Source organism: Pleurodeles waltl, chromosome 4_2 (assembly GCF_031143425.1).
Source record: "Pleurodeles waltl isolate 20211129_DDA chromosome 4_2, aPleWal1.hap1.20221129, whole genome shotgun sequence".
Taxonomy (NCBI): Eukaryota; Metazoa; Chordata; class Amphibia; order Caudata; family Salamandridae; genus Pleurodeles; species Pleurodeles waltl.
This window is the reverse complement of record NC_090443.1, coordinates 377185628-377257716: the sequence shown is the minus strand read 5'-3', so window position 1 is coordinate 377257716 and position 72089 is coordinate 377185628.

Below are 72089 nucleotides of genomic sequence, written 5' to 3'. Positions count from 1 at the left end.
CTCTACACACACAGACCAACATTAGCAAACCAGTGTGCTACACCCTGTCCTAAGGTATGCCATTGTCATATAACATCTGACTGCATGGACGTCAGGTCAATTTATACACTGTCTTCTAGTTTCAAAGCCCTGTTAGCACATGTAGATTGCTTCCTCTTGTGAAAATGTCTGTTGGCACTTAGAATGCAAGTCTCACCTACAGGACTGGTGAGAAACAGATGCAGCCCACATCTGTGATCACCTCCATGCACACCACCCATTTCAAAAAGCACTGCCCCCGATGATGACTGGAACAGCATAGGAGTTGCCATTATGTCAAATACACCGTCAACCATTGATATTAATTAAGCCGTGTAACACAGCCCTTGGGTTCATTTGTCACCTAGTTTGTCCTCCAAACAGTCTCAGTCAGACCACTGATTATGTAACTTGTCCAGTAGCTGGCTCCTGAATCACCTTGCATTCTGCCAGCCTGACTGGCAACTGTCTGTGCGTCACACTAAAGTATCCCTGTGTCTACATATGTACCACACGTGCGTAAGAAAACCTCCCATTCATCAGGGGGCATTGGATATGGGCTTCTTCCATGCATACCCAAATACATTGTATAGCATCATCTGCCTTTTAACTGTACCATTTGAGTTACATCCTCTTAGAAATGCAAAATTCATGGCCCATCCCTTGTCTGGGTTGCATATATGCATGAATGACAAAGTGTGACAGTGTCCCAGGGTCATAGGCAGGGATTGGGTATGGGGCTTTCAGCACAACCAGCAACCTCTGATAATGTACATGAATAGTACACAAATGTCAGAACCATGACAGTTCACACACAGCATCACAGTGCGCACAACATAGTGATGGGCTGTGTGTGGTGAATAGCTGCGAGAATAAACAGCACAGAGGCTATGATGTTCCCAGATGCAGTGGGAAGTGCAGAGGCCAACCTGTGTACAAATGTTGTAATGACACCTGCCGGAACATGACAATTAAGACATTATCTCACTCAGCACACCAAGGTTGCTTTGTTGACTGTCTCATTACACGTCTTTAGGGACAGGGTGGGACCACCCACATGTTGGTTCACATGTCCACATCTACTTTACTCACATTGATCAACAAAGGATACTCAGTAGTTACAGGAATAGCTGCCACTGACTCATGATGAGTCCTGGTCCGAACTGTGACAAATTACACCCCAAACAATCTACAGGTTCATCATTGGACCACACACATGAACAAGACACCTATGTGCAATTGGTCACTGGAAATATGTGGACACGTGCTGTCTTGTATGCTGGTCCACCACAGCCACTTGATAGTTGGGGCTTACTTCTATGGCCTCAATTGTGGTGTCATCATATGTAAAGAAATGGCTCCCTGTTGCAGTTACCCCCCACTTTTTGCCTGGTACTGATGCTGACTTGACTGAGAAGTGTGCTGGGACCCTGCTAACCAGGCCCCAGCACCAGTGTTCTTTCACCTAAAATGTACCATTGATCCCACAATTGGCACACCCTGGCATCCAGATAAGTCCCTTGTAACTGGTACCTCTGGTACCAAGGGCCCTGATGCCAGGGAAGGTCTCTAAGGGCTGCAGCATGTATTATGCCACCCTAGAGACCTCTCACTCAGCACAGACACACTGCTTGCCAGCTTGTGTGTGCTAGTGAGAACAAAACGAGTAAGTCGACATGGCACTCCCCTCAGGGTGCCATGCCAGCCTCTCACTGCCTATGCAAGTATAGGTCAGTCACCCCTCTAGCAGGGCTTACAGCCCTAAGGCAGGGTGCACTATACCATAGGTGAGGGTACCAGTGCACGAGCATGGTACCCCTACAGTGTCTAAACAAAACCTTAGACATTGTAAGTGCAGGGTAGCCATAAGAGTATATGGTCTGGGAGTTTGTCAAACACGAACTCCACAGCACCATAATGGCTACACTGAAAACTGGGAAGTTTGGTATCAAACTTCTCAGCACAATAAATGCACACTGATGCCAGTGTACATTTTATTGCAAAATACACCCCAGAGGGCACCTTAGAGGTGCCCCCTGAAACTTAACCGACTATCTGTGTAGGCTGACTAGTTCCAGCAGCCTGCCACACTAGAGACATGTTGCTGGCCCCATGGGGAGAGTGCCTTTGTCACTCTGAGGCCAGTAACAAAGCCTGCACTGGGTGGAGATGCTAACACCTCCCCCAGGCAGGAGCTGTAACACCTGGCGGTGAGCCTCAAAGGCTCACCCCTTTGTCACAGCACCGCAGGACACTCCAGCTAGTGGAGTTGCCCGCCCCCTCCGGCCCGGCCCCCACTTTTGGCGGCAAGGCCGGAGAAAATAATGAGAAAAACAAGGAGGAGTCACTGGCCAGTCAGGACAGCCCCTAAGGTGTCCTGAGCTGAGGTGACTCTAACTTTTAGAAATCCTCCATCTTGCAGATGGAGGATTCCCCCAATAGGGATAGGAATGTGACCCCCTCCCCTTGGGAGGAGGCGCAAAGAGGGTGTACCCACCCTCAGGGCTAGTAGCCATTGGCTACTAACCCCCCAGACCTAAACACGCCCTTAAATTTAGTATTTAAGGGCTACCCTGAACCCTAGAAAATTAGATTCCTGCAAACTACAAGAAGAAGGACTGCCTAGCTGAAAACCCCTGCAGAGGAAGACCAGAAGACGACAACTGCCTTGGCTCCAGAAACTCACCGGCCTGTCTCCTGCCTTCCAAAGAACTCTGCTCCAGCGACGCCTTCCAAGGGACCAGCGACCTCTGAATCCTCTGAGGACTGCCCTGCTTCGAAAAAGACAAGAAACTCCCGAGGACAGCGGACCTGCTCCAAAAAGACTGCAACTTTGTTTCCAGAAGCAGCTTTAAAGAACCCTGCAACTCCCCGCAAGAAGCGTGAGACTTGCAACACTGCACCCGGCGACCCCGACTCGGCTGGTGGAGAACCAACACCTCAGGGAGGACCCCCGGACTACTCTCCGACTGTGAGTACCAAAACCTGTCCCCCCTGAGCCCCCACAGCGCCGCCTGCAGAGGGAATCCCGAGGCTTCCCCTGACCGCGACTCTCTGAAACCTAAGTCCCGACGCCTGGAAAAGACCCTGCACCCGCAGCCCCCAGGACCTGAAGGACCGGACTTTCACTGGAGAAGTGACCCCCAGGAGTCCCTCTCCCTTGCCCAAGTGGAGGTTTCCCCGAGGAAGCCCCCCCTTGCCTGCCTGCAGCGCTGAAGAGATCCCTTGATCTCTCATAGACTAACATTGCGAACCCGACGCTTGTTTCTACACTGCACCCGGCCGCCCCCGCGCTGCTGAGGGTGAAATTTCTGTGTGGGCTTGTGTCCCCCCCGGTGCCCTACAAAACCCCCCTGGTCTGCCCTCCGAAGACGCGGGTACTTACCTGCAAGCAGACCGGAACCGGGGCACCCCCTTCTCTCCATTCTAGCCTATGCGTTTTGGGCACCACTTTGAACTCTGCACCTGACCGGCCCTGAGCTGCTGGTGTGGTGACTTTGGGGTTGCTCTGAACCCCCAACGGTGGGCTACCTTGGACCAAGAACTGAACCCTGTAAGTGTCTTACTTACCTGGTAAAACTAACAAAAACTTACCTCCCCCAGGAACTGTGAAAATTGCACTGTGTCCACTTTTAAAGTAGCTATTTGTGAATAACTTGAAAAGTATACATGCAATTGAAATGATTCAAAGTTCCTAATGTACTTACCTGCAATACCTTTCAAACAAGATATTACATGTTAAATTTGAACCTGTGGTTCTTAAAATAAACTAAGAAAAGATATTTTTCTATAACAAAACCTATTGGCTGGATTTGTCTCTGAGTGTGTGTACCTCATTTATTGTCTATGTGTATGTACAACAAATGCTTAACACTACTCCTTGGATAAGCCTACTGCTCGACCACACTACCACAAAATAGAGCATTAGTATTATCTCTTTTTACCACTATTTTACCTCTAAGGGGAACCCTTGGACTCTGTGCATGCTATTCCTTACTTTGAAATAGCACATACAGAGCCAACTTCCTACATTGGTGGATCAGCGGTGGGGTTCAAGACTTTGCATTTGCTGGACTACTCAGCCAATACCTGATCACACGACAAATTCCCAAATTGTCATTAGAAATTGATTTTTGCAATTTGAAAAGTTTTCTAAATTCTTAAAAGACCTGCTAGGGCCTTGTGTTAGATCCTGTTTAGCATTTCTTTTAGAGTTTAAAAGTTTGTAAAAGTTTGAATTAGAACCTAGAACTAGTTGTAGATTCTTAAAAAGTATTCCAACTTTTAGAAGCAAAATGTCTAGCACAGATGTGACTGTGGTGGAACTCGACACCACACCTTACCTCCATCTTAAGATGAGGGAGCTAAGGTCACTCTGTAAAATAAAGAAAATAACAATGGGCCCCAAACCTACCAAAATACAGCTCCAGGAGCTTTTGGCAGAGTTTGAAAAGGCCAACCCCTCTGAGGGTGGCAACTCAGAGGAAGAGGATAGTGACTTGGAGGAAAATTCCCCCCTACCAGTCCTATCTAGGGAGAACAGGGTCTCTCAAACCCTGACTCCAAAAATAATAGTCAGAGATGCTGGTTCCCTCACAGGAGAGACCAACACCTCTGAAATCACTGAGGATAACTCCAGTGAAGAGGACATCCAGTTAGCCAGGATGGCCAAAAGATTGGCTTTGGAAAGACAGATCCTAGCCATAGAAAGGGAAAGACAAGAGATGGGCCTAGGACCCATCAATGGTGGCAGCAACATAAATAGGGTCAGAGATTCTCCTGACATGTTGAAAATCCCCAAAGGGATTGTAACAAAATATGAAGATGGTGATGACATCACCAAATGGTTCACAGCTTTTGAGAGGGCTTGTGTAACCAGAAAAGTGAACAGATCTCACTGGGGTGCTCTCCTTTGGGAAATGTTCACAGGAAAGTGTAGGGATAGACTCCTCACACTCTCTGGAAAAGATGCAGAATCTTATGACCTCATGAAGGGTACCCTGATTGAGGGCTTTGGATTCTCCACTGAGGAGTATAGAATTAGATTCAGGGGGGCTCAAAAATCCTCGAGCCAGACCTGGGTTGACTTTGTAGACTACTCAGTAAAAACACTGGATGGTTGGGTAACTGGAAATTAAGTGTATGACTATGTTGGGCTTTATAATTTGTTTATGAAAGAACACATTTTAAGTAACTGCTTCAATGAAAAGTTGCATCAGTATCTGGTAGACCTAGGTCCAATTTCTCCCCAAGAATTGGGAAAGAAGGCAGACCACTGGGTCAAGACTAGGGTAACCAAAACTTCCACTGGGGGTGACCAAAAGAAAGGGGTTACAAAGCCTCCCCAGGAGAAAGTGGGTGACACTAGAAACAAAGAAAAAGAGTCCCCTGTAGGCCCCCAAAAACCAGACCAGGTGGGTGGGCCCAGAGACACAACCCAAAACAAAGGTGGGTACCAGGGTAAGAGCTGGGATGCCACTAAGGCATGGTGCCATAACTGTAAACAGACAGGGCACCACACCAAGGACACTTCTTGTCCCAAAAACAAACCCCCTAGCAAAATCCCAGGGGTGACCAGTGTAGCCATTGGGGATGACTCCTCAGATGAGGAGGTCTTCATAGCCTTCAACTGGAAAAAGGGCCCAACAGGTGAGTTGGAGATTCCAGAGGGAAGTAGACACTTCCACCACCTACAGGTGAATGGAATCCCAGCCACTGCCCTGAGAGACACTTGTGCCAGTCACACTATTGTGCATGACAGGCTGGTGCTCTCAAACCAGTACATCCCAGGTGAGATGGCCAGAGTAAGAGTTAGCCCAGACAGGGTCACTAATAGGCCTGTGGCTCTTGTGCCCATAGAAGTGTATGGAACATTTAGCTGGAGAAGGGTGGTAGTCAGTACAGACCTCCCCCTTGATTGTCTCCTTGGAAATGACTACCCAGAGGTTAGTCAGAGCCTAAGAGAAGAACTGGTCCAGGGCCAGTCCTCTCCCAAGGATTCTGGAGTACCTGCCTCTGCAGTAAATGCAAGTAGGCCCCAGAAGAAAAAGAAAAGGAAACAGAGTAGGAAAGGTGGACAACCTTTAGCCAAGGTTCCAGCAAGCCAAGGAGATTCTGCTCCAGTAGGGGAGAACTCCAAAAATGGCCCTGATAAAGTCCAACCTGACCCACAAGAAGTCCTGGCTAGTCAGGCAACTGTTAAGCCTGAGTGGGTGGCTCCTCAGCTAACAGAAGAAAGAGTGGAAGAAGGGTGTTTACTACAAGATGTGGTAACCCCCCACTCTAATACAGCAGACAGGCACCCTGAACCCAAAGAAGCCTGTAACTTAGCCCCTTCCCTTGTAGGTGAAGAGCTAAAGGTGTGGTTCTGGGCACTGACAGCTGTCAGTGGCCTCTGCTGGGTGTTAGCCTTTATGGCTGCACTATCCTTGGCATGGTGGTCTGACCCCATGCCAAATAACAAGTTAGGCCCCCTGACCCTGTTGGTCATGGTGGGGTTACTCCAGCTCTGGGTAACCTCTTTGGGTAAGCTAGGGGTGACCCTGGCTAAGATAAGATTAGCAGAGGTGGATACCTCTGACCTAAAAATAGAGAGAATGGGTAAAGACATAAAAAGCACAGACAAGAGGCAGTTCAGACTAGGTCCTATCACTGTGGGAGTGGGTCAGTTCCCCAGAGGGAATGACCTGAACAGGAGGATGTAAGGCAGAGTAGGCCCTGCAACAACCAGCCTATTTCCTCTACTCTTCCTCGCCTGACAGACTAGGAAGACTCTTCCAGCTTTGGCTGAGTCTCCTGGCCTGTGGGCTGGGGGGGGCTTGTGTAAAGAAATGGCTCCCTGTTGCAGTTACCCCCCACTTTTTGCCTGGTACTGATGCTGACTTGACTGAGAAGTGTGCTGGGACCCTGCTAACCAGGCCCCAGCACCAGTGTTCTTTCACCTAAAATGTACCATTGATCCCACAATTGGCACACCCTGGCATCCAGATAAGTCCCTTGTAACTGGTACCTCTGGTACCAAGGGCCCTGATGCCAGGGAAGGTCTCTAAGGGCTGCAGCATGTATTATGCCACCCTAGAGACCTCTCACTCAGCACAGACACACTGCTTGCCAGCTTGTGTGTGCTAGTGAGAACAAAACGAGTAAGTCGACATGGCACTCCCCTCAGGGTGCCATGCCAGCCTCTCACTGCCTATGCAAGTATAGGTCAGTCACCCCTCTAGCAGGGCTTACAGCCCTAAGGCAGGGTGCACTATACCATAGGTGAGGGTACCAGTGCACGAGCATGGTACCCCTACAGTGTCTAAACAAAACCTTAGACATTGTAAGTGCAGGGTAGCCATAAGAGTATATGGTCTGGGAGTTTGTCAAACACGAACTCCACAGCACCATAATGGCTACACTGAAAACTGGGAAGTTTGGTATCAAACTTCTCAGCACAATAAATGCACACTGATGCCAGTGTACATTTTATTGCAAAATACACCCCAGAGGGCACCTTAGAGGTGCCCCCTGAAACTTAACCGACTATCTGTGTAGGCTGACTAGTTCCAGCAGCCTGCCACACTAGAGACATGTTGCTGGCCCCATGGGGAGAGTGCCTTTGTCACTCTGAGGCCAGTAACAAAGCCTGCACTGGGTGGAGATGCTAACACCTCCCCCAGGCAGGAGCTGTAACACCTGGCGGTGAGCCTCAAAGGCTCACCCCTTTGTCACAGCACCGCAGGACACTCCAGCTAGTGGAGTTGCCCGCCCCCTCCGGCCCGGCCCCCACTTTTGGCGGCAAGGCCGGAGAAAATAATGAGAAAAACAAGGAGGAGTCACTGGCCAGTCAGGACAGCCCCTAAGGTGTCCTGAGCTGAGGTGACTCTAACTTTTAGAAATCCTCCATCTTGCAGATGGAGGATTCCCCCAATAGGGATAGGAATGTGACCCCCTCCCCTTGGGAGGAGGCGCAAAGAGGGTGTACCCACCCTCAGGGCTAGTAGCCATTGGCTACTAACCCCCCAGACCTAAACACGCCCTTAAATTTAGTATTTAAGGGCTACCCTGAACCCTAGAAAATTAGATTCCTGCAAACTACAAGAAGAAGGACTGCCTAGCTGAAAACCCCTGCAGAGGAAGACCAGAAGACGACAACTGCCTTGGCTCCAGAAACTCACCGGCCTGTCTCCTGCCTTCCAAAGAACTCTGCTCCAGCGACGCCTTCCAAGGGACCAGCGACCTCTGAATCCTCTGAGGACTGCCCTGCTTCGAAAAAGACAAGAAACTCCCGAGGACAGCGGACCTGCTCCAAAAAGACTGCAACTTTGTTTCCAGAAGCAGCTTTAAAGAACCCTGCAACTCCCCGCAAGAAGCGTGAGACTTGCAACACTGCACCCGGCGACCCCGACTCGGCTGGTGGAGAACCAACACCTCAGGGAGGACCCCCGGACTACTCTCCGACTGTGAGTACCAAAACCTGTCCCCCCTGAGCCCCCACAGCGCCGCCTGCAGAGGGAATCCCGAGGCTTCCCCTGACCGCGACTCTCTGAAACCTAAGTCCCGACGCCTGGAAAAGACCCTGCACCCGCAGCCCCCAGGACCTGAAGGACCGGACTTTCACTGGAAAAGTGACCCCCAGGAGTCCCTCTCCCTTGCCCAAGTGGAGGTTTCCCCGAGGAAGCCCCCCCTTGCCTGCCTGCAGCGCTGAAGAGATCCCTTGATCTCTCATAGACTAACATTGCGAACCCGACGCTTGTTTCTACACTGCACCCGGCCGCCCCCGCGCTGCTGAGGGTGAAATTTCTGTGTGGGCTTGTGACCCCCCCGGTGCCCTACAAAACCCCCCTGGTCTGCCCTCCGAAGACGCGGGTACTTACCTGCAAGCAGACCGGAACCGGGGCACCCCCTTCTCTCCATTCTAGCCTATGCGTTTTGGGCACCACTTTGAACTCTGCACCTGACCGGCCCTGAGCTGCTGGTGTGGTGACTTTGGGGTTGCTCTGAACCCCCAACGGTGGGCTACCTTGGACCAAGAACTGAACCCTGTAAGTGTCTTACTTACCTGGTAAAACTAACAAAAACTTACCTCCCCCAGGAACTGTGAAAATTGCACTGTGTCCACTTTTAAAGTAGCTATTTGTGAATAACTTGAAAAGTATACATGCAATTGAAATGATTCAAAGTTCCTAATGTACTTACCTGCAATACCTTTCAAACAAGATATTACATGTTAAATTTGAACCTGTGGTTCTTAAAATAAACTAAGAAAAGATATTTTTCTATAACAAAACCTATTGGCTGGATTTGTCTCTGAGTGTGTGTACCTCATTTATTGTCTATGTGTATGTACAACAAATGCTTAACACTACTCCTTGGATAAGCCTACTGCTCGACCACACTACCACAAAATAGAGCATTAGTATTATCTCTTTTTACCACTATTTTACCTCTAAGGGGAACCCTTGGACTCTGTGCATGCTATTCCTTACTTTGAAATAGCACATACAGAGCCAACTTCCTACATCATACATATGAGATTGACCCTTGTCTGTCTGTGCAAACAACATGGTACCCACTTCCTCAATGTATGTGTATGACTCACTGTGGGATTCATCAACTAGTGCCTAGGAAGCTCTTACCAATACTCTAGGACATAGGATGTAGAAATGTGGACCATTGACATGAACATGCGTCTGCCATCCATCTGGTGCATGCTATGTCACATGTGGTGTCTACGTGACCCTAAAACTTGGAAGTATACTTTACGGGTGTTGTTAAATGTATGACTAACACATGCCCTTGCTCATTCCAAATTTGACTTGCATCTTAGGATTGGACACATGGATGTCACATTCATACAACCATATGTACAATAATGCTTCATGTGATATACACACACACACTTGGTCAACCAACACATTAGTTGTCAAAGCACACACTTTGAGCCAAAGGCATTTAGGTATTGTACATATGTGCGTCACATTACTATCCTCTCCTTATGACAAACATGCACAATTTGTGCCACACATATATGTAGGCCACACTTATGACCATCTATGACGTCAGCCAACTGTAAACATACTGTGAAGGGTGTAGTGGATGATGTTCCGCTGCAGTATGATGTCACACATGTGAACATACACCATCAACACCATACTGTCTTCAATTAGCCAATCTCTGATGTGTTCCAAACGTAAAATAACCAAAAAACAAGTAAAAATGCCCCAAACCAGTTAATGCACTGTAATTTTGACGTCCCTAGCGGTGTGCGCCATTTTTTGTTACCAAAGCTGTATTTGCGTCATTTGTTTTGACGCACAGGAGTGAAATTTAGCCCGCATCCAGATATTTGTACAGTCCATGTATCATTATGTGGATGCGGGTTAATATTCACGTCTGTGCGTCCAAAAAAATGACGCAAATACAGTTTTGTGCAACAAAAAATGACACATAACGCAGAAAAGGCGGGACTTTTCATACAGGAAGTGATGTAATAGGATATCCTGTTTACAGATCATGTACAGTGGGTGTACTTTCACTTTCACTTTGCAGTCTATGATCCTTCTAGGCTGTGTGGCTGTGTAGAGAGTGTTGTCCAGAGATTTTGTCCTGTGTGCTATCTGTAAAGTCCTTTTGTCAAATAAATATTGTTTGTGTATACTGTAGTACTGTGTTTTGTCTACATTTGTCCATTTATCTTGTGTATTTCTTGTTTGTGGGAGTCGGTTGTGGGTAGTGTTAGTTTGGTGATAGTTGGGCTCTTTTAGTGTTTAGGTTTACTTTTTTTCTGTCTTTTTACCCCTACTTTCACCTGTTTCCCCTTTCTATTTCTTTTACCCCTTTCCTTATCTTCAACTATAAGTATGTCTGGTAGGCCACGTCTTGGCAGGATGGGGGAAGAGGAGTTGGGGGGCTTCATCTTGCTGGTGACACATTTCTTGCCGCTCATGATCCAGGCAGAGGGGAGGGTCATACAGGGGTACCCGACAGAGGCGCGCAGAATCCGGTGGGGAAAGGTGCTGCATCACCTGCAGCGTGTGTATGCCAGCCAGAGGAGTGACCACCAGCTGAAGCACCGGTGGGCTGACCTCATCACCAGGGAGCAGGATCTATTGGACCACCTGGGAATCATGATTAGTGGCACTGTTGGTGAGTACGACAATTGTTAATGTGCACGATTAAATGCTCTGTAGTGACATAAGGGGATTAGTGCAATGTCTGCCAGCTAACTTGATGACTGTGTGTAATGCTGAGGAAACATAAGGGGATCATTGATGCACTATGGCAAGGATCACAATTGCTAGCTGTCAGGTAGCACGTGCTCAGCAAACTTACAGGTAACTTTACCATGAAGGAAAGTGGTGCAGCCTTTTTGTCATCACAGCTAACAAAATAGGAGCCAATCATGTTTATATAGGGTATTATTGACAGAGAAGCACAGATGTACTAACATTTAGGCCAACTATGTTGACGCAATTGCTAGACTGACTTTAGAATCACTACATGATGCTGAAAATGAGTGCTGCCTTCACGTCAATTGATAATAGCAAAGAGGCTCAAACATTGGTCTCATGTTAGTCTGGTGAGTGGGGAAGGAAAGCGTTCACCGAAGTACTATGAATGTGTGGGATTATTTGGTTTCTTGATCTTTTTGGATACATGTCAGTTCATGATTTGAAAACATCGTGAAAAGGTGTAAGGTGCCCTCAGCTAAAATCTTAAGATGTTTGTTGGAATTAGTTGAGCCACAATCCAAATATGGATGGCAGTCCAAGTGTATGCACATGGCTTCACATCTCCATGGTTGGTGCAAATCACCATAGCTGGGCCACATCAATTGACTATACTGTAACAACAGGATGGCTTACAGGAGTCCCTGCCCCTCCCTCTGTACATTGGGCCTATGTGCAATAAATGTGTCATGGCCACAAGGCATGTTTGACTGGTAATGCAGTCCTTAAGTACCCAGGCGTTGGATGTTTCTCTTGGATGCACATGATGAGACGATTACACTCCATATTTTTTAGTGCTCACTAATTATGGGGCAAGTTTGCAACCACATGATAGTTAGGGCCAATGTATGTGTGCAGATATGTGTGTAACTGTCACAGGAGATGCATGCTATGTATAAGTTGGCAGTGAAATATCAGATGCAGTACCATCATGTCTGAATGGCTGTCATGTCCTTATTTAGCCTACACATTGTAAATGATTATGAAATTGTTGCACTGTGCACAGATTTTGAGCACATTTCTTCCTTTCATACCTTACAGGTGAACCGGCACCCTACACTGTGGGAGAGGTGGCGACATTTGAGGACCCCGACCACTCCAGTAAGTGTTGATATGTCTGTTATGTGTTGTGTTTGCTGGTTGTGGACTCGTGTGAGTTGGACGCATAGCAAGGTGTGATGCGTTGGGCAAGTTTTTCACTTGTTCCATGAGTGGGAATGCAGTTCTCACATGTTTTGAGTTTGCCAATGCGTATCCAATGGTATCATGTAGGGATTGTAGGACATCCCTGTAGGCCCCACTGTGAGTACAGGGGATAGTCATGTGTCTGACACTTTTATCACCAAGAGTCGCAATGGAAGTCAGCCCCTATTTAGTCAGCCTGTCAGACCCACATTCTCTAAGATTGGTGGAGCTAATAGCTTCCCAATCGACATCTGCTTCACTATTTACCTACGTAAGTTTGAAACAGTAGGTAGAAACTCCTAGCAGCATGTACTTCCACATGTAGTGCATCAAGTCTGTGGAACCTGAGTGTAATGTCCTAGGTGTGCATGCAATTCATGATCAGAACCGACTCGCAAAATGTGTTTCCGACTCGCAAATAGGAAGGAGTGTTCCCTTCCTATTTGCGACTCGCACCGCGATGTAAGTTGATTTGCGACCGCGAAAGCGATCGCAAATCAACTCGCAGTTACTATCCACTTGAAGTGGATGGTAACTCATTTGCAAATGGGAAAGGGTCCCCATGGGACCCCTTCCCCTTTGTGAATGATCACAAAAGTATTTTTTCAGAGCAGGCAGTGGTCCTATGGACCACTGCCTACTCTGAAAAAACCGAAACAAAAGGTTTCGGTATTTTTTTCTAAGTGCAGCTCGTTTTCCTTTAAGGAAAACGGACTGCAGATAGAAAAAAAAAACTGCTGTATTGAAAAGCAGTCACGGACATGTTGGTCTGCTGTCTCCAGCAGGCCACCATCCCCGTGAGTGCCCAGACTCGCTATGGGGTCGCAAACTGCGACCCACCTCATTAATATTAATGAGGTGGGTCTTTGCGACCCCATAGCGAGTCGCAGAAGGTGTCTGAGACACCTTTCTGCATAGCAAATTGCGAGTTGCAATTTGCGAGTCGGAAGGACTCTCAAATTGCAACTCGCAATTTGCCACCTACCTACATCTGGCCCTAAGTTCTGCATTTCCTGACATGTCTGACCCTATGAGTGTTCTAGGGTTTGCTGACTCCAAATTGTATATAGACCTTACCTGTGGTGTGTCTGTAGAGACAAACATATGTGGAGTTGCCTATACACTCCTCGTTGTACATGTTGTCGGCAAATTATAGTTGTGTATCCACCGCCCCCCTCAAACACGGCTATGGGTTTGTGAATGGGGTACCTAGTATTGATGCTACCAGTATGTTACACATACCTGTGAATAAGTGACGGTTTGGTTGCATACACACTCAGGTTTGGCACTTGGTACCATACTGGAAAGTCCAGTTACAACTTGCAGATCATGTGGCTTTAGTTTTGCTTTCCGTACACTGACATTTGTAGCCCAGCTCTTGGTGGAGGATATGCAGCATGATTCTTAGATGTTAACTGTCAGAACTCAGATTGCAAGTCAAAGCCAGTTGTTACCCATCTTGTGTGTTATGGATGTGCTTTGTGTGATGTCACCTTTGTTGTCTGGTCTGCCATATACTTCCTCAGGGACATTCAGTGCTCTGTATTGTGATATGAGCTGTTACAAGTACAGTAGATGTAATGTCTGATTAACTTGCTGTGCCGTTTCACACAATGCAGTTACTAATGTAGCATATCTGCATTTGTCTTCACAGCAGCTAACATGACTCCAGACCAGGTCCGTGAATTTCAGCGTCGAGCCATGCGATACCAGCACATCCTGCTGGTGGAGTCGGGGTTCCGGAGGATGGTCCGGCGATATCGCCATGAACGTGCCTCCGGGGCATGGCAAGCCTTCCCACAGGGTGGGCCTACTTTGCCCACCTCAGCCACCACAGAAACAACCACCAATCAGAGCCAGGTGGCCCCACCCACAGCTGCCACTGTTGATCCAACATCTGCTGGACTTCCTGGCCCCAGCATTGCCACCGGTGCAGGACAGCCCACACAGAACTCCTCCACCGGTACCCAGACTGCCACTGCTCCAGTTGTTGACCCTGCAGCCTTCAATAGACTTGAACATAAGAAGGACAAAGTGCTGCGCAAGGTGAGCCACCTGAGCCGGGACGTGCGGCACATTAAATGGCGGGTCAAGGATATAAAGAGGACCCTCCGGAGGGCCAACCTCTAGATAGTTGATTTGATGGACATGATACCCTCCCCTCCCTCCTCTTTCCTTGTTCTTATAGTTAGTGGGCTTAGGGGGCATAGTGTTAGGTTAGTATAGGCTGTTAGATTAGTTAGTGTTAGTGGGTGTGGGGTCCTGCTTGTTTCATTTTTGACTTATTACATGTGTGGGTGGGTGGGTGGGGGGCTATGTCGGGGTTCTTGTGTGTAAAAAAAAAAAAAAATACCAAAAAAAGAAAAAACACTTAAACAAAATACCAAAAAAAAATATATTTGTTTAGGATAGTATAGTATGTGTTTAGGTTAGTATGTGTTGTCCTCAATGTGTCCCGTCTCATAGGGGGGTGGGGGGTAGAGGTTTAGAACGTTTCGTTACATGTGATTAGTAAGTGTAGCTTAGGTTAGTTAGGGACAGTTGTGGGTAATAAGTAGTCAGGGTAGATTAGGGTAGGTAAGATTTTTCCTTCAGTTTCCTCATCTATGGTTAGCTTTTAATAAATATTTGGTTACCCCTTAATAGTATGTGTTGAATGGTACTTGATTGTGGGTTTGGATTCAGTGTACATCAATTTTGTACTATAACATCTGTGTCCTATGCTAGAAACAAATCCCAACTGAGCTGTACGATTGGCAGCTAGCCCAGAGCTACCTTGGAAAGTGTCTACCCTTTGTTGCAACCACCAATCACAGTTAATATGGTTCCCAATGTGTTTCTGTTGATAAGTGTGTTTTCAAAGTCACTAACAGTGCTTCCAGACTTGATATTGGGGAAACAGTTTTAGGTCTGACTGCAGTGTGATGATCAGGCACACCCTTATAAGATGAGTTCTCATTGGCAATCTTGTATTCTTGTCTTCATGACCCTCATACATAATTTGTGACACAGTTTGGCATGATTACCTATTTGTATGTTAACTCAGACACCTTCATTTGTGCAGTTTTTTTTTTGTATTTACTTACATTAGTGTGGCATGTTTATTGTGTTATTTTTGCACGTTGACAACATTTAGCGGGCACTATTTGATGACTTAGTTATCCCCTGAGGAAGCATTCTTCTGTCCTACACAGCATGGTGGTGTATGGTTTCTCACTTCATCAGATTATTCCCCCAGGATGGGCAGAGTATGATGCAATCATGGTCACTATGCAGATTTCTCTAACTACATAATATCTGGACAGTTGTATTGACAAGCTACGTAATTTGACAGTAGGCACATTTCAGTTATCTACTGCACAGTTGATATGTCACATTACCCAGAGACAGATTTGTTGTGTAAGTGCTATTTATTGAAAAGTGCTGTAGTGCTATATGTACATTGTCCATGATTGTGAGTCCATTATAGTGATATCTTCCATTGTGATCCAACACAAGGGTTTACCAAAATGCTTTTGTCATGCTGGGGTTGCTGTTTCAGACAGTGCAGAGGGACAGACTTAGCCAATGAGTAGGAGAGAGACAATCACTGGGCTGGGTGACAAGATATACAGTGGTTAGCAGAACAGTGCTTGAGTACAGTTGTTGTAAGACTGTCATGTTTCAAAACGCAGGACTTTGGTAATAGTTGGCCATGTGGCAGGGACTAGTGCTTCCGGGTACTTTTCCTTGTGAATGTGATCTGTTCCATGTCTTCTTCTTCTGATGTGTGTGTTGCCTGCTTTGTCCTTGTTGTTGTTAGTTGTGAAGGGGCAACACACACCTTAGTGTTAGAAGATGTGGAGTCAGACATCCCGGTCACTGCTCCCTGTGAAGGTCTTACGGGCAGTACTGCTGCAAGGAGGGCCTGCTGGTTCTTGAGAATAGCAGCCACATCACGATGGTAGGCAGCGAGGTCAGCCCTGAGGGGTTCAATGTTGCATTCGTGCACGCGTTGACAGGATTGCTGTTGTAGGTGTTGGGTCAACTGTATTACAGCTGTGCTGATTTCCTTCTGGGTTTTCTGCAGTTCCTGCAAGATAGATGTTAGGGCTTGCATAGCTACTGCCTGATCTGCAGATGACATCATGCACGAACGCACACCCTCAAGGCTGGCTGCCATATTTTGCATCCCCACCCGCACCTCCTTGGCCAGCTCCGCTGTACTCCAACTACAGTTCTTTCAAAGCTGGTGCCAGTGTCGTCTGAGTCCTCAGCTGTATTGGAGCTGGCAGGTCTTACAATTGGGGTGGTGGGTGGTTCCTCTGCGACGGCTGCTTGTTCTGTGCTCCTCCTTGTGAAAGAAGGTGGGGTCTGGAGGGTTTGTGTTGTGGCAATTTTGATGTGACGTGCCTGCCTTTTGATGAATTCACTTTGGGATCTTGTTTTGTGTTAATATCTGCAGTCCTTCAGATGGGCATTGTTTCAGGCCTATGGCCCACCTGTGTGTCACATGTATGTTATTGAGTTATTAGACTTGTCAGCTTCATCGCCTCTAGGTGTTGATTTTAGCTAAATAGAGAATTGCCACCTTCTTTTCCTACTCGACCCTCCGTGTACATCCATTCCCATGGTGAGATCTTTCACTGGCTGTGGGTGTTCTGATGGCCCTGGCAGCACACTTAACAATCTGGACCTGCCCCAATCCCTGATCGTTCACATCGACTTAAATGTAATTGACATGTGGCATATCCTATGCATGGCAATGTTATGATCCGATATGGATGTTGACATTGTTAATGGGTCCTGCTGATGTTGGGTAATGTGTGTTACATTGGATTGCCCTGATAGTCGTATCAGTGTCCTAGTTCCTCTTCTGACTGTGCAGGTGTATTTCAGTGACCAGTTACATGTGTCCCCTCCTCTATGCTGTTGTCTGAGCAGTATGACATTTGGGATGTTGCCTTGTTACCCAGGCACAGGATGGAGACTGACATATGCAGCATGGGTGTGTCCTTAGTGCTGTGTCGCTCCTATTGTTGTTTACTTTGGCTGATGTTTTTGACAACTATGGGCATTGACATTTGAGTGTACTGGGGCCTTTGTCTTGTTTCTGGGGATTGTTGCAGATGTCATCCTCACCCCCTAATTTAGGTGTGTATGATCCATGGGAAGGTTACTGCCATTGGCTACTTGAGCTGCACACAGATCAGAGGTGGTAGTGGCAACTGTTGTCGCAGTTACATTGCAGTTGTCGGTTTGGCTAGAGTATTGCTAATAGGGCCCTAGTTAATGTAGGAGGTATTGTAGTGTGGTTAGTTTTACGTATCCTTTGCGCATTAGCTTTCAGGCTTTAGGCCTTTGTGCACTTTGCCCTGGATATATTTTATTCATTTGCTTGCAGCTTAGAGCCTCTGTGCACTTTGCTCTAAATACTTTTTATTAGGCTTTGTATTGTTATTTTTCAAATAGCCAGTTTTACGGTCTTGTTTTATATTCATATCACACTGTTTAGCCTACTTCAGCACTGGAGTTCTCCATAACACATTCCTGTTCACTCTGTGCTTCAGTCAAGGATACAGTCTGGTACATTGCCGATAGACGTGGTAGGAGTTTAGTCTTTGGCATTTCTGCGTAGGGACATTTTGTGATCACGCTGACATGTTAGTTATAAAAACACTTCCTTGTCCCAATACATGCAAGAGGGAGATTACGACCAGGGAACCACAACTAGACGCTGACTGCCTCGTTGCAGATGCTGAACCAAGATCACAGGCCTTTGCTCAGGTATGAGGGCTGATGTCTCCCCAGTGATTCAGAAAGGCAAGTTAGAAGCTTAACATGCTGTGCTCGAAATAGAACAAGCAGAGGGAGAGTAGAAACTATTAGACACGATGATAGCTTTGTTCTTATGTTTTACTCTCCTGGTAACTATTTCAATCCTACTGTGTTGTATGGTTCTGGTTATTGCAGCTCACGCCTTATTATCTAAAATGCAGTCGTTTTATTAAAACATTATATAAAACTTATACTGCCTTTGTCATTTGTATATGAGATCATACTGTAAATGAGAGAGTTGGTTTGGATCTGAGTGACCACGGCTTCCCTGAGAAATTCCAAAAATGTCATGCGCTCGGCTGCCCAATCATCTCTTCCCCGTGGGAGAAATGAGGCACTGCTAGTTAGCCGGAGCAAAAAACGGATTTAGGGTGACAGAGTTCCTTACACGTGGGTCAGACTCAGTCCCCCACACCGTTATCGATCCTGCTGCCTAGAAATCCAGTAGTCTTATTTAGGATAATGAGAGCCCACGCGACAGTATGTTGGCTGACGAGTGCCAGGATGTAAGTTTGACTTAGTGGCCTTCCCTCCTGTCGTGGCTTTCCCTTTGCTCCATCGTTGGCATGACAGCATGCCCCCATGGGACTGTTGTTGGTGTATTGTAATGGTGTGCCCCAGCTTCTGTCTGTGCAGGCCATGCCCCAATGCCATGCCCCTTTACCCATGCCACTCCATGTATATGTTGACTTCCATGCATTTTGTGGTCGGTATCCCCCCGCTTGCAGTTAACATTTGTGCATTTTAATTCCCCATGCGACTTACCCTGCATGTGCGTTGTCTCCTGGTAGTCTGTGCTGTCCTGTCCTTGAATCCCTGTGACGATCTCCTCAGAGATGACGGCTGCGACCATCTCCTCCATGTGGTCCAGGCCCTCCTGGTGTGCTGGACTCCCCCCTCCAGTCTGCAGTGCTGCCTTCTTGTTCCTTGCCATCTTTTCCTTGGTCCTGCGTTTGCAGTCATGCCAGCATTTCTTGCACTCGATGACTGTTCTGCGTACTTTAGCCACACTGTTAATCTTGTCGACAATTTGTTGCCATATAGCCTCTCTCCTACTGATTGGCAACTTTGATGTGACAAACAATTGGTGCTGGTGTTCCGTCACCTCTTTAACCAGAATTTCCTGCTCCTCTGCACTAAAGCAACACTTTCTTTTCTTCTTAAAAGTGTCCTGGTTCTTGTGTGGGTCCTCCTGGCTGGTTCCTGGTCTGCTGTCATCTTCCTGGGGTCTGTAGTGGCGTCTGGGATCCATTTTGGCTCTCCTCTGGTGAAATGGCTGTGTTCGCGGTGTTTTTTTACGCTATTGCATCAAAAAAAACAGCGCATATGCGGTTTGCGGTGTCGTAAATCGATCCACAGTCATTTCCGCTGCGTTAACGTCATTTTCCTTTACGACTTGACGCTGTGGTGTGCGTCAAAAATAATGACTCCCACCTGTTGTTTGCGCCGCCGTGCGTCAAAGTATAAATATGACGCCCGCACGGCGCACCAAAATGGCGTTAGCCGGCGCTAATATTTTTGGCGCAGTTTTGTGTCAAAAAGTATAAATATGGGCCTTGATACATATATTGCTGGTGGCAATGTGAAACCTCTGAACATCCCCCTTCTTAGGTAGTATCCTATAAATTCATACAAACCAGAGCAAGACCCACATGATATTGACCGTTGACATTGCTAACTCAGTATTGCAATAGGTAGTCTGTACAAAAGACTACATCATGAGACATTTACAGTTGATCTGTGAATAAATCTGGGTTTGTCACAGATACTGCTACTTGATGCAAGGGCTTGGGGGTATGAGGACATATTACTTGAGGTACAATTGACCAAATCACTGGGTGAAGTATTCATTACACATAATGGCTAGTATGGGTGACATGTCTGAGTGTGTTATGCCAATAGCAGGAAGTTCAAAGTGTATTAGAGAAAATGCAGCAGGCTTTTGCCATCTGGCCAGTCTATGTAAATGGTCCCATTGGAACTACAGAAAAAACAACACCAGCAGTGGTGGTGGATGTCAAATGTACTGGCAGCACACCTCCTACACTGGTGGTCTGATACATGATTATGTTGATTTTACAGAACATTCAAGTGTGTGCAGATTGCAAGCCACATATGATATCTGAAGTTCACAGAACAATGTGGGTGGAGGGGCAAATTCGTAGATGCAGTGCACATGTGGCTGTGTAGGAATAACAAGTCATGTAGGTACTTGCTTGAAATATTGATCCTTTATTGGACTAATGATAATGGTCTCACAAACTGGCAGGCCATTTAACTTATGGGGTTGGAGATTGCCAAGGTATCATTGCTAGACGGAGGTGATTCACAGACGTGCTCCTACTCCTCAACCAGGGAGTACACATAACAGTGTATACTGGTAAACATATCCTTGATACCATTCCTCTCTTAGCACTTCTTTATCTCCTATATATAACTTATCTCCACATATGGTGACTTCCTGCCACATGGCCTGTTTGTTTGTTCTACTGAGAGTAGGTGGAGGCAAACCATTTAGATTTCGGTGGTGACCAACCACAAAGTGAACCACAGTGTATGCCTTTTCCTCAATAATGTTCCTATTCTCTTTCAGTGGAATAGGCTGTCTCATGTATGCAGTTCTGACTAACTGTGCTGCAGCAAAAGGAGAGGGCAGGGCCTTGGGAGGCACTCATGTTTGTGAGGTAAAAACACTCAGCAGTCCAGTGAAGTGTAAAAGGACATTGTTTAGAACAGGATTGCAAGTAAATAAACGTTTCAACATTTAATTAACTTATGGAAATATCATAAACGCAACCCCCTTATGCCCCATTCTTTCTTCACCCCAAACTTTCACCTAAGTCTATCTTGCTTCACTCTTCCTTTTACCTTTTCCACCATGAGCTCCTTCCATACCCAGTGTCATACTCGCTTCTTTCACACAAGTCTTCTTCAATGAAACCTCCTAGCCCTGCCTCGGGCATCCCACACACCATCATCCTTTGCCTATGCTTCCTTCTTCTCACCCGAGAGGTGGACATGACTCCATCTGACTCTCCACCCCCCAACTACTGCCACCCAGAAAATCCCCAGAGGGCTTCTTACTGCCCCTCCAGCCAAACCCACTGCAACATCACAACTCCTCATTCCTTTTGGCTGCACCAGACTTTCTCATCCTAAAGTTGTCCCAGTAGATCCCTCAGTTCCATCATGTAATATGTATTTCCCATGTCTGAGAGATGCACCATATAAGTCCAAAAAGCCCCATGTTCTCCTCCTTAATACCCCCATGCCCCAGAACCTTGATGCTGTGTGCCACAGAGAAAACCCTCATTGCCCTGTTCAGTTTCCTTCATGCACTATGCTCTATCAGTGGCCCCATGTTTCATCACTCCCCTCCATGTCCTACGAGGCACAAACTCTGTCCATACCAAACCGGTGCCTGCCAAGTTTTGTTGAATGAGCACCAAGTCCTGTTGCATGTGTTGCAGTAGGGTGAGCCCTGATAGCCGGACCAAATCGTTTTCCCCCAAGTCCAGAGCAAGCATGTCTGGACAACCCCATTTTGGTATCATGGATGCTAGCAAGGACAGCAAGTTTCCCCATCCCTTCCCACTTTTTCCCCATCAGACCACTGACTGCTGTGCAATCCAAGACGACATGCATAAATCTGTTTTTCTACATATTTGACTGCCCAGTGAATAAACGAGTGTGCCATCATCCACATGACCATTTTTGACCTCTCAGGGCTGCTCACACACCCTACGAGAGAAGAACAAAATTAGTGTGCACCCTGTACATCCCAAGCATCTCCCCAACCAAACCCATCTCCCCTTTACTTATGCATGTATCTCTCACAACACCTGGACCTCCACCTGCCAATTTTCTGAATCTGAGACCAATTCCCCCCCAACCTTGTCACAGTAGTGCTACACCAAGTCTTAAATAATGGGTCCCAAAGTAAGCTGCGTTCCTTAATAATTTTCGCAGATCCATGCAGAGCACCTCCTGTAATTGAAAGGCGGTGACCCTATCCCCATTTGTATGACAAAAAATTGCCTCTTGCCTAGGTCCTGGCTACTCACTGAATCTGTGCCATTCATTCACTGGGCATGCCCCTTCAAGTCCTCCCTGTTGAACCCATACCCTTTTCCCCCTCCCAGCTGATCTGTCTTAGATTTCTGTAACCAAATGCCCAACTGTTCCCTGTTCAGATGCACTTCCCCATGCATTAAACCTCGTTCCTGACCTAACCCCAGCAGTTCAGGCACTCAGTAGGCTTAAAAAAACTTCCAAATCCTGCATAGCCGAAAAAATGCAACCTCAACACACGTAAATGCTCTACCAGTAGGTCTAAAGTGATAGCCTTCCACAACTCCCTATCCTGCCCTCTTTTTTTTTCTTTTTCCCATCCTCTTAGACTCCTTCCCAGGGTATTTTCCCACGTTGGATCAAAACCACAGTATAACTTTCAATAAAAGGATAAACCTGCCAAGTTACCTGCTATCATTTCAGGCGACAAACATTTATCAATCAAAAACATAATGAATCTGATGCCCTGTTCCAAAGCAACTTGATCGTGACTCAACAATCTTCCATATGCCCTTCAAAAGACTCAAATTCCTTCCACCCCAGGCAATAGCTCCTCCTTGTGCACTCTGCTAATGATTTCTCGACTAGCCTAATGACTTTCATGTCCCCCACTCCCAAATCTCTGCCGGCACGGTTGTGTTGCTTTCCTCTGCTCCTGGTGCCTGGCTGTGAAAACAGTGCCACTGTGAACAAGACAATGAATCTGCTGTGGAATTGCTGACACCTGGTACATTTTAGGCTTGAATATTATATTCAACTACAAACATAATAGCATGAAACAACGCAAAAGTCACAGAACCCTCAGATCCTGTGCCTTCTGGTTGTTAACCAGCTCCACAACCGTCATATTGTCCACGTTATACATCACTGTTCTGTTGGCCAACTCACTGCCCCACAGCGCCAAAGCGACTAGTAATGAAAAGAATTCCAAGGAGGCTATACTCTTCACCTGCTCCAACCAAGTCTGGGGCCACCTTTCTGTACACCACTTTCTGTCCCAAAACAGACCAAAGCTAAAACCCCTGCAGCATACGAGAATATTTGCACCTGCCAGACCACGTTGCCCCCCGGAAAAAACATGGAGACTCCATCAAACTCCTCTAGAATGGATTTCCAAATCCTGAGGTCAGCTCTTACCCCCATGGAAATGTAAATCCTATGATATGGCAAAACAGCACCAGACATGGCAAAGCCCAGTCTACGTCATAACGCCTGACCTCCCTGGATCACTCTGTATTCAAAGTTCAAGAATCCCAACAATTGCTGCTCTAACCAAAGCTCCGGTCTCTGCACCACCACTGCCACACCAAGAAAAAATTGAATCTCCTGCACCTTTGCACGGGGCAGCCACTCCACCATCTGAACTGTGTCTAATTCAATGCCTAAAAAAGATAACACTGTTTTCTCTGGGGCCAATGGTACTCCCAGACCAGCTGCCATATCCTCAAAGTGACTCAGAACCCTGCCACACTCACCTGACCCTACCTTCCCCACAAAGCGGAAATCATCTAGTGTGACATTGCTTGATGCCCACACTTCTTCATAAGGACCCATTGCAAGACGGTATTAAATGCCTCAAACAAGGCTTTCGCAGTGGCAAAGCCCATTGCTAACACTCTGTCTACATAAATGGCACCATCCAGTTGCATTCCTAAAAAGGAAAGTCATCTGGGTGGATAGGCAACAACCAAAATTCCAATTTGATGTCACACTTTGCCAATTCCGCCCCCTTTCCACACTATTTATTTGGATGGCATCATCCACAGACGCATAAGCCATCCTCGTGTCCTCTGTCACAATGAGGTTGTTCACTGAAGCCCCCACCTGCCAAAATAAATGATGTATCAAATGGAAGTCCCCCTCCCTCTTCTTCGGCACCACAATTAAAAAGGAGAAATCATTGAATCTGCCAATGGAGTCATGGAAAGGGCGCACAATCCTCCCCTCTTTGATTTTTTTCTGGCGCTTAGCTGTCACTACTCCCAGTGCTGCTTTGGCTGACCACAAATTTTCAGCCCACCTCCTGCCCTTGGTAACCAACACTGAAACCTACCTTGAAAATCCTACTCCAATCTCAAAGCCGCCTCTCTGTCAGTCTACAACTCTAGCTATGGTAGCAAGCTGTCTAGCCTAATTTGTGTAGGAGCTGTTTGGCCCAGCAAACCCTTGCACCCCTATCCCTCTGGAAGCCCTCCATTGCTCAGAGGGACTTGTCAGTGTGAAACACTGCATAACTGGATATTTACCTCCACACTTGGAACACTTGTGTTTGAATTTCCACTGGTGTTGTGAACAAAACCCTTGTTGAAATTCCAGCATGCCCCTGTGTTCAAGCTTGGTGCTTTTGCCTGGCCACCCACTCCTTGCTGGGCGGAACATAGCTATAAGGGCTTATACATAATAGGAAGGCCATATGCCTCAAGGCCATGGATTGTGTTGAAGACATTCATTGCATCCATAGTTCAGAATACACATCCCCCAGGGCTTATTGTGATTAACACTTACCCTGCACCTAAATTCCCCATCATAACAGAGCCAGACGGAACCCCCAAAGTACATTTGGGCTTTTCTTATGATATCTGTATATTTGAATAGGGCGCTAGCCCAATCCACATTATTCTTGTAGTAGATGTTAGCGAAGATAAGAAAAGCTGTCATCCAGTTTTCCATTGTAATGGGCACCCTAGGTTGCTGGGCTAACTCCCATTCCTCCTCTTTCAACCCTCCCTTGGCATGAATATCCCTATGTAACCATTTGAATACATTTACGTATTCATGCATCCATATTCTGCGCTTAGTTTTCTCCAAAACATATGGCCCAGGGACATCACCAAACCCATTTAGGGAAGGCACTTCCTATGGTTCCCCTCGTCTTTGTTGTCAGCATCTGTCTTCTTCTCCCCCTTCTTTGTATCTGATGAAGCCACCTTCCCCACCTTTGCCTTACCATTCTGTGCCACTAGAGCCTGTCCGGTGGCTGTATCCGAGTCAGTCTGGGTACCCCCTGTTCTCTCAATCACCCCATTGCCCACCCCAACTGATTAACATGGTTTTTCCTCCATGCTGGATTGTTAAGGTACCCACACTGCCCACCAATTTCTCCTACCTAGTGGTAACCGTGTTGGTTCCCGACTTGTCTTGTGACTTCCACCACGTTGCACCGTCTATCTGTGTCTCCAGGTCCGCCCTTGACGTCTGCAAAACACCAACTGAACCAATCACACTAGGCCACCGTGGCAAACATCTCTCCGATGCCCTCATACAACTCACTTTCATCCAAATCATCACTACCATCTTCATAATCCAAATCCACGTCATCATCCTGCTCATTTGCATTCTGCATCAGGCGTCCAACTACATTCACACTTTCCGTGCCAGGTACCGTCTTCTCACACAGAGTGGCAGATTCCATGTCATCAGCTCATGTCTGATCCCTCTTCATAGGGAAGGTCATCAAGGCCCCCCCTGTTGCTTCAGACAAACATCCTGAGGCTGTCATGCACCCCTTTTGTGTCTCCGCCTGTCTGCAAGCCTCACATTTACTGGCTTTGTTAATTCATGTGCCCCCTGGCTGGTCCAACCCTGCTGCCCCCCCACGTAACTAGGCCCACGAGCCGCAATGGCCCCGACAACTGAAGACCCCCCTGCTCCTCATCGGGCACCCACACCCAGCACCCTCCACTGCTGGAGAAGTGTGGCTCAATGGTTAGAGCGGCAGACCCTGAAGCAGAGATCTGGCTCAAGACCAGGGTTCAAGTCCCGCTTCGGCAGGTCTTGGGCTCAATTCCCCTTGACCAGATAATTCTCGCCTCGGTGCCTAATCTAATTCATGGGTCCCACTCTGCAACTCTGGGCAATAGCTTGCTTAATCTCCACAACAGCGCTTGGATGCCTGGCTTCACCCTGGGGGTGCTCAGGAGTGGGCGCCTCACAGGGAAAAGCCAGGAGGGGTTCCATAGCGGTATGAGTACAGCGCCTTGAGACCCTAACGGGTGAGTAGTGCGCTATACAAGTGCTAATTTACATTTACATTTACTGCTAGTAGGTCCAGAAGCCACTCCACTGTCCTAAGCGCCAGCAGTGCCTTTCACACTCTTAACCTGCCCCACCGACTCAGGGGCCCCATCACTTTCCCCATAAAATCTCTCACATCGCTCCTCAGTTTCTGACACCAATCTGCGCTGCTCTTAGATCCGTGCATCTAGGCCTACCCCTTGTCATTTGCTGATCTGCCCACTCCCCAGACCTACTGGCTCTCCTTAAGCCCCTAAAACCCAGTGGCCCTGCCCAATAGTAGGTACTTGCCTACCAGCTGCCTGCTCCTCGACATGTAGTGACACTCATGTTGCACCCCCTATTCATGCCTCAGCCACATCCCCTTGCAGCCTGCCACCTTTGCCCTTCCTTTTTATATTGGTGGCTTTACTTGGGCCTGCTCGCCCCCCCCATCTCCCTCTTGCAATAAAAATCAATGAAGCCCACTTGAAAAGGGGGCCTGCTCATGCCTGGCGACCCCTCTGACAGTTCTGGAGTGTTTGTGCACTCCTCCACAGGGCCCATTTCCTCGGGGGCGCTCTGATCAGGCAGGCCGCTGTCCAACGCGTCCTGCCTCGTAACAGCAGGAAGGCTCTGATGCTGACATGCAGGCCTCAGTTTTATTGCTGCCAGTGATGCCCTATGCCTGCATCCGGCCCTGCCCCACTTGGCCTGACTTTTGCCACACGGTGAAGCACAACCTGCAACCGCCTCAACCACCCAACATGACGCCGCCCTCGTCGGGTGGCACATAGCCACCCAGGTCTGGTTGAGAACACCAGGCTAGAGAAGATGAGCAGCTTGGCCCTCACCGCGTCAGCCTGCTCCTTGTCTGACATTGATCCAACCACCAGCAAACAGGTATCAAAAAGTTCACTAGCCCTACCTCGCCTATCGCACCCTAATCAAAGACCACACCCAACTCCAAATCCGCCCTCCTGGTAGCATGGGGTGTGAGCCAGCAAAGAGGATGACCCGCTCTCCTGGCTCCAATTTAAAGTGCCCACCTCGTCATGCCCCTAACAAAGAATCCTCTGGGAAGCTTAGGCTGCATCTCTGCTTCTCATGGGACCCTCCATTATGTGTTTTCTGTATGTGATTTTTATCTACTGTAGGAGGTTTCATAATATCCAGTTCTGAACACTGCACAGATATGTTGACACTGCCTTATAATATATCATTATACTTTAGGTGGAGTACTACACAGGTTCATTTTCACACAGTGTTATAGTCGGATAATTACATCTGCAAAATGAGGTATGGGGGCCAATAAACTTCTGATTTGCACATGCAAATGAAGTAGGACCAACGTAAGTCAAAGTTTGCTGGATAATGTACAATTTTTGTACATATCGTTAAATTGGAATAGTTTCGGTCAGTGACATTATCCAGTGCACATGTATTCGGCTACTCGTCTTTTATTCATCCTTTAGCTGATATTTTTTAGAACCCCTTTATGTTTACCTTGTTAACCTAACCTACACATTGATCTGCCCTTTCCCATCAGTCCACTGCCTTTCTCTCTTTTTCTTTCTCAGCACTGGCAGCCTTTGACACCTGCCAGTGTGATAAACTAGGTGTGAAATTAGAAAGAAAGTCCAATTTAAATGCATGGGAAAACAATCTTCCTCTTCAGTTGAGACTCCCGAAACAATTGGCTTAATTATGTTTGAATTCATTTTGAATGACACTTAGAAGATACTCTTTATCTGTCTATCCTCCTGCCTCCATCTGTCACTTTTTCTTTTACTCTCTTTCCCACATCGGTTCTCTAACAAATTGCCTTTCAATGCCCCCTTGTTTACCCTTGCATGTATTGCTGCAGATCTTTGGAGCTTCCCTAACACTCTATTTTATTGCATCAGTCACTAAAGAACAATCCCACCTTGATGTCTGCTCATTTCACCTCAATATTGCGGTACAGTTCCCCTTATGGTCTGTGCTTCAGCAACCACAACTCAACTGATGGACTGTTTTTGCTTTTTTCTTGTGAGTGGCAGAAATCCCTTCTGCTTTATTTTTTGGCTTTGGCTGAAGTCGTTCTCAGACTTTGTGCATGATCAATTGTGGGGAATGCCAAATAAAACCACAGGCTGATTTCCCCATCAATCTCCCCTTCACTTTGTGCATGGCTATTGTTTTGGACGTTCTCTACCCTTCAAGGTTCCTGCATGAGCCTTGGTATCTTACTCTTTCTCAGGCTGTGCTGCATTGTCTCTGTTGCTACTCTGGTTCTGTTGGTGACAGGAGATGCACAGCCACAAGGCCAGGGCAGTTCAATATGAGGCCTTCAAGAATGGAATTGTATGACGTGCTTTTGACTGTACATAAGTAGATTTCAATGAATTTAGTATTGTGAGTCTGGTTTTCAGCACATTTTCTGCAAAGATTCAACATTAGTAGATTTGCAATTTCATCTCTTGAAGCCAAATCTTATCAGAGAGTAACCATCTAGCTTCCTGATCATCCCCTGAACGAGTTTCAACCTCTTACTAAACTTCTTCCACTCACAGCGCTGGCATTCCACCTGAGACTCTATAAAAATTACTCCATCAACATTCTGCTCTATATTTAAAATGGATCCACTTAATGCTGTTTTACTATGTTGCAAACTCTAATGGAAGAACAGCCATTTATATATCTGGTGTAAGCCTAGACATTCTGTTTGTCAAAAAATATATTCAGAACCAATCAAATTAAGCGATTCTGCAGTTGCGGTGTTTACTGCATAGTTGTTGATTTGCACATTCGCCGCATAATCCATCATCTGCTGCGTAATTTGCAGATTTTAACCTTAAACATTGTTTCTATCATAAATAGATCAAATGTTAGTAAAAAATCAGCAAACGTTTTTGCAGCGTAGATGAAGGCCCGTCACAAAGGTTGACTTGTTAACGTTTTGCAGCTTATTGCTCTATTGGGGTGAAAATTACACAATAATGAAGTGAAATTACCACAAAATGTGCTACATCACATCACATATTTTGCCTTTTCTTGCCACATAATTTAGTCAACCATGCTGAATAATTCGGTCTTCTCCTGCTGGATGATTCCAGTAGCCATGAAGATATGTGCATACAGGGCTTGGATTCGCTTCCTTCAGCCACTGGACTTTTTGGCTCAGGAAGGATCAACAATTTTAATCAGATCTTGGATGAGCTCACAGGAGTGTTTTACTTTGGCCCTCCTTCTATTGTACGTCCTCCTCCACTGAAAGGTATGACAGACTATTTCACATCTGAGAAGAACGATCAATCGTCACACATAGGGGGTGATTCTGACCCCGGCGGTCTTAGACCGCCGGGGCCAGGGTCGGCGGGAGCACCGCCGACAGGCCGGCGGTGCCCCGCAGGGCATTCTGACCGCGGCGGTAAAGCCGCGGTCAGACCGGCAACACTGGCGGTCTCCCGCCAGTGTACCGCCGCCCATTTGAATCCTCCAAGGCGGCGCAGCTAGCTGCGCCGCCGAGGGGATTCCGACCCCCCCACCGCCATCCAGTTCCCGGCGGTCTGCCCGCCGGGAACCGGATGGCGGTAGGGGGGGTCGCGGGGCCCCTGGGGGCCCCTGCAGTGCCCATGCCACTGGCATGGGCACTGCAGGGGCCCCCGTAAGAGGGCCCCTACAAGTATTTCACTGTCTGCTTGGCACCCGTCGCACCTTCCCACTCCGCCGGCTCGATTACGAGCCGGCATCCTTGTGGGAAGGGAGTTTTTCCCTGGGCTGACGGGTGGTCTTTTGGCGACCGCCCGCCAGCCCAGGGAAAAACTTAGAATACCCTCCGCGGTCTTTCGACCGCGGAGCGGTATTTCGGAGGGGGAAGTCTGGCGGGCGGCCTCCGCCGCCCGCCAGACTTAGAATGACCCCCATAATTTGTTCTAAAAAGTACTGTCACTCACCACATCTTCAATCTATTATTGCTCCACTCCCTTGGTGTTAGGCCACTGCTTATTTTCTGAATGTCCGGTGGTTCTGCTTTAAAGCCTGCGAAGTGGCTCCTCTCCTCCGTTGCTAGGATGCTGCTCACCTAGTGAGTGTGCTCAGCAGCTTCTCTCCTGCTGCCAAGATGCTGCTCACATAGGAGTGCTCCTGGTAGCTCTTCTGTCCTGCCACTGAGCACCTTTGCTAGGCATGCCTGCACGCTACCTCCAGTTGAATGCAAACATTGGCAAGCTCATTGATTTTGCTTCCAAATCACAATGCAGGCCGATCTATTGATGCTGATAATGCTTGTTTACCTAGAAATAGAAATCATACTAATTTAAAGCATAAAATGGCACCTGAATGTGTTGAAAAATGTGCAGTAGTAAATCACATGAAAGGGGAGGGAAGTTGCGATCCCAAGGTATGATTTACTTTGGAAGTTTGGAAACACCCACAAACATGTATGTTTGTGGGCATTCTCAAACTTCTCCCCAAAACGCTTTAAGTCCACGTAACGGTTGGAGATTTACTCTACACAAGGGATGGGGTAATTCCCCGACCGGGAAGAAAGGGTAGCAGCTCATCTGCGTACTTGCTGGGGGTAGAGCAAAAGTGTTTTTGCCACTGGGGAAAATGTTTCCCCCATAGAGACAAAAAATTTGCATATGTACAGGAGGCTACGCACTGGAGACTTTGAGAAAGGTATTATGCTAGGGGTGGGTGAAGAATTCCACTCCGCTAGCGGAGTTTGCAGAGTTTTCCCCACTTCTCGCTCTGCACGGAGTTCCAAAAAGCTCTGCAAAGTGAGGCGAAGCGGAGATTTTTCTCTCACTGGCGCTCACCAATGTTAAGTTGGCCAGCAAGAGAAATCGCTAAGTTTTCGAGCGCGAGAAGTCTGAACGCAAGCGTTCACAGTAGGCCGCAACCATTCGTGATGAGAAAGCTGCCACTCGCATTGAGGAAGCTGCCGCTCAAGTGGGAAATCTACTCGAGGGGTAGAAAGAAGTTAGCACCCTCTGGTGCTCAGTGTGATGCCGTTTGTGCTGATTTTACAGCACAGGAGAAACTCCTGCAGTGAAAATTAGTGCAAACAGTCCGTCTTACCCACACTCCGTTGGTAGCAGAACTCCACATTACGCGGCAGAGTTTTTTCAGCACTTTGCGGAGTTCCCTGTAGCAGAACTCTGCGAACTCCACCCAGGCCTAATCATGACATGCTCAAAAGTACACCTGGAAACCAGGGCCTTGTGTGACTTTCAAGGCACGCTTTTGGAACATTTCTGAATCCTAAAAAGACGTAAGCGTGCTTATCAAAAGAGGTCTAACTCACTACCCGTTGCTTATGTTTTTTTAATAGTTACCTGTATTTACACATTGCTATGCTACACCTTCTGGAGTTTAGTTTTATTTAAAAAACTCAAGAGACAGAAAATAAATGAAATAAAGACAGGCAAATACTAAATATTGGATACTCTCCCAGTCGCGGCTTGCGGCATGCAAAAGGGGTTGGGCGGTGGGGGAGGAGGGGAAATTAAATTAAAATAATAAAAATAAAAAAACACTTACCTGTGCCTCCGCCGCAACGCTCCAAACGCTCCTCTGCTGGCTGCAGGCTTAGGCTCCCAGTCTGCCCTGCTCCAATCCTGACGCTGCTTATAGCAACATTAGGATTGGCTAGGAGCTCCCAGGCAGGGCGTTCCCAGGCAGACTGGGAGCCTGTCCAGGCTCTCTCCAGCCCGGCAACTGTGCCGCTGGGCTGGAAAAAGACCACTGCACATGTGTCTTTGGCCGGCCCGAGATGGCCGGCCAAACACACAAGCACTCTGAGGGGAAGTTCTGTGCATATCCCCTCACTGCTCGTCACCTCCAAAGCCCCGCCCCGTCCCCAAAAAACAATGATAAACAAAGTTTATTATCATTTTTTAGGAAAAGGCTTGCAGCTGCCGCTGCTGGCGGGGGCAACGCTCCTCCGCCCTAATGGAAGAGCCGCCCCTGTACTCTCCATTCCTAAATATAGTTTGCTTATCAACATATGCATAGCTATACTGTTGTCTCAAGATGACAGGCCAAACACACAAGCGCTCTGAGAGGAAGTGCTGTGCACTCCCCCTCACTGCTCGTTACCTCCAAAGCCCCGCCCCCTTCCCCAAAAAACGATGACAAACAAAGTTTATTATCGTTTTTGAGGAAAAGGTTTGCAGCTGCCGCTGCTGGCGGGAGCAACGCTCCTCTGCCCTAATGGAGGAGCCGCCCTTGTACTCTCCATTCCTAAATATAGTTTGCTTATTAAGATATGCATAGCTATACTGTTGTCTCAATGCTTTTAGATATTTATGGCATGAGAGTTAAAGACGTAAAGGATGTGATTTATTATGGCTACATATATGGGTTTCACAGATGAAGACAAATGTACCAGTGTCCCATAGAGCTATTTCTTTTTAATGAAGAGACCGAAATTTAGAGTATCAATGGAATGGATTTAGCATTTGTCATCGCCATTGTTACATATTGCTTTTTCTGTCAAAATATTTGCTCATCTATCATGTTTGGTGAAAAAATGTCCTACTAAAACATGCCTTTTCTGCCTCACAAGCATTGCTCTCTACTGCAGCACAGAATACCAGATGCAACTGGCCCATAAAGTATTGCAGCTGAGGAAATTGCCAAGCACTGGCAATTGACAAATTCTGAAACCTCAATTTTTTTAAAAGGTCTACAAGCGCTGGTATGCTGGAACAAATACTGTGAATGAACTCAAACTAGGCCATCTTCCTTCGACATGCTTTTTTAAGGCTTATTTTTGAGCGGTTTTGGTGAAACAACACGTTTTATGATGTGCACCTCTAGATAAAAATATATCTCACAAGACAAAATATTTACTATCTGTAGAAGTAAATGGATCTAAAATTGGGCAAAGAAGATGGGGTATTGTTTTACTATTGTGATTCCCACACAACAGCATTCAGAGCAAGGGCAGCAATAGATACGTTGAGAAGAAAGTAAAAATCTCCCATTATTTTCAAAGTAAAGCAGTCAGTCTGATCTTGGCTTAACAGAGAGCCAAGGAGAATGTCAGAGATAGTCTGTGGTGGGAAACGTCCCTAACAACGCGTTGCAAATAACACAGGCGTTTCCTACCCAAGCTGAACAATGGTTTCCAGAACAACATATGCCTTTTTCTCTGCCTTAACCACGCATGTGCCAAACTACGCATCTGCGTGGTTAAGGCAGAGTAAAAGGCAGAGAGCAGTCTAAGTGGATCTGGAGAGGACACGGTGGGGTAAGTGGGGCTAGGGCAGGATTTGGGGGTAGTTTTCAGGGGTGGGCTGGATTAAGGGCTTAGGGTGAGTGGGGGGTCAGACTATTTTTTTATGGGTAGTTTATTTTTTAGGGGCGAGGTGGGGGAGTTAGGGTATTATTTATTTAGGGCTTAGGGTGGGGGCGGGTAACTTTTTTTTAAGGGCAGGAAAGGTTCAAGGAAAGGTGGGAGGAGAGGGGGAAGGATCTGGAGAGGACGAGATGAGGTAAGTGGGGTTGGACTTAGTGCTTCGGGTGGGTGAGGGGTCAGGGTAGTTTATTTTAGGGGTGGGGTAAGGGTGTTTGGGTAGTTTTTTTTAGGTCTTAGGGTGGGTGGGGGGTCGGTAGTTTATCTTTTAGAGGCAGGTGGGGAGGCAGGGTAGTTTATTTTTTGGGTGTGGGGAAGGTTTATGGAAGGGTGGGAAGAGGGAGGAGAGTTGAGGAAGAAGGATCGGAAAAGGATGCAGTGAGGTAATAGGGGTTGGGGCAGGGTCTGTGGGGAGTTTTTTGCAGTGGGTGGATTTAGGGCTGAGGGTGGGTGGGGTCTGGGTAGTTTATTTGTTAGGGGCAGGAGTGGAGGGATTTTGGCTAGTTTATTTTTTAGGGCTTAGGGTCAGTGGGTGGGTTGGGGTAGTTTATTTTTTAGGGGTGAGATGCGGGGGTAGGTTATTATTTTTAGGGCTATGAGTGGAGTGGGGTAGTTTATTTTTTAGGGGCGATGAAACGTTTAAGGAAGGGTGGGAAGAGAGGAGGAAGGTTTGGGAGACGACACAGTGAGGTAAGTGGGGTTGGATTTAGTGCTTTCACAGTGTTTATTTTTTAGGGACGAGGTTGGAGGGGTTGGGGTAGTTTTTTTAGGGCTTAGGGTGGGTGGGAGGCTCAAGGTATTTTGGGCCGTATTTATAGCTGCTGTGAAAATGCACTGGATTAAAAAGGCCAACGTGTGGAATGTAGGGTCCTGATGAGACAATGGCATTAAAGCTACAAAATCTGACCACTTCCACTCTGATCAGACCACTAGAAGAATGAACTGTAAACTGCTCAGCCTTTGCTGTGATGGTTGAGAAAACCCCCTGAGAGGGCCTCTCCAAAAGGCAAACCCTCAAGTCGGATGGATGTAGGCAGGGTGGAAGGTCATTGCTTGGAACAGCTGAGGTTGACCAGGTAGTCTACCCCTAAACAGACCAAGTACAACCCATCGGGGTGATGTACTAATTAGAACACCCATAAGCATGCCAACATTCCTGGGATGCCTGCTGCGCACCGCTGACTGATCTCTGAGAAGCAGGCTTGAGGAAGTCCTGCAGGTGCAGGTTTGAAAGGCAGCTAAAGACTCAGGCCTGTGGAGGCACCTTATGGTGTAGCCTGGGACTTACACTGTTCTGGGAGAAAAAACTAGATCAAAGGTGGATCATGAGCACTCTCTCCCTACTAGCCCAGAGGAAGATCAATAGCCTTTCTTGTAATGTTTGGGCAGAGCTCGACATTCGAGCAAATGAATCCTATTTCCTGGATCCATGGCTGGGGTAGAAGTTTAAAATGATCACACATCAGGACTTTAATGGCTGCCCGGTCATCTGGGCGTTCCATGCATTTGGAAGACGCCTGTGACCAGATAGCTGGACTTGGAGAACAGACATCTGGTCACACTTTGCCTTCTGAGAGAGGTTTCTACATGCCCTTAGGAGGCATGAGCCGGGCACAGACTGTCAACTGGAGCCCGGGCCTGGGCTTAGCCCACAAGGGTTTCCAGAGCTCTACCTGGCGCTCAGTCAACGCTTTCCAGAGCTAGACACCCCCCGGGGCCTACAGAATCCCATCATGAACAATTTATGGTACCATATGCTGGCAAATGACGTTCAGGCTCAGGGGACAAAACCCAGTCCTGTTGGAGATCAGACTCAAGCACAGTCAAAGCTTTCAACTGGATTGAAGCATTAGACCCATCCCCTTCCTTCAGAAACCCTGTCCTGGCAATTGGAGATGCCACAAGCCAGTAAATAGAGCCCAGGCCAGGCAATGCACCCAGTGCCTGCCAGAGCTCTGACCGGGGACTTGGTTGTAGCTTTCAATGTTGCATGAAGTAGGGGAAGCCTCCCCGATTTTCAATAGTGTATATATTGGGTAGCTGCAAACACCAACCAAACGCTCCTGCAGCCCATGGTCAAGTGCCTCCTGAGCCTGCCACAGCTCTGGCTGGCATCTGTCAGAGCTTTCAACTCTGCAGAAGCTGGGAAGCCCTCTCTGGACTTGCAGTTCCCCATTGAGGATATGGAATGATGGTTCTAGTTGGTGGATGACTCTGACAGTCCCTGCAGAGCCTAAAGTGAACCTTATCACACCCTCCTGACTATTGCAAGCATATGTTTGGTGCAGCAGTCACTTTCCTCCTAAACAATAACTATATGGGGGAAGATGACCAGGCGTACTTGCAATATGGGAACCCAGGGTGCCAGTGTGGTGCTTCTGAGGAGAATTCTGAACTCTAAGTCCTGTCCACAAATCACAGGTTCCTCTTATGTACATAATTTTACTAGTTAAGTTGGAGTGACCAATTTCCCACACCTTTAGGTGTAATAAATATGCATCACGAAATTTTGCATGCTCCTACATACAACCTCTCCCAGTTGGAGTACAGTGATAAAAGGGCAGGAGATTACTTTTAATTGGTCGACGGTATCTTAAAAGAAGGAAGTTAATACTGACTGACACTTGATATTTGTTCAGACTGCGCCTTCCTTCTGCTACATACACTAAAAGGAGATGCCCTTCCCTGTAAGCATAGAGTTTATAACGAAGCATTAAGGCCATCATTTTGAGAAGGTTATATCCTTCTGAGTAAAACCATGATTCTGGTCATTATATTAATGCACCCTGTAACCATCATATAACAGCAAATGTTGTTTTAAATGTAGAATAATATACATGAACAGCATTTCAGCATATTTTAGGCATTTAAAGGTGCTGGTTTATTGCCGTACCCCATATATCGAAGTGGAGCCAGGAATGGTGGCTCGGTACACTTAGGTATCCGCTGCAGGAATCTGCTTATTCTCATGGTTACGTACTTGAATTCTTGCGCTCCACACAGCATTACATATTTCTGAGCTCGATATGGTTAAGTCGGGTAACAATAAACACCTGTTATTTCAACGTCAAAATACCCGTTTGGTTGAATACACATTTATACTATTCCCACCTTTCCCAATGCGGTAATACCATTTTGTTTTAAAACAAAAATGCTTTTGAATGCAAATAAATTCACTTATAACACATTCAACGTTATTTTTTACACTTCCCACGCCCTGTAAATGAAGGCCTAAGCAGGAATTGTAAACACAAGTTGTGCTATTTACCTTCATTCCGTACTATTTGTTTTGTTTAGTTCTGCATGTGCAAAGTCTTCAACTTCACACTCGTCTTACTCACAACTCAAGTGAGAGGTTCATTGCAGGTTGTGCAGTAATCAGTTCCTAGTGACTTAAGGTTTTTGTGACATGAAATCAATATTTTTTGTAATACACCCTACATCCCTACATCCCTTCACCTGCAAGCTCTCTCTCTACCCCGCATGTTTAGCCACTCGCGGTCTACTTGCAATCACTATGATTAACCCCTTAGCAGCTGGGCCTTTTCCCCCCCAGTGCTGAGCCCTTTTTTGGCTATTTGGGGTAGTTCGCGCTTAGGGCTTCATAACTTTTTGTCCACATAAGCTAACCACGCCAAATTTGCGTCCTTTTTTTCCAACATCCTAGAGATTCTAATGGTACCCAGAGTTTGTGGTTTCCCCTGGAGGAGACCAAGAAAATAGCCAAAATACAGTGAAAATTTTGTTTTTTCCCAAAAAATGGGAAGAAAGGGCTGCCGAAGAAGGCTTGTGGTTTTTTCCCTGAAAATGCCATCAACAAAGGGTTTCTGGTGCTGAAATCATTATCTTCCCACCTTTCAGGAACGGGCAGACTTGAATCAGAAAACCACATTTTTCAACACCAATTTGGCATTTTACTGGGACATACCCCATTTTTACTATATTTGGTGCTTTCAGCCTCCTTCCAGTTAGTGACAGGAATGGGTGTGAAACCAATGCTGGATCCCGGAATGCTAAACATTTCTGAAAACTAGACAAAATTCTGAATTCAGCAAGGGGTCATTTGTGTAGATCCTACAAGGTTTTCCTACAGAAAATAACAGCTGAAATAAAAAAATATTGAAATTGAGCTGAAAACAACAGCCATTTTTCTTTATGTTTTACTCTGTAACTTTTTCCTGCGATGTCAGATTTCTGAAAGCAAGATACCGTTTTGTCTGCTGGACTCTTCTGGTTGCGGGGATATAAAGGGCTTGTAGGTTCATCAAGAACCCTAGATACCCAGAGCCAATAAATGAGCTGCACCCTGCAGTTGGTTTTCATTCTATACTGGGTATACAGCAATTCATTTGCTGAAATATGAAGAGTGAAAAAGAGGTATCAAGAAAACCTTTGCATTTCCAAAATGGGATCAAGATAAGGTTTTGAGGAGCAGTGGTTATTTGCACATCGCTGAATTCCGAGGTGCCCATACTAGCATGTGAATTGCAGGGCATTTCTCAAATAGACGTCTTTTTTACACACTCTCTTATATTTGGAAGGGAAAAATGTAGAGAAAGATAAGGGGCAATAACACTTGTTTTGCTATTCTATGTTCCCCCAAGTCTCCCTTATAAAAATGATACCTCACTTGGGTGGGTAGGCCTAGTGCCTGCGACAGGAAATGCCCCAAAACACAACATGGACACATCCTATTTTTTTTATAGAAAACACAGCTGTTTTTTCCAAAGTGCCTACCTGTAGATTTTGGCCTCTAGCTCAGCCGGCACATAGGGAAACATACCAAACCTGTGCATTTTTGAAAACTAGAGACCTAGGGGAATCCAAGATGGGGTGACTCGTGGGGCTCTGACCAGGTTATGTTACCCAGAATCCTTTGCAAACCTCAAAAAGTGGCTAAAAAAACAAGTTTTCCTCACATTTCGGTGACAGAAAGTTCTGGAATCTGAGAGGAGCCTCAAATTTCCTTCCACCCAGCGTTCCCCCAAGTCTCCCGATAAAAATGATACCTCACTTGTGTGGGTAGGCCTAGCGCCCGCGACAGGAAACGCCCCAAAGCGTAACGTGGACACATCCAAATTTTTGGAAGAAAACAGAGGTGTTTTTTGCGAAGTGCCTACCTGTAGATTTTGGCCTCTAGCTCAGCCGGCACCTAGGGAAACCTACCAAACCTGTGCATTTCTGAAAACTAGAGACCTAGGGGAATCCAAGGAGGGGTGACTTGCGGGGCTCGGACCAGGTTCTGTTACCCAGAATCCTTTGCAAACCTCCAAAAGTGGCTAATAAAACAAGTTTTCCTCAAATTTCGGTGACAGAAAGTTCTGAAATCTGAGAGGAGCCTCAAATTTCCTTCCACCCAGCGTTTCCCCAAGTCTCCCGATAAAAATGATACCTCACTTGAGTGGGTAGGCCTAGCGCCCGCGACAGGAATTGCCCCAAAGCGTAACGTGGACACATCCAAATTTTTGGAAGAAAACAGAGGTGTTTTTTGCGAAGTGCCTACCTGTAGATTTTGGCCTCTAGCTCAGCCGGCACCTAGGGAAACCTACCAAACCTGTGCATTTCTGAAAACTAGAGACCTAGGGGAATCCAAGGAGGGGTGACTTGCGGGGCTCGGACCAGGTTCTGTTACCCAGAATCCTTTGCAAACCTCCAAAAGTGGCTAATAAAACAAGTTTTCCTCAAATTTCGGTGACAGAAAGTTCTGAAATCTGAGAGGAGCCTCAAATTTCCTTCCACCCAGCGTTCCCCCAAGTCTCCCGATAAAAATGATACCTCACTTGTGTGGGTAGGCCTAGCGCCCGCGACAGGAATTGCCCCAAAGCGTAACGTGGACACATCCAAATTTTTGGAAGAAAACAGAGGTGTTTTTTGCGAAGTGCCTACCTGTAGATTTTGGCCTCTAGCTCAGCCGGCACCTAGGGAAACCTACCAAACCTGTGCATTTCTGAAAACTAGAGACGTAGGGGAATCCAAGGAGGGGTGACTTGCGGGGCTCAGACCAGGTTCTGTTACCCAGAATCCTTTGCAAACCTCAAAAAGTGGCTAAAAAAACAAGTTTTCCTCACATTTCGGTGACAGAAAGTTCTGGAATCTGAGAGGAGCCACACATTTCCTTCCACCCAGCATTCCCCCAAGTCTCCCGATAAAAATTATACCTCACTTGTGTGGGTAGGCCTAGCGCCCGTGACAGGAAATGCCCAAAAACACAACATGGACACATCACATTTTTTCATAGAAAACAGTGCCTACCTGTGGATTTTGGCCTCTAGCTCAGCCGGCACCTGGGGAAACCTAGCAAACCAGCACATTTTTGAAAACTAGAAACCCAGGGGAATCCAAGATGAGGTGACTTGTGGGGCTCGGACCAGGTTCTGTTACCCAGAATCCTTTGCAAACCTCAAAAAGTGGCTAAAAAAACAAGTTTTCCTCACATTTCGGTGACAGAAAGTTCTGGAATCTGAGAGGAGCCTCAAATTTCCTTCCACCCAGCGTTCCCCCAAGTCTCCCGATAAAAATGATACCTCACTTGTGTGGGTAAGCCTAGCGCTTGCGACAGGAAACGCCCCAAAGCGCAACGTGGACACATCCAAATTTTTGGAAGAAAACAGAGGTGTTTTTTGCGAAGTGCCTACCTGTAGATTTTGGCCTCTAGCTCAGCCGGCACCTAGGGAAACCTACCAAACCTGTGCATTTCTGAAAACTAGAGACCTAGGGGAATCCAAGGAGGGGTGACTTGCGGGGCTCGGACCAGGTTCTGTTACCCAGAATCCTTTGCAAACCTCAAAAAGTGGCTAAAAAAACAAGTTTTCCTCACATTTCGGTGACAGAAAGTTCTGAAATCTGAGAGGAGCCTCAAATTTCCTTCCACCCAGCGTTCCCCCAAGTCTCCCGATAAAAATGATACCTCACTTGTGTGGGTAGGCCTAGCGCCCGCGACAGGAATTGCCCCAAAGCGTAATGTGGACACATCCAAATTTTTGGAAGAAAACAGAGGTGTTTTTTGCGAAGTGCCTACCTGTAGATTTTGGCCTCTAGCTCAGCCGGCACCTAGGGAAACCTACCAAACCTGTGCATTTCTGAAAACTAGAGACGTAGGGGAATCCAAGGAGGGGTGACTTGCGGGGCTCAGACCAGGTTCTGTTACCCAGAATCCTTTGCAAACCTCAAAAAGTGGCTAAAAAAACAAGTTTTCCTCACATTTCGGTGACAGAAAGTTCTGGAATCTGAGAGGAGCCACACATTTCCTTCCACCCAGCATTCCCCCAAGTCTCCCGATAAAAATTATACCTCACTTGTGTGGGTAGGCCTAGCGCCCGTGACAGGAAATGCCCAAAAACACAACATGGACACATCACAGTTTTTCATAGAAAACAGTGCCTACCTGTGGATTTTGGCCTCTAGCTCAGCCGGCACCTGGGGAAACCTAGCAAACCAGCACATTTTTGAAAACTAGAAACCCAGGGGAATCCAAGATGAGGTGACTTGTGGGGCTCGGACCAGGTTCTGTTACCCAGAATCCTTTGCAAACCTCAAAAAGTGGCTAAAAAAACAAGTTTTCCTCACATTTCGGTGACAGAAAGTTCTGGAATCTGAGAGGAGCCTCAAATTTCCTTCCACCCAGCGTTCCCCCAAGTCTCCCGATAAAAATTATACCTCACTTGTGTGGGTAAGCCTAGCGCTTGCGACAGGAAACGCCCCAAAGCGCAACGTGGACACATCCAAATTTTTGGAAGAAAACAGAGGTGTTTTTTGCGAAGTGCCTACCTGTAGATTTTGGCCTCTAGCTCAGCCGGCACCTAGGGAAACCTACCAAACCTGTGCATTTCTGAAAACTAGAGACCTAGGGGAATCCAAGGAGGGGTGACTTGCGGGGCTCGGACCAGGTTCTGTTACCCAGAATCCTTTGCAAACCTCAAAAAGTGGCTAAAAAAACAAGTTTTCCTCACATTTCGGTGACAGAAAGTTCTGAAATCTGAGAGGAGCCTCAAATTTCCTTCCACCCAGCGTTCCCCCAAGTCTCCCGATAAAAATGATACCTCACTTGTGTGGGTAGGCCTAGCGCCCGCGACAGGAAACGCCCCAAAGCGCAACGTGGACACATCCAAATTTATGGAAGAAAACAGAGGTGTTTTTTGCGAAGTGCCTACCTGTAGATTTTGGCCTCTAGCTCAGCCGGCACCTAGGGAAACCTACCAAACCTGTGCATTTCTAAAAACTAGAGACCTAGGGGAATCCAAGGAGGGGTGACTTGCGGGGCTCGGACCAGGTTCTGTTACCCAGAATCCTTTGCAAACCTCAAAAAGTGGCTAATAAAACAAGTTTTCCTCACATTTCGGTGACAGAAAGTTCTGAAATCTGAGAGGAGCCTCAAATTTCCTTCCACCCAGCGTTCCCCCAAGTCTCCCGATAAAAATGATACCTCACTTGTGTGGGTAGGCCTAGCGCCCGCGACAGGAAACGCCCCAAAGCGTAACGTGGACACATCCAAATTTTTGGAAGAAAACAGAGGTGTTTTTTGCGAAGTGCCTACCTGTAGATTTTGGCCTGTAGCTCAGCCGGCACCTAGGGAAACCTACCAAACCTGTGCATTTCTGAAAACTAGAGACATAGGGGAATCCAAGGAGGGGTGACTTGCGGGGCTCAGACCAGGTTCTGTTACCCAGAATCCTTTGCAAACCTCAAAAAGTGGCTAAAAAAACAAGTTTTCCTCACATTTCGGTGACAGAAAGTTCTGGAATCTGAGAGGAGCCACAAATTTCCTTCCACCCAGCGTTCCCCCAAGTCTCCCGATAAAAATTATACCTCACTTGTGTGGGTAGGCCTAGCGCCCGCGACAGGAAATGCCCCAAAACACAACGTGGACACATCACATTTTTTCATAAAAAACAGTGCCTACCTGTGGATTTTGGCCTCTAGCTCAGCCGGCACCTGGGGAAACCTAGCAAACCAGCACATTTTTGAAAACTAGAAACCCAGGGGAATCCAAGATGAGGTGACTTGTGGGGCTCGGACCAGGTTCTGTTATCCAGAATCCTTTGCAAACCTCAAAATGTGGCTAAAATAACACGTTTTCCTCACATTTCGGTGACAGAAAGTTCTGGAATCTGAGAGGAGCCACAAATTTCCTTCCACCCAGCGTTCCCCCAAGTCTCCCGATAAAAATGATACCTCACTTGGGTGGGTAGGCCTAGCGCCCGGGACAGGAAATGCCCCAAAACACAACGTGGACACATCACATTTTTTCATAGAAAACAGTGCCTACCTTTGGATTTTGGCCTCTAGCTCAGCCGGCACCTGGGGAAACCTAGCAAACCAGCACATTTTTGAAAACTAGAAACCCAGGGGAATCCAATATGAGGTGACTTGTGGGGCTCGGACCAGGTTCTGTTACCCAGAATCCTTTGCAAACCTCAAAATGTGGCTTAAATAACACGTTTTCCTCACATTTCGGTGACAGAAAGTTCTGGAATCTGAGAGGAGCCACAAATTTCCTTCCACCCAGCGTTCCCCCAAGTCTCCCGATAAATATGATGCCTCACTTGTGTGGTTAGGCCTGGTGCCTGCGACAGGAATAGATCACACAGCGGTCAATGTTGGTCCTTACGTGAGGCAGCTGTTGACCCTGGGGTGGTCCATTCCTGACACAGGCACTAGGTGTAGGCACTCAAGTGGGGTAGTGTTTTTATCAGGACAGGTGAGGAGTCACTGGGTGGTAGGAATGTTGTGGATCCCAGCATATTCCTGTAGTTTGTGTGACAGAAATGCGAGAAAAATTGAGGTTTTTTTCAACATTTCAGCTTTGCAGGGTATTCTGGGTAAGAAAACTTTGGGGAATCCACACAAGTCACACCTCTGTGGACTCCCCCGAATGTCTAGTTTCCAGAAATGTTTGGGTTTAGTGTGTTTCTCTATATGGCCGCCGAATCCAGGACCAAAAACACAGGTGCCTGCCTTACAAAACCAGTTTGTTTTGCCATAGACAATTTTGATGTCTCCACAATATGATTTGGGTGGTGGAATTTGGGGCTGAACTAAATTGGGGAGCTCCCAAGAAAGTACTCTCTCTCTGCTTGCCGCCGCATTCACCTGCTCTCTGGGTTGGCCTAACCCACTATTACCCAGTTGCACGAACAGCTTGCGAAGGGACAGCAGGACTGTCCTCATCACCTCCCTCATAATGTACTGGAAGAGGAGTTATCGAATGGGACTCCTCTGACTGAAAAATCACTCCCAGAGTCTGCGCCATTGTCCTATCCCTCAGATGCTGTCTCAGTATCTGATGTCTCAGTCTCTGATCCTATGTCAGAGCGGTCCTCTATAACCCGAGTGCAGGCAGCAGTCATCCATCAAGATGCCATCTCTGCTATTCGCTAAACTGTTGCTCTAAAACACTAGCCTACGTAGACAGTCACAAAATCGATGGTGTGTGTGAGATACGTGCAACAGTAGAGGCCACCTTACCTGCGCTTCTTCCCTCAATCAGCACGTACTTTCAAGACACTCAAAAAACACCTTGTCACATTCCATTCGTCACAGTCTTTAGCACCTCCTGCGCCCAGTCCAACAATCATTATTGGTGCTCCCACTCCCTCCTCCTCGGATTCCCTCATTACCACCCAGCAAAAGTGCCCTTCATCTCTCCATAGACTTTACTAATGTACTCAGCTATTTACATAAAATACAGATTTGCTCTTTGCAGTAGGCATATAAACCTTCTGCGCTTCTTTATGGCACTAAAACTGCCACTAGACAAGTCGGACCCTTTTCCCCCCAGGGAAACCACACACATATTGACAAAAGTGATATATATATGACAGCCAACCACCTGAAACTCAACTCAAGCAAAATCGAAATAATCCTCTTTGGCCCACACAAAAACACCTGGGACCCCTCATGGTGGCCCACCACGCTAGGCCCTGCACCCACCCCCGCCAACCACGCACACAACCTCAGCATCATCCTAGACTCCTCCCTCTCGATGACCCAACAAATCAACGCTCTTACCTCCTCATGCTTCAACACACTCCGTGTATACTGAAAAACATTCAAATGGATCCCCACAGAGACGAGAAAAACTGTCATTCACGCACTCATCAGCAGCAGGCTTGATTACGGAAACGCCCTCTACGCCGGCACCACTCTAAAACTCAAGCGCAAACTACACGCATCCAGAACTCAGCAGCACGACTCATCCTCGACCTCCGCCGACACGAACACATCTCTCCACACCTCAAATCCCTCCACTGGCTCCCCATTGACAAAAGGATCACCTTCAAGATCCTCATCCTCGCACACAAATCACTCCACAACACAGGCCCTGCCTACCTCAACGAGAGTCACCTTCCACACCCCCACACGAAACGTCCGCTCAGCTGACCTCTCTCTCGCCTCTGTCCCCCGCATCAAACACACCACCACTGGGGGCAGATCCTTCTCCTACCTTGCACCCAAAACCTGGAACGCCCTCACAACCCACCTTCGCAAGACCCAAAACCTACTTCTTTTCAGGAAGGGCCTCAAAACCTGGCTTTTCGAACAGTGAACCTCCCAGCCCCTTTCCCTCCCCCCGTCCCCCCCCCAGCGCCTTGAGACCCTCACGGGTGAGTAGAGCGCTTTATAAATCTCTTTGATTGATATAGATCTACCTCTATATATATATATATCTATCTACATAGATATATCTATAGATATATCCATGTACCTAGATATATCTATCTACATAGATATATATAGATCTATATATACATCTATTTTTTTTTAGTTGTTGTATGGTTTCCTTGGGGGCCAAAATGGCCCCCAGGGAAACCCTACAACATCTAAAAAAAAATATTGCCCCCACAGGGGGTCACCCAGCCCACGGGCTAAAAAAAAAAATAAGCCCCTGGGGGGGCACGATCGCCCCCCCCCCCCCCCCCCAGGGGGCACCTACCTTTTTTTTTAAATAAAAATTATGCCGGGGGGGGCGGCCCGTTTTCCGGGGGGGCCGCCCCCCCAAAGTGAAATCCCTGGTGTGAAATCCCTGGTGTCTAGTGGTGTTTCCTGGCCCCCGATCGCAGCTGTGCTGCGATCGGGGGCCAGGAAACACTTTCAGAAGGCCTCGTAAGAAAGGGGAGACTCTCCCCTTTCTTACGAAGCCTTCTGAAACTGTTTCTGGCCCCCGATCGCAGCACAGCTGCGATCGGGGGCCTGAAACAGTTTCAGAAGGCCTCGTAAGAAAGGGGAGAGTCTCCCCTTTGTTACGAGGCCTTTTCAAAGTGTTTCCTGGCCCCCCGATCGCAGCTGTGCTGCGATCGGGGGGCAAGGAAACCTGAAAGGAAACACTTTCAGGAAGGCCTCGTAAGAAAGGGGAGACTCTCCCCTTTCTTACGAGGCCTTCCCGAATGTGGGAAAGGCCGTTTTCCCCATCAAAGCAGGAAGCGGCCGCAAGGCTGCTTCCTGCTTTGATGGGGAAAACACCTTTGAAACGTCAGCGCGCCTCGTGGCGCGCTGACGTCACAAAGGGGCGGGTGGGGGTCGGGGGGAGACACGGAAGCTTCCGTGTCTCCCGGGGGAAGTTATAAAAAAAAAATAACAGCTGCGATCGGGGGCCAGAAACAGTTTCAGAAGGCCTCGTAAGAAAGGGGAGAGTCTCCCCTTTCTTACGAGGCCTTTTCAAAGTGTTTCCTGGCCCCCCGATCGCAGCTGTGCTGCGATCGGGGGGCCAGGAAACCTGAAAGTGTTTCCTGGCCCCCGATCGCAGCAGAGCTGCGACCGGGGGCCAGGAAACACTTTCAGGAAGGCCTCGTAAGAAAGGGGAGACTCTCCCCTTTCTTACGAGGCCTTCCCGAACGTGGGAAAGGCCGTTTTCCCCATCAAAGCAGGAAGCGGCTGCAAGGCTGCTTCCTGCTTTGGTGGGGAAAACACCTTTGAAACGTCAGCGCGCCTCGCGGCGCGCTGACGTCACAAAGGGGCGGGTGGGGGGCGGGGGGAGACACGGAAGCTTCCGTGTCTCCCGGGGGAAGTTTAAAAAAATAATAATAATCCTCGGGTGCGACGCACCCGAGGATTTATTAATACCCTTCCTGGTGTCGGCCACTGGTCGTGCCCCCCACCAGGGAGGGTGTGTGGGCGTCGGCCAGTGGCCGACGCCCGCACCTAAAAGGTTAAATGGCATTTTTACTGGCAGGCCAGACTATCAAAAGCCAGGAGCAACTTTTAAAAATCTCCTCCTAGTTAGGCAAACAAGTGCCTGATGGCACGGGAGGTAAATTTTATGGGTTTTACAAATGAAATACTGTAATCGATTTTTACCTACTGTTTTTAAGATCAATATCAGATAACTTGTTTCTAGTAGATAAGTGAATATTTGCTGCAGCTAGAACAATGTGCCTTTTTGCATCACTCGATCGTATATGACCTCTAAGCAATATAGGCACGTAAGAAAGAAATGAATCGTTGGGCCCTAGGGATTGTTAATCACTTTCTAAAAATTAGTCAAATAACCCCTCACGTGATGATGGTATCTATATTGCTAAGATTGTAGAGGCAACTTGAACCTACTGGAGGCAAATAGTCATTCAAAGCATATATCCTACTTTCATAATGGTTACTTTTTGAGCTAGTCTATAGTTAATGATACTACTAGCAAGATAGTAATTTTAACTGTTTTTGTATTAAGGCTTATACTTTAGGGGTATTTTATAAAATTTTATAATATTTATATGGCGATCTGCATGATGATGTGTACTGTATATTTGATAGTGTTTTAGTGATTAATTGTTGATTTTTTAATAACATTTTTACCCATAACTCGCCTATTTGTATTGTATGGCCCTGAGGGAGCTTTGGTCTCGATCAGTTTTTAGTGTTTCTTTGTCTTTTTTCTTTTAAAAAAGTGTCTTTGTTTCTTCTAGAAATGTAAGAATTTTGTCAGTATGCTTTTATGGTGTTGTTTTACCGAAATAAAGCTGTAAAAGTAAAAATAAAAAAAAAAAAAAAATGAATACAGGGAGTGCAGAATTATTAGGCAAGTTGTATTTTTGAGGATTAATTTTATTATTGAACAACAACCATGTTCTCAATGAACCCAAAAAACTCATTAATATCAAAGCTGAATATTTTTGGAAGTAGTTTTTAGTTTGTTTTTAGTTTTAGCTATGTTAGGGGGATATCTGTGTGTGCAGGTGACTATCACTGTGCATAATTATTAGGCAACTTAACAAAAAAAAAATATACCCATTTCAATTATTTATTATTACCAGTGAAAGCAATATAACATCTCAACATTCACAAATATACATTTCTGACATTCAAAAACAAAACAAAAACAAATCAGTGACCAATATAGCCACCTTTCTTTGCAAGGACACTCAAAAGCCTGCCATCCATGGATTCTGTCAGTGTTTTGATCTGTTCACCATCAACATTGCGTGCAGCTGCAACCACAGCCTCCCAGACACTGTTCAGAGAGGTGTACTGTTTTCCCTCCTTGTAAATCTCACATTTGATGATGGACCACAGGTTCTCAATGGGGTTCAGATCAGGTGAACAAGGAGGCCATGTAATTAGATTTCCTTCTTTTATACCCATTCTTGCCAGCCACGCTGTGGAGTACTTGGACGCGTGTGATGGAGCATTGTCCTGCATGAAAATCATGTTTTTCTTGAAGGATGCAGGCTTCTTCCTGTACCACTGCTTGAAGAAGGTGTCTTCCAGGAACTTGCAGTAGGACTGGGAGTTGAGCTTGACTCCATCCTCAACCCGAAAAGGCCCCACAAGCTCATCTTTGATGATACCAGCCCAAACCAGTACTCCACCTCCACCTCCACCTTGCTGGCGTCTGAGTCGGACTGAAGCTCTCTGCCCTTTACCAATCCAGCCACGGGCCCATCCATCTGGCCCATCAAGACTCACTCTCATTTCATCAGTCCATAAAACCTTAGAAAAATCAGTCTTGAGATATTTCTTGGCCCAGTCTTGACGTTTCAGCTTGTGTGTCTTGTTCAGTGGTGGTCGTCTTTCAGCCTTTCTTACCTTGGCCATGTCTCTGAGTATTGCACACCTTGTGCTTTTGGGCACTCCAGTGATGTTGCAGCTCTGAAATATGGCCAAACTGGTGGCAAGTGGCATCGTGGCAGCTGCACGCTTGACTTTTCTCTGTTCATGGGCAGTTATTTTGCGCCTTGGTTTTTCCACACGCTTCTTGCGACCCTGTTGACTATTTTGAATGAAACGCTTGATTGTTTGATGATCACGCTTCAGAAGCTTTGCAATTTTAAGAGTGCTGCATCCCTCTGCAAGATATCTCACTATTTTTGACTTTTCTGAGCCTGTCAAGTCCTTCTTTTGACCCATTTTGCCAAAGGAAAGGAAGTTGCCTAATAATTATGCACACCTGATATAGGGTGTTGATGTCATTAGACCACACCCCTTCTCATTACAGAGATGCACATCACCTAATATGCTTAATTGGTAGTAGGCTTTCGAGCCTATACAGCTTGGAGTAAGACAACATGCATAAAGAGGATGATGTGGTCAAAATACTCATTTGCCTAATAATTCTGCACTCCCTGTACTCTGAAGTGAGGTGTGTGAGACTGCAGACCCATTACCTCTGACAAAAACTTGATGACACAGCGCAGTAATGACTATGATGAGAGTTAATGTGGTGGTATTTCAGGTTCCATGGCCAGTAACATAGCTCAGTGTGTTGAGCACATATCCAAACACCTACGAGCTGTAGTATCAAGTCCTAGGGTGTTTTCATTGGAAGTTGATTGCTGTTGTATCTTCTTTTTCCTGTTGACACTTTTCAGAAGAAGAGAGTATTGCTACCTGCAGTGGTGTAACGCAAAGAGATGAGGCCTCTCTACTGAATAGAAGGAGGGGCCCCTGAGTCTACCATATCTCACAGATATTCATTGGACTTGGGATGAATGGGAGGCCCCTAATGGGTTGAGACGCCCCCATCGCCACAGGGATGCAAGGGTCTGCGTAATGCCCCTGGCAACCTGAGGCCATATTACACAAAGAATCCTGGGGTGCAATGGACATTTGCACCCTTTTGCGTGCCCCTAGGGCACTTTGAAATTACAGAAGGGGCCACAGACTCTTGTTCAGCCCCTTATGTAATATAGATAATGCTAGCACACATGTAGCACCAGCGCTATCATCAGAGGGGGTTCCCTCATTTACAAGGAGTTGTGGTCCCATGCAAATGAGCTAATCTCTTTGCCTCTGCACCATATTAAAGATGTGGGCCAATGGCAAAGAAGCTCTCAGGAGGCGCACTGACAGTATACCTAAAAATTGTGGTGCACTTTGAAAGTGATGGAGGGTAAGTGAAGTCACTCACTGCACTCACCTGCAAGGGAATCTCTCTGCCCTCCTAAGAGTGCAGACAGGTTGGTGCAAACAGGGAAAGTGCACCCTATAAGTAATAGGGCCCCGTGTACACTATTTCAGTGATATGTGATGCTATAGAATGTGTTGGTGTACCGGGACCCTTTACAATTTTTACAGCTCTCTGATGGCTAAATGGTCATCCTTCATGCTGCAGAAAGTGCTTCTTTCTTCACTCTCCACTAGGTAGGTGAAAGGGAAAGATGTTACACATTCATTGCTTTTAAGTTTTTCCATAAGTTGGCAATGGTGAGCCAGCCAGGAAGAATCTGTAGGACTTTAGTGTGCAAAAACAAAAGTAGCCAAATGGTTTGGAGCCAGAGAAAGAACAGATCTTCCATATGTTGCCAGGCACACTTAATACTTTCATTTGAAATCCTCACACTCATAGAACACCACTGTGCAATCCTACCACTGACCATTATAGCTCACTCACAGGCGGCATGCACAACAAATGTGCAAACAGAGCTACCATGCACACACTTCACACACAGGTGCACAAATATACAGACAGATAAAGCACACCAGACACCACACTCCTTACTTTTCAACAAATGGTTGCGTACATGTTTATGCTTTCAATCAGTCTTTCATCGCCAGTCATGATTTTTTAATTTCTTGAAATACAGCGCACACAGAAAACGTCACTTCAGTACTGTTCGACACTACAAGCTTCTCTCAATGAACTTAAGTGCCATGCAATACAATGCACTAATGAGAGGCACCGGATATCTGTAAGGAAACAGGATTTTTGCAGGTTTCTCCTTAATTTTTTTGCTCTCATTTGGACTATTAGCTGCTGGTCCTTCAACTCTGAGAGTGCAGTGAGGACTGCTGTCGAGACCTCAGTGACAGTGTTCAGTTCCTGTACAAACTATATTGAATTGGGTGTTCCCATTTGGCAAGTATTGATTTACTTGAAAGTCCCTAGTATATGGTCCCAAGGTACCAAGGGCATGTAAGACAGTCCACAGAGAACTCACTCTTGGTTGTGCCACCCTGTGTGTGACAAAGTGAAAACATGGCTCCCAGCCCGCAGCTGCAGACTTCAAAGGCAGTGTCACACTGCAAATTCAACTCTGACATTGCCATTAATGACAGAGGGCCTGATTTAGATGTTGGCGATAACGGTCCCACCATCGACTTTTTATCTGAAAACCTGTATGCCACCACAATTGATGGCCTGCCGTATTTAGATGCTGGCAATCCCATTGCCGAAAGCTTGCATTCAGACCTCTGCCAAGAAACACTGCCAAAGTCGACTGCGGGAGAGTGAAAAACCGATGCAGGTGGGAGCCCAGTCACCCTTCCCACTGTGCAGATTTGGATGTGCCTTAGTGATAAGCAAAAAGTGGAGGCTTGACCTCCACATCTGAATTGGCGGATTGGGAGGAAAATTAGGTAAAAACCCACCTTTTTCCCCCATTCCAGCTCTGTCTATGACTGGACATGACTGGACAACACCTGCTGTCACTGCTGCCACCATCCCACAGAGAAAACATGACCCCCTGTCACCAGACTCAGAGGTAGGAACACGCATTTCCTGAGTATGTTGGGTGGGCACTGCATGAGGGGTCGGGACCACTGCAGGCATATACGTGTCACAGTATTTTTCTTAAAACACTGTAAGATGCATATATCGGGGACACAAGTGGGTCACACACAGTTGGGGACATACTTACTAACTTGCTAGGAAACAACTTGTGCGCCAGCGCAGGGGGAAAGGAAAGAATTGCACCATATCTTGTAAGTGCTGTGCATTTCTGCCCTTTCAAATTGGCATAGGTCACCGCAGCAGAAAGGCTTGCTGCACTGCCCTATGCCAATTACTTGTAAATATGCCCCATAGTTTCATATATGTCTTAGCAGCAAAGCCCTAAAAGTTGTCACTTTGCTGAGGAAAATCAGCAGACTAACACATGGTTACTGGCTGGCATCCCAGCTGGCTAACGTCTGAATGGGACTATCTAACTGGGAGCTGTAAGGTATCAAATTATCTGTGGTATTAAATACAATTTTATGGTCAAGTCGGCATTTATGTCACTATTAAAGTTAAGCAACTTTAAGAAAGTTCCCACTCTGTGCTCCAGCTAGTCCAGTGGCCTCACAAGGGCCACAGAGGGGCTGCACCATCCTGAGAGGGGCAAGAAAGTTGCAGTCTGGGATAGCCAGATACCACACACGACAGGAACTGCGTCATCCTAGAGGAGGGGAGCTAGCAGCCCATTGGCTAGTGACCATGTAGTGCCAGGGAGCTCTTTTCTAGGATAAATATGGCACCCCTGGCACCCTGCCCCTCAGTAGTAAAGGAATGAAGAAGTACCATCCTGCTGGTGTTGAAAGCGCAAAAAGAGAGGATGCACAATTGGAAGGATTAAACCTGCTGCACTTTGGGTTAGTAAAGTTTGGATCCTGTCTGTGGCTCCTGGCTCATGGCAAAGTTGATTCCCAACCCTAGATCGAAGCAGTCACTCCAAGGGTCGGTTGGCTGACCCTCTGTAGCAGCACCAAAGACATTAAAGCTGGAAGAGCACAATTTGCCAAGTTGGTAGCCACCTCAGAAGTTTCGCTGTTTCCAGATGCTGGCCACTTAGACACTTATACAGTGCGTGTTGTCTGTTCTCAGATTCATCGCCCAAGAGGGATACTAGCCACACCAAAGGTTTGCAGCCTGGCTGCTGTGCTGTGAGAACCGAAGGTCTGCCACAGCTGCCCTTTTACCATCTCAAAGAGGACTTCGTGGGACTCCAAGTACAGTAGCCAAAATGGCCCCACTTCACCTATGGACCGAAGGATCACCTGGAACTTGCCCCCATTGATTGCACAGCATCAGGAGCATCCTTGAGCATCTTTTACTCCTGCATCACCAGCATCAGGTTCACTCCATTACCACCTATTGCAGTCACCTGCTAAAGGCTTGGACTGAACTAAAAAAGGCACTGGTGGCCAGGCAACTGTTCTAAGGACCCTTTCTGGCCTCCTAGACCTCTGTCCTTTCATAATTGGTTGCCCAACTTGGGTTGGAGTTGTCGGACAAACCATTTCAAACTTTTCAAAAGGTTAAAAACTTTTTGTTGACCAATGCTTGGTTGCGGTTGATTTAAAGAATTGTTTAATGCTTGAAAATTCATATCTCTGGAACTTGGAGTTTGAAGATCAATGGCTCATGAAAAATTTATAAAAATATGTTTTTTTATAAAATAGTGTTGTATCTCTTTCTTGTTGTGTGACTTTCTTATTTCGGTGTTTGGTGCTGTTAAATGCTTCTCACATAGGACCACGTGGACAAAGCATTTTTTCTAGTTGTAAACGGCCCAATTCACAGAACTGGCCTGCTTGCAACAAGAAAAATGCTTTTTGGGATGTTCTTGTTACTAAATCACAATTTGGGTTTTGACATTCGGTATTAGGAAGGGGCGTTTTGGGGGCATCCATTCCTAATACTGAATGGGGAAGGTATGTACAAATGTTTTGCGACCGGAACGCCATTGTAAAACATTCACAGTTTATCTTTAATGGAAAGTTGACGGTAACCCATTCGCAAATGGGTAGAGGTCCCTAAGGGACCCCTTCCCCTTTGAGAATGGGGAGGAAAGTATTTTTCAAGAGCAGGCAGTGGTCCCACGGACCACTGTCTACTCTTAAAAAGTGAAACCTAAACGTTTCATTTTTTTTCTTTTTAAACGCATCCCATTTTCCTTCAAGGAAAATGGACTGCGTTTTAAAAAAACATTGCTTTATTTAAAAGCAATCACTGACATGGTGGTCTGCGGAGCCCAGCAGGCCACCATCTCTATGATGGTTGCGATTCCTATTGGGTCCCAAATTGCGACCTGCTTCATTAATATTCATGAGGTAGGTCCTTTTGCGACTTAATGGGAATTGCAAAAGAAACTCAAAACAGTGTCATACATTTGAAATTGTGAATTCCTAATTGCGATTCACATAGAATCGCAATTAGTAACTCACAGTTTCAAACTTTAGCACATGTGGCCCAAAGTTTCTTTGCCAAGTTTCACAGCCACAATTATCCAGGGTTGAGCGTAAGTTTAAGTAAATGAGCGTGAACAGATCCAAGATGGTATTTGTGAGTATACTGCACGATCAGGCCTCACAACCATATTATACAGTACACCCAAATCCTCACAATATCTGCTACATTTGTAATGGAGTACCTGTCCTCCAAACTCTAAATCAGGCCGTTTTCTTTACAGGGGAACAATGCTCCATGGAATACAAAGGATAGTTATATTGAGAGCTTAGAAACATCAAAAAGTAGAAGAACTCTATCTTCAAATATGAGTTGCTTTATTTTTGCGATATCTCACACCTCAGGGGATTATTTAGGACTTGTGTTTACCCATCATGGTCATGAGATATACAACGTAAGTTATGTACAAAAAAACAATTTCTTTGCATCTCTAATCAAATGTTACGTGTTTAATCTCTTCTTAAGCCTCGCTAAAGATGTGTCATTTAAAAACACTGTGTAAGCTGTTCTAGATGTAAACACGTTTTGATTTGAACAGTCATACGTAAGGGAATTTTGAATGTAAATTAAGTATATGTTAAAAATGAAGAAAAACCGTATGTTTATTATGTAATTATGTAACATTTAATGTAACTAAATAATAAATAGGTACTGCTTGTATATCTTCTAAACATGAATTTATATTTCTTTACATGCATTACTATTTCAAATTGATTTTAAGTCCCTACCTCCATTATCATATGTGGGAGGGTGTTTCAGTACCAGAACTCCATAAGTTGGCAATGTGTAGTGCTGGACTTCCTACAAAAGTGTAAGTTACTACAAAAGAGTAAGTTTCTACAATAGTGTGGCTTATGAATACTAAAAAGTAGTAAACTTCCTCAAAAGTGTGAATTACCGTTGTGAATCAGGTCCAGTAAGTCAGATGCGATCCCGATTTAAACAGCTTGTCAAGATTATAATAAAGCCTAGCAACAATTTTAAACTGCTTTGATATTAGGTTAGCAGTTTTAAAAATGTTTTATGTGCTAAATTAAAAGCGACCAGGTTTCTCAGACCATTTACCAGCAATAGTGTCCAAGCCATCATCAGCAATGGACAAAAAACACACATATACATCTTTCATTTAAATTTTAGTTCTTGAACAACCCAACAACTCTAAAAGATCAATGATTCTCAAGAGAAGAGCAGCTTTCGCAAAGTAGTCCTTTATCTCCAGATATTCATAAAAACTGCCCAGGAACTTCAATTTTTTTTGTGAGGTATGTGAAAGTGCAGAATGTCCTTTCTAAATATAAAAAGGCTGCTCAACACAATATGGGGGTCATTCCGACCCTGGCGGTCAAAGAACTCCAGGGCCGCGAATGACGGAAGCACCGCCAACAGGCTGGCGGTGCTTCCTAGCACATTCTGACCGCGGCGGTAAAGCCGCGGTCAGAAAACCGGGGCCGGCGGTTTCCCGCCGGTTTACCCCTGGCTGGGCGAATCCGCCAGGGCAGCGCTGCAAGCAGCGCTGCCTTGGGGATTCTGACCCCCTTCCCGCCAGCCTGTTTCTGGCGGTTTTCACCGCCAGGAAGAGGCTGGCGGGAACGGGTGTCCTGGGGCCCCTGGGGGCCCCTGCACTGCCCATGCCAGTGGCATGGGCAGTGCAGGGCAGTGCAGGGGTCCCCTAACAGGGCCCAGGGCGGCTTTTCACTGTCTGCTTAGCAGACAGTGAAAAGCGCGACGGGTGCAACTGCACACGTCGCACCGCCGCAACACTGCCGGCTCCTCTGTTGCGGCCCTCATTCCCGCTGGGCCGGCGGGCGCTAACTTGCTTAGCGCCCGCCGGCCCAGTGGGAATGTCAGAATGCGGGAAGCAGTATTTTGGCCGCGTGGCGGCCAAATGGCGCTTCCCGCCTGGCGGGCGGCAACCGCCGCCCGCCAGAGTTAGAATAAGGGCCTATATTTTTTTTATGTAGTCATCCCTTAGCATCAGATTCATGAACTACATCAAGCTCTGAGGACCTGTCCTACAGCAGAGGTAGTGCAGGCGGTGATCCATTGCAGCCCAGTAATAGAGCTTGAAGTTGGGTAGAGCCCATCCATCTTTACGTAGAGGTTATTTAAAAAACAAAACAGCTCTTCTAGGCCTCTTGTTTCCCCTGATGAAGGTGTTAATGGCAACATTAAGGTGCTGAGAAAAAAAGAGTTGGGGAATTAAAAAGGGATAGAACAAGAAAGATAAGGAATTTAGGGAGGATATTAAGGCCCTGATTTATACTTTTTGGTGCAAAACTGCACCAACGCGGTTTTGCACCAAAAAGTTTAGCACCGGCTTGCACCATTTCTGAGCACCAGCCGGGCACCATATTTATGGAATGGTGCAAGCCGGTGCAAAGGGTAGGTTAGCGTAAAAAAATATGACATTAGCCAGGTGGGGCAGGCGGTATGGAAGAAGGGGGTTTTGCACCAAAAAATTACGTTAGGCAGGTTAGGGTAAAAAAAATGACTCTAACCAGCCTAGCGTCATTTTCTGATGCAAAACCATGCATATCACATGACTCCTGTCTTAGAAAAGTTAGGAGTCATGCCCACCACCCCAATGGCCAGCAGAGGGGACCAGGGTCCCCTGTGTTTGGTCCTTGCACCCAGTGCCATGTAGGGGGGCCCACCTTAGGGCCCCCAATGGCACTTAAAATAAATAAATAAAATACTTACCTGTAGTTGCCTATACTTACCTGGGATGGGGTCCACCATCCTCCGCTGTCCCTCTGGTGTTTGGGGGGGGTCCCTGGGGCCTCGGGAGGGCACCTGTGGGCTTATTCCACAGAGTTCCCCCATGGAAATAGGCCCACAGGTCCCTTAGCACCTGCCCTGACTCAGACGTTAAATAATGATGCAAAGCAAGCTTTGCACCATTATTTGACCACCTCCTCCCTCCTGTGTATGATTTTAGCACGGAGGATGAATATGGCGCTAAGGCCATAGAGTCATTTTTTGCAAGGGAACGCCTACTTTGCATCTCATAGACGCAAAGTAGCTTACCACGTCTAAAAAATGACTTTAACTCCATAACTTTGGTGCTAGACGGGTCTAGCGTCAAAGTATAAATATGGAATTAGTTTTGCACTGAATATGCATAAAAAAATATGATGCAAATTTGGTGCAAAACAAGTGTAAATATGCCCCCAACTTTGATGAATTTGCATTGCCCAAACAGCCTTAGCCATAGACAATGCCAATAACGCATTTGAGTAACACATAGTTTGAAAAGAGTTTTAAAGTTAAGAAAATAATCCCTCCAACATCATTATAAATTTTAACATGCAGATAGGTTGTATAAGAGACAATGAAATCATCAGTTTCTTCAACCTTATGATTCAGGATTATTTGAGGTTTGGGTGTGTTTAGATTTTTCCCAGATACGCTCCCATATTGTCCAACCCAGTTCCCTACAGAATTAACAGCCTTCATAACCTTAGAAGAATCAACAACAACTCCATACTTATAGGCTGATATTTTTAGCTTGATCCCCTTAATATAAAAAGGTATACATTCTGTTTTTTGAAGCTGTCCTGGAGATAGGGTTCATGATAGAGAGCATTTGTGAAATGAGTAATTCTTGACTGGTGCCCTGTCTTATCTGTGCTCATTTAGAGACCTGATCCATGACTATTACCTTGGCAGTTGGGATTTGGTTGCTTGTTCATCTAATGGATAAGGGTTGCCTATAAGAAACCATATTGCGAAGACTGCCTACAGAAAGCGCCAATGATATACCAGACTGTTTCTGCATGACACTAGAAATGTTGAATACAGATGTGCTGTTATTAATATGAGCTGGTGTTTCACACACAGAAATAAATACTGATAGACAAAGGGTCTAATTAAGAGTTTGGCCATCTGACAAGACCGCCGTGGTGGCGGCTGCCAAACGACCTCCAAGTTGGTGGTTATGTCACCACTGTATTGCGAGTCACACTATGAACTCTGCCAAAAAACAGCCAAACTTCAGAAAACGCCAGGGCACTGGAGGACGGAAAAGAGGCAGTTCCACCACCAGCACCGCCAGCCCAACAAAAAACCTCCCATCATATTACAATCCACAAATCACAACAGCAGTTCTTCCATGGCGGAAAACCATTGGTGGTACGAACTGCGGCAGTGTCAACTCACTTCAGTCAGAACACAACACCACATTGGATAGTTTGAATACCCTACACCTGACTCACATCCACACACCTGACACATCTACTCATTGCACTATAAAACATACCCCTACGCAGCCCACAATCCTTTGCATTCAGAACATCATTCACATGTACCGAGAAGTAAAAAAAGATAGATTTGCTATTTTACGCCATAGGCACACATACACATTTCACACAGGACTCACCCCACAATCAGCACAACATTCAAAATACACACATCACTAGCACACACAGTCCACTACAGCCGTCACCCACTCACATCACAGCACCCACACCTCACCATTTACCAAACACTGCACCCTTCCACTTACAATACGCCCACACACCAACTCCATAACCACTATCATGTCCCCAGAAAAACACCCATGTTTCACTGATGATGAGTTCAGGGTCATGGTAGATGAAATTGTCAGGGTAGAGCCACACCTATTTGGAGAACAGGTCCAACAAACATCTATTGCCAGGAATTTGGAGTTGTGGAAAAGAATAGTCGAGAGGGTCAATTCTGTAGGCAGTCATTCATGCACAAGGGAGGACTTCAGGAAGAGATGGAATGACCTACGGGGAAGGTGCATTCCAAAGCATCCAGGCACCAGTTAGCCATACAGAAGACTGGCAGTGGGCCCCCACCTCCTCCCCCTGCTTTCACATCATGGGAGTAGAAGGTCTTGAACATCCTGCATCCTGAGGGCCTGATAGGAATACCTGGGGTAGTGGAGTCTGGTAAGTACCCCCAACATTCATGTCACACATTCTCCTGTCATGCATGCTCCCTCACCACCTAAACTCACCCCAATTAACATCCACCCACTACACCTCTGTTCAAATCACCTAATACCCCTCTCTGGCATGCCACATCTCCACTGCACTCCTCCGGCCTCACAGCCCTTGGAAATGGCAAGTGCACTACTGGCTAATCACATCACTAAAACTACCAGAATGCACTATCCAATCATTGTGAAAACCTGGAATGTGCACAAAATATCATGTCATGAATGTCTAACTAATTTAGAATCTATACCATCTTGATTGTTCTTGTGGGAACAGTACATGGCAATGACAACAATGCTATGGCTCACTCACACTTGCATCCTAGGCAAAACACAGCTATAGCTGTGTGCCCATTAATAATGGCCACAGATTAAAGATCCCAAGCTAGAAATTGGCCTACCTGGGTTGGAAAGTCAGATGTTGATGAACATGTAGTACATCCAGATACAGGTCATTGTCCCTTGTTTACTCACATAATGAGTTCCTAAAATTACGGCTTTGCGCATTGTACAGCTCTTATTTATGCCACAGAGGTTACAGAGGTGAACAGTCATGTCTATAATCAGACAATATCAGATGCCATCAGCAGTACAATCACTATCAACCTAGTCTACCAACTCTTAACATGAAGTATAGAAATCAAGTCACAGAGTTGTATGTACAACTAAGGAATGCTGTGCAGCAGCTGTCAATGTCATTGCTGGGAATCAGGTTAAGGCACTGTCTGCATCTCACACAAATGCAACAATACACCCATCTTAACCTGACCTCTGTGTCTTACTCCCTCCACAGATAACCTTGCCATTGCCACCATGGAGAGGATACCAGAGACTGTCACTCCCCCTCAGGATGAAGGCCCCAGTGAGGACAACACCATTGGATGTCTGGATACTGACGAACAACCTGGCACATCTGGGACACCTGGTCAGTCAATGACTCTCAGCCTCACCTTGCTCACATCAACTCCTCTCAGCCCTGTTGCACCAACATCACAGGCAACCATTCACCCCTAAACCTGTGTCCCAAGGACTGTATCATCTATTGTGTGCCCCACATTACAGGTACCTGAGTCTAACCTTGCCACCCATGACAATGATGGACCTGCAACCACTGGGAGTTAGCACACTGTGCAAAGGGTACAGGCACATTTGGGTAGGGTGTGTGGGAGTGATGCTGTGGGCCAGGGATGGGCCCTCAAAGGGACATAACTGCCCAGGAAACCATCTCCTATGTCTTAGGAGCCTACCAAAGTTCCCAAGGCATGATGGGCCAAGTCATCTCCATGTTGGGGGAAATTCAAACGCTGCAGAGGGACCACTACCAGGAAGTCATGGTGCAGTGGCAGGCACAAAATGCCCACCTGGCTTCCATTGCAGGGGTGTTAAGGGACCTGAATACCACCATGATTAGGTTTTGTACACAACATCTGGCTGCTTCCACTAACAATGAAGCATCAGCCCCTTCCAAATCTGCAGCTGATATTGGAATGGAGGCCCTGCCAGGGGAAGGGCATGCCTCAGACACCCCTCTGTAGCTGAAGACCCCACTCCCAATATGGACGTCCAGCCAGACATCTAGCAGGAGCAGATGCTAAACAAAACCCACTGCCAGGAAGTGAACCTCTTCTGATTTGTTACACTTCTGTGTCACAGATACACCCTGTTGACTGTTCTCAGACCTAACTCTATTTTCCCATGATACAAAGACACTGGACTTGTGTGTCCAACTGGTGTAGCAGCTACCCTGATGATTTCTTCCACCATGACTTCACTCATCACATTTGTTCATTTATTTCCTTTTATAGTCACAGATAATCTTTTGATATGCACAATAAATCAAACTTAAACACAGTTCTGGTGTATGTGTCTTTAATCATCTATGTACAATAGTTATGCATGCCAACTCTGGTTTGATGTTTCCCTCTGTATTGTACACCCATTGGTACAGACATCAAACGGGGACTTCATCAGAAGGAGACTCATTTCAAATGTAACAGGACAGATTTCCAATGAGTTGAAATCTAGTTCTACACGCATTTATAGGTAGAATTGCAAACATCACATAGAACATGACTGAGAGTAGCATCAGGATGTATGCTAAGGTGTCACACAATACAAAAAGACAGAATACAGAAATCTGGGTCATGGTAAACATCCTACAAGGCAGGAGGCGTGCTGATAGGTCCTCTGTATTACCTGTATAGTCTCATCACATATCCATAATGTAGCTTCAAATTCACATATCCCATAGAACATACAAAGATTAATACTGAAGTGCCCACTCCTGGACCTTTTCACTTACATTGGTCCCATACCTATAGGATTGTCACTCACCTGTGTCAGCCTGCAGCGACATGCACCTGGTATGCAAAGTATGAACACAATGACAGCTAGGTCCAATGTAGCTCACAAACACTAAACCCATTGTGATGTGAGAGCCTATGCTCCAACATTTACACATGAGCCAGACACAATCCAGACACAAAATCCACCATTTGAGAACCTCCTGTACCCAACAGGTGAAATATACGGGAAAAGACTTTTCCACTCCAGTGTCCTGACTGTACAACAATCTCGGTTAAGCAATACTAATTTCACCTGGTTTCAGCCATATCCACTTCTCATGTCTGACAGCAATTTCTATCTGCTTCTGACACTGTCTTACATTAGCCAAGGTTGCTGAAACAGGATCTAGGGCAATTTGCGAGTGAAAGGGAAAAGGCATAGGACATAACAGAATACAATCCTCACATCAGAGAAGGCATGTCCAGAAGTGTAAGTTTACATCTGCTGTTACAATACAAGATACCGTAGACCACTCTCTCCTGTACAAAATGCAAACTTACAGACTGCATTTACAAGTCACTCTTAGGCATTGAAAGTCACAACACCCCCACAAACGATGAAAGAGAGGAGGTGACATGCTAGCCATCAACATCTGGTTGCACAGTTACATTACAACAATAGGTCAAATTCACATACCTATTAGTCAGTTTAAGTAATGATTGATGAGATCTGCCCTGGAGTCCCCTGCTTCACCTTCCTCTGGCTCTTCATCAATTGGCATTTCTGCATTTCTAGCCACAGATTCTGCTGCCTCCCCCTCATCTGGTAATAATGACTTCTGATGTCTTACAGCAAGATTGTGGAGCACGAGGCAGTCAACTATTATTTGTCATACCTTGGTGGGTGAGGAGGGCTCCTCCTAATAATTCCAATCACCTAAATTTTGCCTTCAGGAGCCCAAATGTCTGCTCAACTACTAGACGTGTCCTCCTGTGGGCCTCATTGTATCAGACTTCCCCTGGTGTGGCTGGGTACCTCACTGGTGTCAACAGCCAAGGACAGTTTGGATAGCCAGAGTCACCAGTGAACAAAATGGTTGAACAAGACAAACATGTATGTGGGACATGCAACATTGTGATGGGAGGAGACATACATTGCAAATACATAGTTCAGTTGTAACTTACCAACCAGCCAGGCTCTCTTTGTGTAGAGTCATGTCATTAGCAGTGAGACATTGCTGTTCCACATGAAGGAATCATGGACTGATCCTGGATACTTTGCTGTGACTTGTGAAATGTACTGGTCTGCCAGACACCCCACTTTAACTTTGATGGAGTGGTGGTTGTTCCTATTCCTATAAACCTGTTCTTTGGCACTGGGGTGAACCAAGGCTACATGAGTGCCATCAGTGGCTCCAACCACATGTAGAATGTATCCCAATGCATAAAAGTCTGCCTTCATATAGGCCAAATCTGTTCTTTGGGGAAACCTGATGTAGCTGTCCAGGTGTTTCAACAATGCACACAGTACATCCTTCAAAACCAGACTGTACATAGGCTGGGACATCCTTGTAGTTAGAGCCACTGTAGTCTGAAAGGTGCCAGTGGCCAGGAAATGTAGCACTGACAAGACTTGAATGATGGGAGGTATGCTATAGGGATTTCGAATGGCAGGCATCAGATTTGGCTCAAACTGTGTGCAAAGATCCATGAGAGTATGACGATTCAGACTATGGCCCTCATTACAACCCTGGCGGTCGGTGATACCACCAACAGGCCGGCGGCAAAAAAAATGGAAATCACGACCATGGTGGAAACCGCTAACACAGACAGCCACTTTAACACTCTGACCGCCACGGTGGTAGAAACAAACACCAAAGCCGTAACTGCCAACAGACAGGCGGAAGAGAATGTACCACCCACTGTATTACAAGGCACCAATCTGCCAGCTTTTCCGGGGCGGTACCAACGCCAACAAAAGCATGGCGGAACAAGTACTTGGAACGGAAACCACTCACCTCTCGACACCCAATGAAGAACCAGGACGCCATGGAGCCCGAGTTACAGGTGTTACCAATGTTGGTTTACCTCCTCTTCTACAAGGAACATCAAAGATGATGGTGACAACCACAGTGAGTACTGCACCTAGCACACAGGGGACGGGGGAGGAAAAAGAGAGTGACACACACACACGCAACACCCCCACCCCCACCCTTGTTGAAGTAAACCTCAGCAAGGCCTACTAGTGCAAGGGGTTCGCCCTTCTCTGCACAAAGCCCTCAGACCATATAGGAAAAAGTTGGCACAGAATCTGAAATAAAAGACAAAGTTTATTAAACCTCATGAGGTGGTACTACAGTTCAAACAGCACCCTTCGGTAATGTTTGAAGTAGCACACTGAACTAAGAGAGCATGGTCCTTATATACCCACGCAGGGGCTAAAAGAAGGTGGTACAATTATAGAAGCAAGACTTACATACATGTAAGGTCATATGGAAATGCACAGTCGACAGGTAGGAGGGGCTAACAGTTTCAAGGACTAGTTGACACATTACTGTCTGTTACTGATTACTAGCAGCTGTAGATCTTACTGGGCATGTGTGAAAGTGGGAGATGCTAAATATAACTTGTCACTAGACAGATTTTCAAGAGTAGTTAACAGAAAGGTGGGACAGAGCACATGGCGAGCACATGGCAGAGAAAATGGCTGCCATGAATACAAAATGGATTCTGCCAAATGTTCACAATAGTTGCTAAATACAAGATGTCTTCTGCTAATGCTTAATCTAATCGCTATTAAATTACAACAGACGACCCTTTCAGCATTAGCTGAAGACATTCGTCTTTCTGGGATAATCTAAATATTCATCTTGTATATTCATGCTCATCATTTCAGCTATTTCCTTATCTAACATGTGTTGTGCTTTCATTTCTGTAATATTTCTTTTGGTAGGCATACAGGCAGTAATACACATGGAGCAGAACATTGGACCACACTGAATACAGATACAGCATGTGAAAAATATTGCAATCATTACACACAGGATAGTCAGTAGTTTCCAGCCCCAAGCGGAAACAAGAGCCCAAAACCATCCAGAAAAAGTCCAAGTACCAGTCTCTGTGTGGATTTCTGCAGCAATTTTATGCAATTTAGATATTGCATCATATACTGAAGGTGAGTGATCTGGAATAAAAACATAGCAACTACTACCGATGATGCGACATGCACCACCTCGATCAGCTAATATCACATCTAGTACCATACGATTTTGGAGCGCTACAATCCTCGCAATTTGGAGCTCCTCAGTAATATTACCAAGTGCCAGAGCTGCCTGATTGGTAACAGCTTCCACAACCCTAGTCAATCGTCTCACTTTCCTACTGTTTAACGCAGCACCCACAAAGGAGAACAACCCTAAATTAAAATCAACAAATTGTTGCAGGCTAGTATCCGCTTGGTCTACCTCATTTGTACTTATTGTCCTTTTTTATCTATTTTTAATGATGTCATTGAACAGTTTAAAATCTCGGTGATATGATGCAGGGGCCAAAATCACAGGGTGTAATAGAAAAGATACATAACACACACCTGACCACCCAACAGGTAGTTGGTAATATCCATAGTTACCACAAACAAAATATGTATTATGTGAAGCTGTAAAACTACTATTATTTACACCCTCAATAGTTAAAATCAAGGTATAATCGCTTATCCCTACTGGAATTCACCCAATGCTACTTATACATAAATCTGCTTTAGTTTTTGTAACAGAAATCACAAATTGTTCTTTCTTGTCAGAGTCTCTTATATTTGTGAAGACATATGGTATTGAAACATTGTCTGGTTGATACTCTTCCCATTCCCATTTAGTTCCTTTGGCTTGGGGATACCCATCTTTGTCTTGGTAGCATACTTTATTAAGGCGAAAAATAAGTCCGCCCTCTGTACGTTTTCCAGATGCAAACAAAAGCGTATACCAAGCTTGACAAGAACCATATCATTCCACATACCCAACAGTTAGTAGTATTTGTAGCATTATGAGTATGATGCAACATCTGAATGAAAGTATTATTGAAGTACGATTGACGGTGCTTCTGCTCCTGATAGGGAAGCGTAAAGTAATAGTGATCCTCTGGTACTGGAGTAGTGGCAACAAAAAACTCACGAGCAGGAGCCTTCTTTTCAACAAACCAGGTGATTATTGCTATAACCACCAAAACAACAACAAACCCCATAGTACTAATGACCAGTTTGTTATTCATTTTAGCAACAGTGATAATCGACCCTTTCAGAAATTAATTAAAAACAATCGTTGGAGCTCTTATCCCTGGCCCGCCGCTGATTTCTTCACCACGGGCCAAGACGGGTGTCACTACTCTAATGCATAGCTGATCCCCCCCCTTGCCACATTGGCTCTCTGTTTCACTAACCCAGGGCGGTAGCTCAACCAGTTTTCTCCAGCACTACGGGGTCTTTCCTCGGTCTCAAATTATATTGCGACACTCCAGAAATTGTATGGTCCGGGAAGAACTCTGCAGGTTCGTCAGGTGATTTAGCACGGCCTTTCTCCATAGTCAAAATCTCTCGATGATCGGTCAGCACAGCAGGTTCCACCAAGGTACGTAGCACTCTCTTGCAGTGAGTACTATGGACGCAATTATTTCGGTTTGTCACTCGAACTGCTGTCCTTGTCGTAAGGAGCACCTGTTCTGGGCCTCGCCACCTTGGTTCCAAGCTGCTTGATCTTTCAAAGGACTTAATCATTACCTGGTCACCAGGTCGGAGTTCATGGCCTTCACCTGTAGATCTGTCAGGAAGTGCTTCTCGAACCTGTTGATGAATAGAAAGCAAATTATCGGTTAACTGTGCCAAATAATCATTCATCAGGACACAAGGTACATCATATACAGAATTTGGCTTAGGAACTCCCCAAATGTTCATTGGCCTTCCAAACACTATTTAGTAAGGAGTAAGGCCGATTCGAGAGTGTGGCACTGACCTAATAGACAATAATGCCAACGGTAATGCATCCGGCCAAGTTAAGGATGTGGAAGCCTGTATCTTCGCTAACTTCAGCTTCAAAGTAGCATTATACCTTTCCACCAACCCTGCTGATTGTGGGTGGAAAACTGCATGGAACTTCTGTTTGATCCCTAATCCTTTCAGGACATACTTAATAACTTCCCCAACAAAATGAGGTCCGTTATCATTCCATAAAAGTCTGCAAACACCAAACCTAGGGAAAAATTATTTCAAAAGCACCTTCGCTGTGGTAATGGCAGTATTATCCTTTGTGGGGTATGCCTCTATCCATTTACTGAAGGCACATACCACCACCAAGACATACTTTAAATTGTTGCAGCGTTCAAGCTGAATATAATCCATTTGTAGAACTTCAAAAGGTGCAGTTGGTGTAGCAAAATCTCCCGCAGGAGTACGTGTCCCTTTTCCAGGATTGTATTGTAAACAGATCAAACAAGACTGTACTACTCTCTTAGCTGTACTGGAAATTTCTGGATGCTCCCAAACTTGCGTAAGCAACTTCGTTATTGTTGAAGCTCCAACATGTGCCAGCCCATGTGCCATCTGAACCATAGGTTGTACAAAAGCTATAGGCAATTTCCATTTATCCATCTGCTTATTCCGCCAACAGCCCTCATCATCCAATTCTCCTTCTTCAGACCATTGCTCACGTTCTTTCACAGAATCAGATTTCTGTATATCTAATACTTCTTGTCTAGCATTATGCCAACGTTCAGCTTGTGACTTCACTACATACATAGAAGTAGTACTTTGCTGCATCGCAGTCTCACGTGCTACGTGGTCCGGAAGGGCATTACCTTGCCCTATCTTATCGGTCACTTACTTGTGTGCACTACATTTCACAATAGCTAGTTTCTTTGGATATGTCAATGCAGTCAAGAGGTTATGCACTAATTCTCCGTGCATTATCTGCATCCCGCGGAATGTGCGAAAGCCTCTCTCCTTCCAAAGCAAACGAAAATCATGAGCCACTCCAAAAGCATAGCGGCTGTCTGTATAAATGTTCACACATAAGTCAGTACTAAGCTCAAATGCTCTTGTCAAAGCTATTAGTTCAGCTGCTTGAGCTGACTTCTGTGGTATACGAGCTGTCTCCACTACCGTGTGTATTGTGGTGATTACATATGCAACTGAGGTAATACCGTCTGGCAACTTCAAACAAGACCCATCAACCCACAATTCCCCGTCTACATCTGGAAGGGGCGTATCTTGTAAATCAATACGACCCTTTGTCTGTTCTTCGGTAAGGCATATACAATCATGTGTTTCTTGTGACTGAGGCTGAGTCATCGGATAAGGCAACAAAGTGGCTGGATTTAGTGTTGCACATCTCTTCAGTGTAATGTGAGGAGCCAGCAATGTCAATTCATATCCTGTCAGGCGAGCGCTAGTTAAATCTTGTGTCTTTGTTTGATTTAAAAGAGCATCAACCGCATGGGGTACTAACACCAACAGCTTATGTGACAAAACTATCCCTTCACTCTGACGTATTGACACAGCTGTTGCGGCAACTGAACGAAAACACCCAGGCAACGCTCGGGCGACAGGATCAAGTACTGCTGAAAAATATGCACAGGGACGCTGCTTGTCGCCATGTGTCTGTACTAAAACTGACAATGCACATCCATCTTTCTCATGTACATAAAGTGCCAAAGGCTTCATGTAATCTGGAGTACCTAACACTGGTGCTGAACAAAGGGCTTGTCGTAGCTGCTGGAAAGCAGTCTCACATTCATCTGTCCATGGGAGGGGCATTGGAGTATCTTTAGTCAAAAGTGCTAGCAAAGGTTTGACAATGTGTGAAAACCCTAATATCCATTGCCTACAAAAAGAAGTAAGACCAAGGAATGCACGAACATCTTTCTGAGTAGAGGGTACTGGTGTGTCTAAAATTGCTTGAATACGATCTGATGTAAGTGCACAGCCCTCCTTAGACAAAAAAGGGACCTAAATAGGTTACCTTTGGTCTACAATATTGCAATTTCTTTCATGACACTTTATGATGGTGTGAAGCAAGAAAAGAAAGTGAGGACAAAGTGCACTTTTCACATTGCTCAGGGGTATCAGCTGCCAACAAAATATCATCGACATATTGTATGAGAGCCACACCTTCAGGCAAAACAAAAGAATCAAGTTGTCGTTTTAACGCTTGACTATAAATACTAGGACTCTCAGTATAGCCTTGAAGAACTCTGCAAAATCTATATGATCGTTTATTCAAAGTAAAACCAAACAAATATCGGCTGTCAGGATGAATAGGGATCGAAAAGAAAGCATTCTTCAAGTCTATCACAGAGAACGTAGTTGCTGTCGGGGGAACCAAAGTAAGAAGTGTTGTGATGTCAGATACCACAGGATATTGTGGTATCACAATCTTATTGACTTCTCGTAAATCAATAATGAATCGGTAAATACTAGTATCGGTATCCTTTTTCAGAATAGGAAGAATTGGACTGTTACAAACATTATACGGAAGTTCCTCAACAACTCCAACTGCAAGAAGATCATGCACAATTCGTGTGAGTGCTTCTTCGCCCTCCTGTGAAATTTTGTATTGAGGCAAACGTGGCAATACAGCTCCCTCCTTGATACTAATATGTACCAGTGGAATAATCATTTGTCCCACATCAGTATCTGAAGTAGCCCACAAAGTACTAGGGAGTGAAGCTAATGCAATATCCTCTTTAACAAGTCAAACTCTTTCCATCACAGGATGATTATCATTTAAAATAACACGCACCCCTTCAGGAGAGCATCGTATTGTAGCCCTGAAATACTTGAGCAGATCAAGACCCACAATATTGTCTAGTGTATTTGGAGAAAGCAAAAATGGACATGGAGCAGTAAATTTATCAACATGGAATGCAGGTTGTTGTGACAATGGGCTAGGGGAAGGTGTTCCATCGAAACCTATTGATGTAATGGTTAAGCCAGACAGGGGAGCCCTTGGAATCAATTGTTTAGACAAGGCGCTACAAGTAGCTCCTGTATCAACCAGAAACTGATCAGTAGAACCCAAAACATGTGCTGTAACATAGGGACCCCTCTGATCTACTGGAACTTCAACTGATTTCTCACCCCATCCTAGGCAATCCTATGCATAAGCAGAATCTTGGAAATCAGGCTGCACATAGTTAGACATCTGGTATTGGTTGCGTCTATCAAAAGTGTTAAACCCATCCTGCCCTCGTACATTAGCATCAACCCTAGCATGATCATTCGTGCTTCTTCTAGGCCCTGAATATCCTGAGCGATTTCTCATTTGTCCCTGACCACATGAACACTGCTGAACACGTAGTGCTGGACAATCGGCAGCCCAATGCCTAAATGTCATACAATACGCACACTGATCAACAGACAAATTCGAACGAGTGTAAGAAGAACCATAAGGTCCACCTCTATCACTACCTCTAAAAGGCAGACCATAAGCTTGACCCAACATAACCTTCGTCTTTAATTCTTTCATCTTTTTATCCTCGCTACCTTTTGCTTCTAAGTCCTGACGTTCATAATACTTAGCCATGGTCAAAAGAGAAACCGAAGTAGAGGTAGTCCATGAACTTTCACTAGCTTTTAGACGACTAGCTATTCCTGGTAACAGATTTGCAAAATATTTATCGACAAACAAATGTCTGCCCTTATCATCTGACAATAACTGGCCGCTAAAATCATGAAATGCTTCTTCAAAGCGTGTAAAGAAATCAGAGACCGATTCATCTGCCTTTTGCTTACAAGACGCTAAAACAGTCCAATCTATCTTTTTAGGGGGAATAATCGTTTTTAACTTAACTAACATGGCTGCAGGAAGATCTAGAAATAACTGATATGGCTTTTTTGCATGTTCCCTATCCAACAGAAGTTTTATCATCACTTGTACCCAATCCTTTAGGAGGAACATACAAAGGCGCGGCCTCCTGCATTGGTTTCACGTGAACTATCATAGTCTTATCTGTTACGAAGATGGAAGCTTGCACCCTGCCGGTCTGAGATGTCCGTGCAACTACGTCCACAGCCCTTTTCTCCTCTTGCAAACGGACTGCCACAACACATAATTTCACCAAACGCCTGATTCCATCAGCCACCTGGGAGAAAACAAAAAGACCATCACGTATTTGCTTATGATCAGCTGCTACATCATCGGGCTCTAACTCATCAGAATATTTCCGATATATTTCAATAACGTCTGTGCCAACTGCCTCAGTAAAATATAGCTGCTCCTTTTCCGTCCACCCTTTCATGTTGTCTAAAAGTTCAGAAGCAGAGACAACGCTACAAATTGTTTTACGAGCAATAGATTTAAGCTCAGACGCACGGTCAGCAGGCAACATAGAGCGACTGTCTCGTATCTTCTGTTGCTCTGAACCGGAGGCCTTAGCTAACTCATGAGGGGCAGAAGGAACGACACACGGAGGTGGAGGGCGATCTAGTAGGATAGAGAGGTTGCCTAACGGTGTATTGGCCAGTTACCTGTAATTTACGTTCTTTCTCTTCTAGCTTCTTTAAGTCATTTATTTCTTTCTTTCTCATTTCCAATGCTTTCACATATACAGTCTTCCGCTGTTCTTTCTCAAGCAAGGCTTGCTCACACTTCACTCGTCCACGCACTTCTTTCTCCCACATTCGTACACAGTCAAACATATCTTGCCTAGACCTTCCTTCCACATACATTGTTCCACATACTCAATCTTTCGCAAATCAAATGACCCATGCTTAGGCCAACGTAACTCAGGATCCGCACAAGTGTATTTATTCCATCATGTGCTGTACATTATAGAAGAAAGACCATGTTTAACATATATATCTCTATTGGGCATCCCCTCTGGGGGTGCCGGTTGCGATTCTCCCAGTCTCAAATTGGTACCATTACAAAAGCAACACATCCTACGAAGTGCGCTAAAAACAGGCATGCCAAAAATAGTGCAGAATATGCAATATTATAATCAAAGTAGTACTTAAGGTGCCGTTCAAATCAAAATTAAATTGGAGAAAATTCTCCTCATTACCTGCCTATATAAATTGCAATTTATATATTAATTCAAAGGACACAAATTGACTAGTCACCCAAAACACGAGAGCCACAGTAAGTAGTGCTAAACTTCATTACCAAACAAAGGCATCAAAACCCACAGCAAGTGCCGTAAAACGGCTCTTACCAATCACAGGGTGTCCAGGTTCCAACTGCCAAGTTCTAAAATCGACCAAATGGTCACTGCATGACGAATGAACAAAAAGGATCTCAGTCGAGGACCGGCGCCACCTGGATGGTCAAATCAGAAAGAAGGGAAAAACGCTGTGGTTGCCAAGGCTCGGGTCTCCTCAGGCATTCATCGTCCGCAGCGAGATCCCAATTGTTCGTCGCGACCAATCCGTTGGGCATCTGAGTCGCCGATGAGTCCCTGTTCGGGCGCCAATTTGTTGAAGTAAGCCTCAGCAAGGCCTACTAGTGCAAGGGGTTTGCCCTTCTCTGCACAAAGTCCTCAGACCATATAGGAAGAAGTTGGCACAGAAACTGAAATAAAAGACAACGTTTATTAAACCTCATGAGGTGGTACTACAGTTCAAACAGCACCCTTCGGTAATGTTTGAAGTAGCACACTGAACTAAGAGAGCATGGTCCTTTTATACCCACGCAGGGGCTAAAAGAAGGTGGTACAATTATAGAAGCAAGACTTACATACATGTAAGGTCATATGGAAATGCACAGTCGACAGGTAGGAGGGGCTAACAGTTTCAAGGACTAGTTGACACATTACTGTCTGTTACTGATTACTAACA